This window comes from Erigeron canadensis, chromosome 1, assembly GCF_010389155.1.
Source record: "Erigeron canadensis isolate Cc75 chromosome 1, C_canadensis_v1, whole genome shotgun sequence".
Taxonomy (NCBI): domain Eukaryota; kingdom Viridiplantae; phylum Streptophyta; class Magnoliopsida; order Asterales; family Asteraceae; genus Erigeron; species Erigeron canadensis.
In genome coordinates this window covers 41,139,682-41,210,808 of record NC_057761.1, presented here as the reverse complement: position 1 = coordinate 41,210,808, position 71,127 = coordinate 41,139,682, and the positions used below count along the sequence as shown (strand labels likewise).

The following is a 71,127-nucleotide window of genomic DNA, read 5'->3' as shown; positions in this document are numbered from 1 at the left end:
ACTCACAAAATTTGGACATGTCCTTTCCCCGGAGGTTGCCTCTAATCGGTGCTTTCTCGGCGGCCAATATATCGCGAGTATTTCTTGGGGGGGAACGTTTTGATTGCTTCCGGATGCCCCTCCTTGCGACCTGTGGAACAGCCCCGTTCAGAACCTTTCGTGACGGAAGTTCCGATTCTTTCTATTTCGATCGAGGTCCTTTTCGTAGCCTGGATTTGTAACTCCGCCTGCAGTTTCTTTTCCTACCAAAAGGTGTAAGTTTTGTCCATCAATACTGTATACTCTTGTGGTAAATCTGTGGAGAGGAATTCTACCAAAGGTTGGAAGCGTAACCCATGGACAAAGCCTGATATCTTTTGATTCTCATTAAGACCCTTCATTAATGTCGTTTCATTTGTGTAGCGGGTTATGAACTGCCGGATGGACTCGTTATCTCTTCTCTTGATATTGTGAGCTTCCAAATGCATTTTCTTGTATTTTCTTTGTTGGCTGAAGTGGGAGCGGAACTTAGTTTTTAGGTCTTCAAAGTTGACAATGCTCCCCTCCGGCTCAGAATCTAGCCAAACTCTCGCCAAGTCTTTCAAAGTGAGTGCAAACATATGACATGCTATTGGAACGTTCCACCTTTGCATCCGAATTAGTCCATTGAATAGCTTCAAATGATTATCCGGATCCTCTTTCCCATCATACATTTCTATTCCTTTAGGTAAACCCCCCTCGGGTAATGGGTAATCTTCGATCCATTGCACAAAAGGGCCTGGCTCTGTGTGTACTATGACTACTATCATGTCTTCTTCACTCGGAAACCATTCCGGAGGATGCGGGGCGTGCTTCGTACTAGCCGGAGCATGTGTTTGGTAGTAATTATGTATTTGCCCCCTGCCAGGCTGCGGAGTAGAGTAGTGCATATGAGCGTTTCCGGACCTTCTGGCGGGTGGCGGAGTAAAATACTGGTGAGAGGTGTTTTGGTGATAATCGTATCGTGGAGGTGAATTGCCATAAGCATGATAATTATAATGGTATGCCTGGCCTGTGGTGCGAACGTGTTCATCTGCCAACGGTGGAAGATTCGGAGCTCCATGGTGATCTTCGTATCGACATCCGGAACCTCTTCGGGGAGCTGAATCAAAGTAGGCTCTTGCCCTTGACCTGCTTCCGGATGGTCCGCGGACTGGTGTCTCAGCTTCAAATTCTTCTTCTGTTGCTTCCGTCTCATCGGAGTATGTTAACCTTGTTCGTACATTCTGTCTTTCTACTTGCCTGAGGTATTCTCTCAGGAGCGGTGTAAATTCCTCCAGCTGTCTGGCTGTCGGAGGGATGTTTGGTGTTGTTCTTGATGTTTCGAAACCCGGAGATGACCGTGGGTCACCATCCTCCGCCATTTTCGTACAAGATTAAAGTTTTTTGACGGATGGCGCCACTTGTTTAAGGGTGATGTTACTCTTAAATTAATAAGGGGTTAATCTTGTGTGAGAAAATGATAATAAGCGGTTGGAGGGTGAAAATAGAGGGTTTTGTACTTGCTGGCGGTTCCCTAATGGTGTGAAGGATTAGCCTCACGCCACCAAGTGTTGGAGTAAAAATCTTAGGTGTAGGTATGAATGCATTGCCCTTTCTAAGTTGTTGTGAAGGGGTATTTATAAGCCTCCCACGAAGGGTTTCATGAGATGGGCCGAGATGTCTAGAAGCTGGGCCTAACGGTCGAGTTAACGGCAACCTCCGACAGGAGGTCGTCATCGTTAGACAGCTGTGTGGAAATCGTTGGCTTGGAGACACAAGCATGAGTCGTGTGTACCCGTGCACGTGATTTATCGTACTGTTTGTCGGCTAGGCCGTCGTAGGGTTCGGAGCCTATTGCTAGTCTCGTTTCAGTCTCCGAGCCGTCATTGCCGGAGAGTCCGGAGCCTATGGGATGGTACGTCATCAAAGGGAAACTGAGATAAATATCAAGGAATTTACTTAATTGCTGGTGCTTCAGAAGTTCATAATCAGTTACACTCAAAATAGCAAGTTAAGGAAGAACAGGTAGTTCAATTTTATTGTAACGAAAGAATCTTACATGCCCATGTTCAACATAACAAAATAGAAAAGGAATGCCTTCACATTGTCTTTCAAGATCCTCAATCTGCTCCTTTGTTGATGGCTTTGCCACTGTCAAGGACTAAACAAAATAAAAATAATCTTAAGAAATTTTCTGTGCTCAGATTAATGCATTACATGAAACTACATAGAATATTCACATTTATGAGCAACAATATGCATAAAATTGCAAATGGTTGTTTATGTAACTGTTATCTTACTGGTTGATGCAGATAATAAAAATTGGATTGCCCGGACTAGACTTTTTGAAGTTGCTGTTTGGAGGGTAAACATCAAAAACTGTTTGGAGGCTATTAATCATAGAGCCATTCCCAACTCTTCCGTCCAGTGAGCCTCAGTGACATTTTTCATATATAAAATCAACACACCCTACATTGTAAATAAGTTTTTTTTTTTTTTAATAAAACAACATTATGAAGTAGTATAACAGAAAGGTTACTAGCTTTCTAAAATTGACAACATACTTTTTCAATTGTTCAACTTTTTTCGGGTTGGCCTAATAGGAACATATCACAGCCGAAAATTAGTAAGTTAACCCAATCAAAATGAGTGGAAAAGTAGGCTGCTACTCACAAAAGTACCTCGGCTGCAGCTCTGGTATATCAGCCAAGCTTAAAAGAGGATAAGCTACCTCTGAATTCTGAATCACTCGACACGCCTGACCAGTCTTCCGTTTCCATTCTTATACAATGTGCTTATTACATAAACCTATATCCATAGCAACAAGAAAAATACATAAATATATATTTATCAGATGACATACAAATATATAATCTAAACTAGACACTGGTCCAAGAAGCCAATATATATAAATTAATAGTATTAGTCTGATAATGTCAAAAACGATATAAATAAATACATATATATAGAGAGATGAAGAAACGGAATCAAAAAAGAGATAAAAACAAATTAGTTTATTAGTTATAAAGATAATGAGCTAGCTAGGGATTAAATCAAAGGGATACATACAGTACCTTTCTTTTGATTAAATGGGGAGAGGTGGAAACAAAAGATGTCTAAAGCCAGCGCGTAGAGTTCGATCACCGACTTGGTTGTGTGTTGCAGTGTACCTTTCTTTTGATTACGGAGTAATCTTGCAATGCAAGGATTTTAAATAAAAAATTTCATTTAGGCTCCATGAAAATTAACTTCGGGCCATATGAAAGCATTCGTCATTCGTGCCTCAAAACGTCTTGTGTATTATTAAATTCTTTTCAAGAGTATTACCAACATCAAAAAAAAGGAGTGATAAATCTATTACAAATTGAAAGAAAGTCCTCTTACAGTTTTTTGATTTCAAGAGAATCCACAAGAAAACCAAAAACTATACCGTCATGGTTTGGTTTAGGATGTCAGGAGCATCATATATTACGCAGCGTTGGATGGTGGTATGGTAAACATCCATCAATTTATATAAATCCTCTTCCTTTAGTTTATAAAATTTACCAGCAATATAAAGCCTTTCACTAAGAAAAATGATGAATATGTTTCTACCACTAAAGAGAAAGAAGATACATCTGTATGTAAATTTTCCAACAAAGGTTTATTACTACAGTGAAAAAATACCAAAAAAAATGTGTATGACAACATTCCTCATTCGATTCATGAAACCAAAGTTCAACAAATCAGTATCCTTTGATTCGACCTGCCTAGATTAGAAAGAAACAAGGTTTAACAAGTTGCTCCCTTTTGCTATGTTTTTGGCTCTACGAAAACTACTAAAAAAAAAAAAAAGAAAGCAAGATGTGAATTGACACAAGAAGCAGTAGCATGTTTACAAGCAAATCACATGACCATATTATCAACCAAGAGTGAGTCGCGGATTACAACTACTTACGACTCGCAGAAATCTTATGACTAACAAGAATATTTCATCTATTTCTTGATCGAATTCAAAATCACAACAAATACCTCATCATATATACTACCAAAGTTACTTCTTTAGTTCTTTTTTCTTCAAATTTTGAACATAGATCACGATTGTATTATAATAAGGTTGGTCCAAATGGATTGCTTGTTTGGGGATGAGCACCATTGTTGACTGGAAACGCACCAAACCCTGAATCGACAAAAGGGTTTGGTGGGGCCATCATCAGATTCTGTTGTGGCTGTGGAGATCCGTAAGTGGCAGATGGTTGATATGGACCGAAGGGGTTTGCCTGGTATGGTGTGGGGTTGGCCTGATACGATGTGGGGTTTGCCTGGTAGGGTGTCATTTGAGTTTGAGCCGATGGGCCCGACATAAACGGATCAGCAGATTCAAACGGGTTAGGTGCTGGAGATCCATACACAGGTTGCTGGGAGGCTCTATATGCTCCTTCATCATATAAACTGTTCAGTGTGAGCGAGTCCAATCCACCAGCCTACAGGAACAAAAAATACTAAAATGTTAAAGGAAACAACAGTACAACATGAGAGAAAGAACAGTGTGCAATCGCCATCCTTTTATCTACCAGATGTGTCAAATTGGGTTATGTATTTATCTCAAATGGGTTAGACACAGAATATTTGATACAAAATAGGTCTGATGAGTCAAGTGGGCCATACAGGTTGAGCATCACCTAATGCTTATTTTTAATGCATACAACCTTCTAGATTGCCTTGCTTCAAAAAGAGTCTAGGTCATCAATGCAAAAAAACTAATAATAACCTTTTTTCTTAAACAAATGGCGTTCAAAAGCGTTTGAGGGTCAACCTCACCAACCCGTAACAACTCGAACATAAAGATATCCATTTTGACCTGAACCCAAATTGACCCCTCGACCAACCACCCACTCAAACCCTCTCAATTTCATGTTTGCAACAAAAATATCAGAGCAAAGTATACCAGTTGCCTATCCTGGACCGAAGAGATATCAGTACTAGGAGTGGTGACCAGAGCAAGTTCCCAACCAGATGGATCAAAATCTTTTGCTTGAAAAGCAGATCCAGAAGATGTAGTATCTACGGAAATATAAAATGCAATTTGTCACCAAACAGCATTAAAATAATCACTTGCAATAATATTACAAAAGGCATTTGAAAAACAATAGTCCGATCATTTCTTACCAGAAGGAACAATGGCAAGAGCTAGTGCATTACTTTCCTCAATAGCTGATCCTTGAGGCACATCAAAGTTTAGTCCCTAAACCAAATAATTTCAGTAAACCAGCATATATGAGAGATGGATAATGTATTTATTATATTAATTAACAGAATTTAGATAAAATACCAATAAATCATCAGGGTCTCTGCTGTTAAAAGTTGGTGGGGGAGCCGGTTGTGTAGGCTCGGGAACATCATTTGAAGCTATGAAGTCATCTGTAGGCTGTGCTTTGGCTTCATCAACTGGTGACACTGCATCTTCTTCATGAGGTGAGGTATCTTCTTCTGGTTTATATGTCAACATAAGCCTTTCTGGATATTCCTGAATATAAATTCCCATAAATCATAAAATAATCACAAAACATACTGTAAACAAAGTAATTAGAGAAACAAAGGTCACAACACTCACAATCTGTGTGGGCCCAGCAACCAACCTTGGCGCCTCTCTTATATACTCTTCCATTGTTGCAAGAAAAGATTGTGGAGGCTGAAATAGTGTCAAAAGAAGGTAATTTACAATAATGTCCTGGAAAATTTAATTACAAAATATGACATAAGAGTAAGAATCATACCTCTCTAAGAACAGGAAATTGGAAATTTCTAGCAAGCTCCAGTCCTTTGCAAACTTCATAAAAGTCAGAAAGACTTCCAGCCTGCATAAGATCCAGTTAACAATTCAATTATGCACTACTGGTTCAAATTATGTAGAGATGGAAAGAGGGGTTGTATGAGTGTTGGGTCAAAATGGGTAACTTTCATATGGGTTAGTTCATGTTGACCTGAAAGGCTGAAACATTATTTGTCTAATATTTAAAAAAAACATACTCATATATAAATAATTAGTCTGGCAAATATGATCAGTAAACGCATTTTATTTTATGAACACTTTAGCTCATTAAATACAATGATTTAGCCACACTTCCTCTTTGGCTATATTTTTTTATTTTACCCATTATAAATAGAACATAGCCCCAATTAAATGCATAAACAGATGGGTTGAAAATGCCACATCTACAAAAATCTATTATGTATGTTTTAGTTACCTGCTGACCAGCTCTTTTGTATATATCCAAGGCTTTGATAGCTTCATGTCTTGGCATCTCGAAAAACTACATACAAAGAAGCGTGTATATATTAAAGTAAGGAGAAAAGAAGCATTATTTTCTTCTCAAATGGTTTTAGCTTACCTTATCGATAAGATTGATGATTCCATCATTGACAGCACAGTAGATTTTAAAACTCTCTTTAAGTACCAATGCCAACGCGTATTGAATCAAATAATTGCCAACAGCTGCACCCTCAGGCTGCAGAAGACAGATAAAGAGAACTTTAATTGACTTTTGATATATTCAGGCCAATATATTTACTTGAAATGTTAAAAGATAACTTGCCCTGCATCCCATAAGACGATATAGTAGCTGCTGTAAAGAAGGCAGTTGTTCCAATAGTTCTTCACTTTCTAGATCCCTCGTTTTGCTATAACCCTGCATTTACAAGTAATATTGACCTTATAAAGAAGCTCTAGCTCTCCAAATGCTTGAATTTATACAAATGGCATATGTGCCACTTATTGAAATGCAAGAACATGAACTTTGTCACAGACTCACAGAAAATAATAATAAATTAAATGCAAGAGCATTCATGAAGAAACTTCATCCAATGTCACTGATTCTCCGTCCACATGATCCAATCAGATGACATCTTTTTTATTTTTATGTAATGGAACATTCTCTCTAACACCACCACCGGGAAAATACAAAGATAGTTAGAAACGTCAAAAATCGACAGGCGACGCCACTTTGAAATTGCACAGGCTAGTTAAGTATCAAACAATATTGTAAGACACATTATTTTTAGATAAAATACCAGATGCTACAAAAAAGGACCAATACATTATCCCATTTAATATAAGACAAGAAAACATTTTCATAATAACAATGAAGTCTCAAAGAAAGCAAAGAACTACCAAAGGTAACATTTGCTTTCTGTAGTAAGCCCTAGCAAATTACTAAAGATAAATATAAATAATAGTATTTGATAAATAATATCAAGTATACTTGAACCCAAATACTTAATACACAAGGGTCTCATAAAAAGCATTTAAATAGCGCAATATGTTTATGCCCTTTATGCAAAATCATCAGGTGCAAATTAGTAGGTAGCTGGTAAATCACTGAACACCAGGTAAAGAGTTTTATGTCAAGAAGTTATATTTGTCAACTAAAAAATAGTAATACTACGAACTATACTGAATGAACATTTAAGTAGTAGAATAAAAAATTCAATTTTTTTATATCTTTTGAGTATTGTCTATGCAATGGAATGCAAAGGGGTACATTAGTGCTCTAGCATTTTTCATTTGTTTCCATTTATTGTCTCTATTATGTAAGATGAACCCAATTATTTTGTGCAACCATAAATTCACATTTTCATTATTAACTATCTAACATAAGTACGTGCCAAATGTATTATTGTTTTATCTATTTGAATACTCTATTTGGGTATTTGTAGGTGTAGTTAAACTCCTTGTGTAGTAAATTCTATGAAAATATGTTTACTTCCTAAGGGATAAGGATAGATGCTTCACAACTAACATAAACTTATTCTAACTTTTTTTTTGAAAAGGTAAACTCATTCTAACTTAATCCTTGTTCGAATAGTATATTTATATAAATGGATCTAATAACACCATTTACCATACTTGTAAAGATCATATAAACCAACCTTGTTGCTGCTAAAGCATCCAAATCAGCATTAGCTGCTTTATTAAAACAATGATAGAACTCTTATCTGAACATCAGATAATTCAACTTGAAACTAAAAAGAAATGATGGATTTTTAGCTCATCTTTTATTATTAGTGCGGTTATATCCTTTAAAGTCATATATAAGATGCAACTTCAGATTCCATACCTTATTATCTTGACCTTGAGCTGGTCTAGGGATTCGCTCAGCTTCAATGTCATACTTCAGAATTCTGAAGCACTCAAGTCGTTCTTCTAAGAAAAGGCCATATGTGCGCACCCAGGCAGAACAATCCCAAGCTGGTAAAAGAATTTGATGAATTCCGTAAGTTCTCAATCATCTTGAAACTTCTAACCATAAGTATAAAACGAAGTAAAAATAAAGATAACAGCTAACTATCATAGTTTCTAGTTTGGCTTTACTAACCAATGGGGCTTGAATCATCCTTGAAATTAGCTAGTTGAAGAACACGCCCTCTCTGTTGAAAATTTAGAAGTTCTTCCCTGAATGTAGGATCACCCTCCCTTAATGTCCTGTGGATAACTATCAGTGTCTTCAATGCTACCTGTTGAAAAACCAAAAGGTGAGAAAAAATATATATAACACACAAAATTTTCTTACAGCAGGCAGGTGCAATTAGATGTTTCAGCCCATTTGTACCAGTGCATGTCCATTTAGCTAGTGTTTATTCGATAAATTGGGTCAAACAAGTAAAGATTCTAAACAAACAGATAGCAAAACGAGTCAAATGGGTCGAATAAGTGAAACAGGTCAAAATCTGCCTGACGGGTATCCCATTTCTTAAACCATTCTTAAATCATACTACTTAGAAGCTACATAATTATCAGTACACCTCTTTTATATAAAAACTCACAAGAGAAGGTATATAGAATCAGGTTACCACAACATGACATGACCTTCCTGGAGATAAATATTACCAGCATCAACCTGAACCCTATATGCCATGTTACCCAACTTGCTAGTATTGCACACATATGTACGAGTGTACGACTGTCTAAATCCACTCTTGTCGGAGGTCTTTCTAGAAACAATCTCTCAATCCTCCAATAGAGGTGACTGTCTAAATCTCACCTCCCTAAACCCCGCTTCCGGCAGGATTGGGTATCCTTGTTGTAAAGAGCAATGCATCGAAAGCGTTAACAATTTTTTGTGTTCACTTGCAGAGACCACGAGGCACAGTGAGAGCATTCTAATTGAAACAACTAGTTACAACAAGTTTCGACCTTTATAAATCCCACAGCTTCAAGAAAACTTGAACATAGTTTATAAGTTGCAGTCTTACTCGTTATACCTTGGGTTCCAGTAATAAATTGGGATCAAATATAAATATGGTTGCTTCAGAAGACGGTCACAACTTCCTATAAGTTACATTGAAGTAATTGGAAGAAAGAAGAAAGAATACAGGGGAAAAGATAATCTCTATACTCTATAGGGACAATATGCTGAGAGCAAGCATAGTGATACTAAACCAAATCCAAAGTGAAATCAGACCCTACATGTCATTTCTCAATACCATGACCATCCATTCACCCACAAAACGTTATGGAAAAGATTGGACGCTCTGTCAAGAACGGTTGTAGCACCATTGGATGACCCAGCTATAGAATACAATAAAAATGAGATTAACTAGTAACATAACATATACATTTGGAGAAGTTGTAAAGATTTCATCTGGGTGAGAAATCAGACGGCTTTGAAAACAGTCCTGAATATGAATTTTCGTATCTAAAGGTCAATTAGTCAAACACATAGTCTTCGCTTTAACAATAGTTAGATTAACTGTATACCTTTTACTACTACTACTACTACACACTGCTTGCATCGAATCCATCTATACACATAATAACTCAATTTGAATAACTAAAAGGAAGCAAAAAACGAATAAAATCATACCGTCCAGTTACGGGTCTTGGCTAATCTCCTAGCTAAAGCATGTAAACAGTACTGCACATCGGCTCTCGGCCTAATCGCAGACGTATACGCCAATATCTCTATATACACAAAACAAACCACCATTAACTTCAATTTCAAAAAAAAATCAAAAATTGAAAAAAAAAAAAGAAAAAAAAGGAAGTTACTTCTGATGTGTCTTTCTTTGGGTGGACATTCAACATGATTAGTAGCTTTAACAATTGCAACATCAACTTCCTAATTTCACAAACAGACCAAACCCTAATTATTTATGTATTATATTATTTAATTATCATATATAGATATAGATACAACATATATATGTATATATATATACGAAATGAATGGAAAAAGGGGGGACCTTGAAATCGGAATTGACGTGGGCTAAACCAACAGTAGTTTGATCTTTGAGAGCGCCATAGGCTTTCCGCCATGTTTGCATACTACCCATTTATTAATAGCTTTTTATATCTATATATATATATATGTGTTTGTGTGTGTGTGTGTGTGAGAGATTGGGAGAAAAAAGAAACGGTGGAACCGATAGATCGGCAGAGAAAAATGGATATTTGATTTAGGGGGAGTTTTCTTTGTGGGCAATACAAAGCATCCAAAGATGGACAGAAAGCAATTGCACACCAAAATCACGCTGTTATTATTATTATTTTTTTTTTTAAATTGGAATTGGAAGTAAAATGATATTCGAAGAAAAAAAGTTTTTTTTTTTTTTTTTATTATTATTTTAGTTTGATAGATTATTTCATTTCTAAATTCGTGTTGTGTAGGGGAATATGGTCAACTTAGTTGGCTTTTGGTGGCTGGCTGGCCGTCATCACATTTCCATCCATTCTTTTCTTTTCTATATTTTTTATTTTATACATATTTATTTATGGTTATTATTTGAGGCATCTCCTTTTTGACTTTTTTCTTTTCTTTTTCTTGAACCATAATTTGTATCTGTTATTGTTGTTATCAATATTTAAAGAGGGGTTTCAGCAAGCCGGTTGGACCATTTCCATAGAAATATTTCGAACCGGTTTTTTCTCGGATTTTTACCTTTTTTTATAATATTAAAACTGGTTAATTTTTCATTTTCGGATGCTTTTGGATTCAACGGAATTTTTTTTTGGAAAGTTTTAAAATTATTTGTGAAGTAAATAGGCTTTAATGTTATAATTTGTTGTTTTTAAACTTTAAAACTTATTTATTGTTATAAAATAGCTATTTGGTATTATTATATGCAAATTCTAAGTATATTTTAACTTTTTTTTAAGAACGGCATCTAAAAAGTAAAATACTAAAATATTACACCATGTTAGAACTCTTTTTATTGGATTGTAAGTATATTTTAACTCTTTTTATTTTTTAGAACTCTTTTTATTGGATTGTGAATATTACACCATTTTTATCAAATAAAATAAAATATTAAAATACACTAGCAGCAACATATATTTGAGTTTTAAAAATCGTCTTTCTATATAACTCAGAATAAAAAAACCTCATATCTTATTCGTTTAGATGTGATGTAAATGGTGTTCTACTTGAGTCATCATCTGGAATCACAATATAGGATACACCTTTTAAGTATTAATTAATATATCAATACACGTAGAACTAAAGATCCGATCTATTGTATGTGGTCTCCTGGATAAAGACGATAACAAGAGCCACATATATGACAATTCATTTGGCTATTACTGAAGCAACTAGAGTATGAAACAACAACAAATGCCAATGAAACAGATCGATGGCTGACAACGATAAATATTAGGGATATTATATATTATATTATATTATATTATTGTTTTCTAAGAAAAATTTGTATATCGTGTTGATTAACCAGACGTCTAATTAATACGTGGATATCTTTAGCTCAGGGGAAGAATATAAGCTGACCACCTGAAGTAGAGGTTAAACAAAGATTATAACATAATTGTGGATTTTTATTTTTATGTTGTCAATTTTCAATACGTGATCTTTCATTCATATGTGCCAAGTCTAAAATTAAAGTTTAAGATAAAATTGCATATTTTAAGCTGGGAAGTATGAAAAGCCCTTTTGCGTCAATTTGTCAAATTTTTATTTCTTACATTTAACTTGGTTAAACTTAACTTTAATTCATTGTTACATAAAATACACGTAAAGATTTTCATTGTTACTTTACCAAGATTTCATCTCCGTACTTCAACAAATAAAGATAAAAACATGTAAAATCAAAAAATGATTTTGATTAAACGTAAAATGTTTTAAGCCTTTTAAAATATTCTCGTGTTCTAATATTCCCTTTGCTAAAGTCAAATTATCCTCAATTTTTATTTCGGCGGCAATCGCTTCATATATAAAAGAATATTTATTCCAGTTGATTAAAAAAAAAGCCTTAAAATGGTCATCACTTGAAAAAAAAAAGGTGTTATGAATTAAGTTGACTGTTAATTACGATCTAGATCATATATTTTATTCTGTCTTTGTACCCTTAAAATAAACCACCACCATGACATGTGTGTGATAAAATAAAATATCACATCATTTTAAAGACATAATAATTGGAATTTATCGAAAACATAAATATATGATATCTATAATAAAAAGGAGTATTATATAAAGATTTTTGATATCTTAATTACGTACTTTTCTAGCAAAAGTATAAAACTACGGAGAAATTCTACATTTTTTGAGATTGTAATATCGTTGTAATTTGTCTACGACCCATCGTATCAGTATTAGGACAAAGTCGTGTCATATATATAGAAGAATTGGGTTTCTAACTACAAAATAAATCGATTTTAGCTATTATTGGATTGAACTGTTTTTTGTTTCTTTATGAAAATATGAGTAATGACTAATGAGCGTGACCGGTGACTATGGTTTCTGTCAAACGACACTTTGTTGGGTGGGTGGCCTAAATGGCAAAGTTACGATTGATTAATATTGATGTACCTTGTCTTCGGTCCATAAAAGCAATACTGCATACTTTGGTAAATGTAAACTTTTGTATTAATTTGTTATTTATCTTTTTACACACCGGCCAAAGATATATAGACATGTTTACAATATAAATGCATCGTTCTGAACTTCTGATTGAAACTATGGACGAACTTGCTTAAATTATAGATGATTGTGGACTGCTGTTAGTGAAGAAGTTATGTGGTGGTGAATGTGGCCATTAAAACCCCACAATTTTTATATATAAAACTTTATATTTCTGTTATTATTTTTAAATATTTATTCAGTTTTAAGGTAGTTGGCAACTCCAGACTAATGTAATTGGATTTTTTAGTTTAATTTTACACTTACTAGTATTATGAAAACTGTTCGGCGACCGCGTAATAAACATGTTGGCTCCATCATTGTTGTTTGATTTTCAATTTGAAAAATATAATGATATATCATTCTAACAATATAATCGTTATATATGATAAATCAAAGAATGAGATCAGAACAAATAATAAGTGGATTAAATTTTGTATATATGTTGCTATGGCATTAAAATGATGGATTAGGATAGGTGTGCAATCAGAAATACTCCGTATCACTTTTCGTATGGAAAACAACCCGCTGGTCATGACTCATGATTAGTCTCCTCGACTCGGTCAAACTAGCCATTTTATAATGATTTGGTCAATTTTCATGGCTTATGGGGTTCTAGTTCTAGATACAAAATAGGTACAAGTCAATGTGTCTCGCTATCGCTAATTCCCTATGTACCTTTAGTATGTTATATTATCTTTTCGTACAACACTGTAACTCTGTAAGTTCTTTTACATCGTTACGTATGAGCTTTTAATATATCGAGTAGTACTTCATAAGGTATGGTCTTACTTTGATATTCAATTTATACACTTTATAATTACAATAATATAAATAAATGGTGAATTAAATACATTTAATAGTTTCGTTGATGTAGACTAGTGGTGAGAGACATGCAACATAAAAGTGAAAGATATACAGCATAAAAACAAAAGTCAAATAGTTCAAATACTACCAATTTCTCTTTATCCAAAATGTTATAGATCTTTTATATTCTTTCATGTTGGTTGTGAGATTAGTCGGTAATACTCATACATTTAATAAAACAACCTTTGTAGTTCAATTCTAAATGAGTTAATTAATCTCATCTTAACCCAGAATGTAAAATTGAGTTAAGAAAATAAGAAAATTTTTTTCTTAACTCCCTACAGGCTGAGGCGCCGAAGTAAAAATGTGTTAGTTTTGTTTCCTGTTACATTACATACTTCAGGACTTGGTTATAGAATTTGAACACTCAACAATAATCATGTCTAATTAGTACTTAGTAGACATAAACTTTCACGTCTTCTGAAATGCAAATTTTTGGAGATTTTACACCTTCCTGGAGTTCATGGTAGCTTAACAAATGTACCATTATTTTAATGACATGATCCGATCCACATCCAATATACGTATATACTCATGACTCAGTATGTACAACTAACCCAACAAAGAAAGGTTGCATAATCTATATATTACCATTTCAGCCTACAAACAACTTTTGTAACCATATTTGAGGGTAATCAAGTATTTTGATTCACATGATAAACTCATCAAGAAATGGAGAGACAAACGGAAGCCTGATGACCCCAAACGCCACAAGAAACGATAAGATCCACAACGGAAGAATCCATAAGAACACCACTTTTAAAATATTCTTCCCTGAAAATAAACAAAACCAAGTTAATTAATTATACACTTGGTTGGACTCGTAAAATCAAAGCGTTAGAAGAATTATGATGAGCAGAGATGCAAGTGAACATATACATATTCTATATATAGCTTAACTACAAAAATCCATCAAACTTATGCATACCAACTAAATAGCGAAATAATGGAACAAATTGTTACTTACCAGTAGATCGAGAGGGGCCTTCAGTTTTATTGAGAATCCATTCACCGGTCTCTCTAAGCTTCTTCTCCACATCCCCTTCGGTTCTCCCAATTGAATTCGACAAAATGGTATCAAACAAAGTCTTTTCCTGCTCAGATTCCCTGCTTGCTAGTTTCATTTCACAACATTATTAGTCACAAAGTTAAAACCCCCCAAAATCATAATGTATAATAATTTACTAGAACTAGTTACTCACTTTTTTGTTCAAATCCGTCCCAAAATAATACTCTAGCACTCTAGTTTCAAAATAATTTTGTGTTTACAAAGTTTCACTGACTACAAACGGAATGAAATAAAATGTTTTTTGTAATGAAAATTCCACAAATTTCGGATAGTGATTAAATTCTTATCCACTATATATATAATCATAATTTCAATCCAAGACATATGATGTGTAACAAATGACAAGAAAAGATAACGACTTGCCTGTTAATGTCACGGTCTTTATAGATACCAGCACCAATAGCTCTTTCAATTTCAGCAACTGACGGTTTCCTAGCTACTACTTGCTGTGGTTGTCGTGGGATACGACTAGTCTTCTTCTGGCGTTGTGGTGGTTTGGCGTTGCTATCATCAGGATTGGTTTTATCCGAAAGCGAAAAAAGAATGACAGCAGGAGGAGGAGGAGGTCGTATGTTAAAAATAATTGTACAGGACATGTAACTTGACCTTAACAACATTATATTCTTTGTTGTTTTTGGTCTTCTATCTGTGTTTAACAACCATCTGTTGCATAACGGTATTGGCTGGCAGGGAGAAAAAGAAGATATTATCTTGTAAAATATACAATCAAGTCCCACTTCTTTCAATTTATGACTAGTTAGTCCTTCATTTTCTAGTCTGACTTTTCCATTTTGATCAAATAGTTTTGACTTTTAAAATGGTTTTCTACTAACCCAACTGGCCCCCTTGTCTAAACTTCATTACATGAAACTAGAGAGATAAATCAACCTTTAGAGACTTTTGGCTGACAAATTTAAGCTATATGCCATGGATGAGTTCGAATGCCAAAATCATTTTATCAGATCAAAAGAATGGCTCCATATCTTGTGGTGTTTTTGTACTTTTTGATTGTTCAATTTTGGATTGAACTCAAACAGAGTTAACTATGTTCAGGGAAGCTTTCCATTCCAATTACTCAATTAATTTTGTTAGTATCATACATTTTCACTACAAAAAATGGGACATCAACAATCCAACATCACCCCTGTTTTATAATTATCAAGCTGAAAATAATACACTTTGAAGTCTCACTATTTTAAACAGGTAATGTCCTGAGAAGACGAAGAGCACGAACCCATTGTGGCCTCTCTGAAAGCACAATCCTTCTCAGTATCGGCACAGCCCCTGCAGCCACAATGGCTGCATGATTCTCAGTATCCATACTTAAATTATAAAGTATAGCCAAACCGGCTTCCACCACCCTATCATTTCCATCTTCAATCGCCTTCACCAATGGAAATATCCCTCCTTTACGGGCCACAGCCAGAGTGGGATCCACAACCCCTTCAGATACTATCCTGTTGAGTTCCAAAACCGCAACTTCCCGGGATTCAGGGGAGAAAGAATCTTGGATTTGCTCTATTAGTCTCGGGATTGTCTCATAGAGCATAACCTCAGTATTTATCGGATTTTCTGGCCCGAGTTTAGCTAAGCCGGATAATGAGCCAAGTTTAACGAGGCATGCTGCAACCCAATCTTTGTATTGTAGTGGAATTTTTGAGGTGAGGATCTTACGGAGGGTGTCAGTGAGTCGAGATGAGTTTACTGTTTTTTTGAAATGTTCGGAGTCAAGCAGACGCGTGAGTAGCCGTGAAGCTGCAGATACAGCAATACCAGCTTCTTCAAGTTCTAATGCTTGGATTTCTAATTCCTGAAACTCACTTTCTGTATCCATGTCTTCTTCGCCTAAGACAAGTTGAAATTTTTCAGTACTAACAGCAGCCTAATTGATTTGTTAAACAGGCTAATCGCATACAACAGTCGCCTAACTTATGGTCTGATTTCAATTTCAGTTATATCATCACTTTTAAATCAAAATAAAGGAGTGAACATTAAATTTTTTTGACGATTTAATGAATACTTAAAACCGATCCTTTTATAACTTTGAACATGTTAACTTCATCCTGAATGTGGCATCTGAAACTCACCACCTGCAGATAAGGTCAACAAATACTGTAAACCGATACTTTAATAAGTTCAGGAGCTTCTTTCTTGGGCAAAAGAACAGTTTGACCTGATATCATGATTAGACCATGGTTGGTTACAATTTCTGACATTTGCCTTTGTTAAATTCAGGTCACTGTTGTTTGACTGAGACATATTTCTACAGTATGTTATGCGGGGGTAAGTTTATGAGAAAACAGTCACAAATACTAATGAAGACGTACCATTGAAAAGCTTGTGTTCGAAAAGGGAGTTCAAAGCAGATTCAATATCAAGTGAGATGATTTTCTCTCTGGAAGTCTCAAATGTTGTCAAGAATTCAAGTATGGAGGCGACTTTTGCTTGCAAAACAGGAGAAACCGTTGTCAAGATTCCAATCAGGCAAGAAAGGAACTCAGAGTTGGAAAGGTCGCCCTCTTGAATGGTTTCAGAGCTGTAATACTTGATAACATGAGATTTGTTTATTCACATAAGATTTAATTTTTTTATTTTTTTATTATTATTATTTTTTTGAACGGCATTCTAATCTACTCCTACTCCTAAATTACACGCATGTCTGAGATGAAACCCAAGACTCTCGGAAAAACCCTATTAATCCACCCCCACAAATGTGGGAATTGGGACTCGAACCAAGGTGGATCCCCCCAAGGTCAAAGACCTTACCAATGGGCTACCAACCACATTGGCTAATAAGATGTTTATGTTATCTTAAAGAAAATATCTTTTAACTTTTGTGGTCAAAAAAACAAACCTGAAAGTTGTATCCGAGAAGGGAGTTCTTGCTTCATTCCATACTTTTCTGGATCCATTGACTGGTCCTTCAAAAAACTGGTAAAAACCAATAAGCAAGGTAAGTTCAAGATAAGAATAAACAGTATACCGGAAAAAGTTAATTATAATTGCTACAAGATGCTGACCTTTGATTTCATTTCTTTGCTAGGATCTAAAATGCGAGCAAGAATATTCAGGATCTGCATTAATTCAAAACATCATCCCACCAGTACCAAAATGAAGGCATATACAGGTAAAATACAACAATTTCTATACCATATCCGTTGCATTTCCAAGCTCATCCAGATTTTTCAATGATCCTATCAAAGGATTCAAAACAGCTTCCGCTTCAATTCTCTGGCAAACATCATTGCTGCATTTTCACATAATGAAATTGTCACATTTAATAGCATTCAGATGTTACTCCCAGGTATTTAAGAAAGAAAACAAAATGTGTACTTTCAACTTTCGAGATCAAACTCAAAGGAAAATACTTTCGAAATAATTTTCAGAAGCAGAATCTGGTTATCCAACATTTTTAAGTAATTATTTGCACCACAAACAGATGATCAGTTAAAAAATGCGGCAAGATGACTTCACCTGACTGAAAGCCTTTCTAATGCACGAATAACACCTACTCTAACAGACACACTGGGATGATCTATAAGCCGGACAAGATTCTTTACAGCACCCGCCTCCTTGAAAGATGTCCTCATATGCTCACTAATAGAAGCATCAGCAATAGCCTCTGCAGATTTAGTGATAGCCAATTCGTCTTCTAATTCAAGAATTAAAACCAAGCGAGCTACACCATCAACCCACGGCAAAATTGTAAATTTCTGATTCTCCAATTTATTACTTTCATCTTCTGTTTCTATAGCTCCAATACGGGCTAGAAACTGTTGTTGTGTTCTACCAACTATTGCATTCTGTTTGGCTTCCTCTAATTTTGTTTTCTTGTCATCTTCAACATGTAACCCCAGAAGTAATTCTGATGCACCGAACCTTGATGGACCCTTCAAACTTTGTTTCACATTCAGCTCTGACCCGTCGGGTAAAGAAGGCCATGAATGTAAAGATGGTTTGAATGACTTGTAGGCGGCTGCACCAACTAAAGGAACTACAACCAGACCTTCCTCTATTAAAAGAATTTTGTAATAGTCGTCTTTTGCAAGCTCCAATAATGCACTTTGTGCTTCCTTTCTAATGACCTTAGATCCTTCAGTATTAGTGCTAAGAAACTTTGCCTGCATTGATAGAAAATTTCACAATCTATGTGGTATAATGTGGTATGTTTGGCCCAAACGGCCAACTGTACAAGAAAGTTTAAGAATTAAAGATCAATAAACTAAAAGAGCAAATCCATGTGAATTTCAAATAAGCAGCAATTTTGACCCGGTTATTCACAAATGGGTCAAGTTGAGTTATGTTGCATATCTAACAGGTCAAATGGGTTAATTCAAGAAATTTAACTAAAGAAGAAACAGCAAACAGGTTAGGAACCATCCAAGTGTATTCAAATGCATCCAGTCACTGAAATCGCTTTATTAATAAGAAATGTTACACTCTTGTTGTAATAATCATAAGTCTCGAATCATATTTAGCACCCTGTTTATTTATCGAGTATGAAAAGAAAAACAGAACATACAGTTTTTGTGGGTAGACTTGACCTGTTTTGAACCATTACCTAGCCCACGTCTGACCCACCAATGATAGCCACCTCTTGAATTTCTTTATAATAGAGATAAATTCCCATGTACAAAATTAAACCTTGGAGTAAAAAAGCGAGAAGAAGTATATATAGTCTCACCAGTCGCGGGATAACACCTGCTGCGACCATAATTTTGTGATTAGTATCACTCAATGCTAAATTAGCCAAAACACCACCAGCCGCCTCTGTAACCTTCATATCTTCATCATCCAAGAACTTAATAAGTAAAGGAAGGAGATCAGAGTTTGCAATCTGGACCCGAAGCTTCTCATCTACAGACAAGTTTGATAACACACATAGACTTTGCTCCTTTACCTAAAGGATGTCAAAATAAAGTTAGCCAACTCATAAAACCATCAAGGTAAATAACTGTGTTGAAAAAAAGGTGACAAATTCAACCCAGTTACCTCTACATGGGTCGACGCACTTCATGTCTAATCTCTGATGGGTAGTCAAATGGGTCAAACATGCTGTTTGGAAGAAAAAAAAATGGGTCAAACATCACCCACAATGTATTTTTAACATATAAAACATCCCAAATAATTATTATTCACAAAATGTGATTCTTATTGAAAGAGTTTATTCCTTTTTAATCATATTTGACCCACTAGTTATTTATAGAAAGTTTTAAAGTTTGGACGAAATGTGTTTTTGGTAGAACCAAACAGACTCATTAAGGGAAGTACCAAATAGTGGAGCACTTTTCTTTTCTTGCCATAACCCTTCTAACCCTTCCAATTTGCCACCTCTATAGTGCTGAAGGAAATCTATTTGATACCTCAGAAGTCAATGAAGAACGTCTCAAGAGGCCAGTGATCTCTTGTATGGCACCACTTTCGGCTACAGAGTCTCTGTAGATATTAACCGAGGATATCATTCTCAAAAGCCCAGCAGCTGCTTCACACGCAACACTCGACTCCGAATTCAGAAGATTTACAGTAAGGGGAACCAAACCACGGAATTTCATAATTTCATCGATACACTTCTTTCCACCCAAAGAGTATTTCCATAATGCATCAACTGCTTGCTCTCTATCTAAGGGATCGTTGTCTAATCCTAACATCCTAATAAACAACCCTACATACTCATCACCAGAACTCGATGACCTGCTCGCTTCAAAATCCTGTCAATTTTTAGTTCCGATTTCAGAACATCCTTAACCAATATCCATAAGCTCAAACACAGTAATAATTAACATAAAACAAAATCGACTTTTATAACAATCGCAGAAACCTTCTTTTATTTTTCATCTTCATTTTTCTAGGAAAATGTAAAATTGAAAACATGTCACATATTATCATTTTCAGATTGAAAAACAAGATAGTTTGTTTATTTTTGGAGACCAAAAAAGCTGAAAACTACAAAACCCAGATTTCAGAAACTAAGTTATAAAGCCGAAAACGGGTTTCACAGAAATATCAAATTTGAACACGGTTTCTATAATACAAGTTTCCTTAACCCATTTTCTGCAATTAAACACACCCTAACAAATTAGTACTATTAATTAGTCATTAAAAATAACCCTTAAATTTCACTTGGGTAAACCTTAATATATATATATGTGTGTGTGTGTGTGTGTGTGTGTGTGGCTCAATTGGGTACCAATGACATTGACATGTATACAGTTACATTTTCACTATATGCAATAAATCAAACCAAAAAAAGCAAGCATCTTTTAATAATTTTTGCATTTCCAAAACGCTGAAAATATAAACACAACTTACAGAAACTTTTGGTGATGCAGAGTCATCAAATGAGCCACTACTATTGCTAACCCTTGTAATAATTTGATGGGCAGAGCTTAATTTTATGTTTAAAGAATTAAATGAGCAAAAAGATTGAGGCTTTTTTAAATTTCTTGAATTTTGAAAGATTGATGAAGAAGAAGAAATTTGGGATTGATTTGGGAATGATTGAGTTGAGATTGAGAAAGTGAATTTAAAATGAGGAAATGAAGAAATTATGGACATTTTTATTGTTTTTGAGGTTTTAGATTAGATAAAGATTTGTTTTATCACCAAAAGGGTTTTTGAGTTGTGGGAATTCTTCTGGGTTTTGTGGAAGTTTAATACGTCTTTGTTTTGTGGGTTTATTATAAGTTTTTTGTAAAATCGGAAAAAATACACAATATTCCCTGGATAATTGATACTCCTTCAGTCTCAAATTATCATTATCATATTTCTACATTTAAACGTCTTTAAATAAAATTCCAATTTCATATTTAACTAATCAAAACAGAACTTATAATGACCATCGATGATATATTGATAAATAATATCAAAAACATAATTATGTGTATTTATAGTATAAATTTAAGGTTTTGTTAACCGAAATCTTAAATGTTTTCGTTAAGTTGCATTAAATAGTTATACACTTACCATAAAATTTAGTGAGATTTTAATATGAAAACTTATAACTTTTTTATTTATTTAGCATTTTCTTTCATTTTAAAACCGGTAAGTTTATTAGTTTTTTGTAATAAGCATCTTTTTTAGGCAGCAATTATAGGTTTTCGCGGTGAGTCAAAATAGTTTATTTTGATTGGAGTCTACAATCATGATTAGAACGGCAAGTTAGTAAAGTACAAACCCCGATCCACGATCAATGTTCCCTCTATACCACATTCTAGGAAAATATATGAAATTATATTTTGAAAAATACTTAAATTGTATTTAATAGAGTCTAATTGTTGTCTATTATAACTAGACTTAATTAGAAAGATTGACTATGATTTGTTAAAGATTACAGGTTTCATTTTACTTTTCAAAAATCACAACCTTGGTTCTTGATTTTAAAGAGCCATCAACACTTTTGGTTCAAATGTTAACAGTTTTAGTCAAAATTTAACCTCTTTAGACCAAAATTGCGAGACCGAAAAAATAATTAATGAAATATAGAGATAAAACCTATAATTTTTTTATTGTAATCAACTCTTACAACTAAAAGGAGAAGAAAGAATATATCAGCAATTGTTGACTCATATTAGGCTATTTTTTACATTTAATTTTGCAACGTTTATGAAAAAGAGGCATCCAAACAATAATAAGGATAACAAGAGAGTGTATATATCATTATGAACACACACATACTCATGGTCGCAAACAAAAATGAGCTCCTTGAGCTTCAACATCCCAAAGGCTTTGCCTTCTCTTCCTCGATGCAAATTTCATCCTCTCTCCACTCCATTCAATCTGAAACAATCCCATACCTCCTCCAAGCCAAAGAAGTCTTCTGTAAGTCCAATTTTTTTTCAACCAACAAAATTTCGTTATTCGTTACAATTGTTAAGCTATTGTTTGAATCACAAAAGATGGTGTCACTTTTTGCTAAATGTTTCTTTTCACTCATCGCAGAAGCTTGTAGTTGTCAATGCGAAAAAGACCGATGATGAGTTCGTTTTGAACAAAACTAGCTTAGCAATACAAGTGGGAGCACTATTGAATACTGTAAGTTATATCTATGTCATAATAAGTAATAACATGATTTTGTAATTTTCATGAAGTTGATACGCATGGGTAAAATAAAAACAACAGGTTGCTAGCCAGCCAGCTCTGGCAGTGACTGGAGTAAACTATGAAGAGGATATTGTGTGGGTGTTGATACAATCAGCCATTTGTGCCTTCTTGTATTTCCTAGTGGCACCAGTGAGTTTGTTATTACTACAAAACTTGTTATTCATCGATCATTTTTTTTTATGTGGTGCTTATTTGGATAAGGGGTTTAAATGGTTGATATGAATTTGCAGCCGTTAATCATGAATTGGTTGAGGACAAGATGGTACAAGAGAAATCTTTTGGAAATGTATGTGCAGTTTATGTTTGTCTTCTTGTTCTTCCCAGGGTTAGTTCAATTTCTCCTTCCCTTTAAACTCATTATCTATTCCAATTTCATTAAAACTTGATCATAAACATCTGAGTTTGTGATTTTTCTTTCCGAGCTTCCACTTTTCTAACAAGCAAGTGTTTGGGAATGCGCAGTGTGTTGCTTTGGGCACCATTTTTGAACTTTAGAAAGTTCCCAAGAGATCCAGACATGAAGTACCCTTGGTCTGTCCCTGAAGACCCTTCCAAAATTCGCAACAATTACAGAAAATTCCCTTGGGCTACTATTGATGATTATGAAGTTTAACGAGTATACACTGTATCTTTCCATATCTATGTATCATAATGACACATAAATTTACTTCACGTTCTCTCGGTATAAGTTTCATGAAATCAAGCATATAATCTACACGATCAATAATTTGCTTGGTTCAAGCTCATGACTCGACCAAGCTGACCCAACTAAATAGCGACAATGCTCAACGGCTCACAAAACTCTTAAGTAAACGGTCAAAATTGCCATCTCTAACATAACTTGTGGATCAAACAACATGAAACTTAAAGTCAACATATTATATATCTTGAAATTTGTAAAGATAAACCTCAAAGTTAACCTCCATCTCAACCAAATAAATTAATAAAAAACAGATCCGAAAAGAAACAAGAAACAAAATCGCTTACAAACAAGTTTCATCTGTCTCCATCTACTTTTTAGTTGAAACATATCCTTATAAAAGAGGGGAAACTTTGCAAAGAAACACCTCATTCTCTTTCTTTAAACCTTGACCTTGTGTATCCGGTCAACTAGCTGCCTGTTAGGTTGGAAACACCCGTTTCTTAAACGGACTGGGGGAAGTGAAGTATCTCGGATAACTTGGTCCAATCCATCTTGGATAACTTGGTCCAATCCATCTCGGATAACTTGGTCAAATCCAAGGAGTCTGATAAGGTTGCGATTGCAGACCAACTATAGATCCCCACACAGGCAACAACAAGAGCCACGCCCAGACCTCTGACACAACCCCATCGACGTGATAGTTTCCCGAGTAACACCTTGCAGTGCTTGTCAGCTTCTTTGTAGAGGGTTTGCTGACCAGGAGATGTATCTTCCTCTGTCAAGGCTTTTTCATTCTGTAGACACCAAGTTTAAAAATAGCAATGCTTACGGAATTACATTCTTTGTTGAAAAAAACAGTAGGAATATGAGAAATGGGTAGAGATGTTATACCATGCTCTTGAAACTCTGGAGGGTTTCACTGAGAGTTTTGGGAGAAGATTGTTTTGCAGATAGTTCGTTCCACTGTTCGGCAAGCCTTTTTAGGATCACAACACTTGCTGCTAAATTATCCTCATAGACTTTCTCCTGCACAAAATATAGTTGGAAATCAATAACAAGACTTGAGAGCTCACAAACTGCAGGAAGATTCAAATTCAACATAGAATAGAATAAAAATATCAAAGACCTGTTCGTAGTGGATTCATAAAAATATTGAGAAAAACAGAACTCACCCATTGCTTATAAGAATCGGGATTTTGAGTTAAGCACCAAATAGATATATCAGCTGCTTCACGAGACAGCTCCGGAATTCCTGCCAACGAAGTAACATCATAAAAATTGAGTCTTTAAAGAACTGGAAAGGTGGCTAAACAGGCAAGTCAAGATGGTTGGGCTAGCGGATAGAAACATGCAAGTTTAAGTATGGGTCGAGTTTCGAGTTGACCCTAAACACTCTCTAGTTTTTACCGAGAAAAAAGAAACTTAGTGTGTTAAATATGATAACGGACAATATAAATTCGAGGTTAATCTTTCTAAATAAAATGATTGAAAAGTGTTATGTACTAAAATACACTTTGGGAGCATGTCCGCCCCATTTGACCTGATTCCACTTTAGCTATGTTTTTAAGTTCACATGTTTGACCTTTACCTTCAAAAATCAAACACAACCCAAACAACACTCAAAAGTAAATGGCGCTAATTAACCTCTTCGAGTTATAATTTCTTACTGTTAACTTTGAAAAACATACCTTCCCCAGCAGCCTTCAAGGAAACGGTCATAATTTGTTGAGAAACTTGTTTCATGGCTTTGCTTCCTGGGGATCCAGCAAGGGCCACCTCCTTAAGGACAGGATATACAGCTTCAAACCTTTCTGTTGCCTGCATTATAACATAATACGGATAAATATACTTGTATCTCCAGGTGGCAACTTCAACTTCTTCATTTATCAATGATGTTGTAACTCTAACAGGTCAAACGAGTATAAAAGCAAAAGATAGAGGCCGAACACATGAAAAGGCTCACAAGGCGTCCAAAGCTTGGCTAAAGACCAAAAGTCTTCCACCCTACCAATATCTACATCTACAACAAAAATCCCGTGTTGACCCATTTTCCAACCCTACTTGTATACTAGTAGGACAGAGTGGCAAGTCCCACCTTAACTCGACTGGAAGATGAAGGAAAGGTGACTCTCAACAGCAGGTCAAGTGCTGATGGTGGCATTAAACGTTCTCCCTTCCGAACAGCACCATTAACTAAAATAGTGCGAGCCTTTGGTGCAGAAAGAATTCTGTAAACATAATAGAGGATTACAAGTTTGTTAGGCTAAGAGCGAGTGCAAAAGAGTAAAAGGAAAAAGGTCAAGTTAAACCACCTTTCTACTAATTGCAAAATTAGATCCCTTGTCTGAGGATTAGAGCCAGATTTGCCCCCGACTATGGGTAAAATCAAATGGGACCAGCAGTATAGACCAACAGCCAAATCTCCCTGTGACGCCTGCATATAATAAAGTTGATGACTTGATGTTAGCAAAACCTGCGACTTTATGGGAGCAAAATAAGGGTACTAGGCGACGGATTCACCTGTGCTACCATCCACACAAGAATTGGAAGTTTATCTTGGCCCTGATACTTTGAAGTTTCCCTCAGAGTTGGCAATACACTAATCAATGCATCGGGTTTCCTTCGCAATACCATTGCTAACGCAACGAATATACCGACCTGCCAGGAAGATAACGAATTCAATAAAGTAGTAAACAGATGTCTAGGTCTATCATTTCCTATTTATGGTTTACTACTTATTGGGAAGAAAAAACTGGGTTTTGTCAATAACTAGTGCTTCAATGTATAAAACTTTTAAGTCTTTCCATCAATGAGATAAATTCATAAGGATTAAATGTTATAGGTTGAAACTTATAAGTTAACTCACCATCTAACATGCAATCGGTTACATATTGACAAAATTGTTGTCACGTTGATGTTTTTCTTAACATCGTATTCGTGAGTTCATGTCTTAGTGGTTGTACGTGACACAAATCCTAGTTGGCTAGTTCATTTTCGGACATTTTTGTACCAACATCCTCCCTTCTGTATTTAGAAAAGTCGGTTTACAATCTCTCTTTAAACCAGCTGAGATATGAAAATAAACAAATAAAAAGGATGGTATATCTAGAAGAAAGTGTCGAGAGATCCCACCATCTTACCTGAGATTTTGAGGATGTTTTTTGGGCACCTTTCTTAGATCCCTTTGTACTGCCTTGTTGGCTTGCAAAGTCAGCAAGAATGCTGTCCAGGGACCAAAGGACAAAAGAACCAAGGGCTTCCAAAGATCGGTTATTGATCCAGTCAACTGATGTCTTGTAAACAGGTTCAGAGATATGTGACACTGGATTCTGCAAAAAGAAAAAAATGAGTTAAAAGAAAGACTATAAGGTTCAATTACAACCAAGAACCATGACTGGACTTCACTTCAGGCCTTTTAATAGGCATTCCATTTTAATGTCCATCAGTGTGCAAAGTTCTAAAAGTACAGATGATCGGTTGATCGATGTAATTTTCACATTGAGAGATAATAAACCACATGGAACATCTATGTAATTACTCTAAAAAAACTTGATAAAAGAGCCGAGCTCAAGCCTGACGGTCTACATTTCACCCACACCTCATCCATAGCATTAGTGCATTACTCGTTCAGTAAAGTAGAATATTATCTCTTCATGTTCAAGCAACTCCGTTTAGTGATTATATATAAAATTCTATTGCACGCTCTCTAAATCATATCATTATAAAAACAGAAGTTCTTTATATTCGATCGACTTCATCCGTCTATAACCTATTATGTGCCGCCAAAAAAAAACTTTCTACTACCTACAATTATCTGGTTTGTGAACCTTCAACCAAGAGACAACAATATATATATATATATATATTATGGGTAACACTCCGGTGAGAACAGTCTTAAAATAAGAACGGTGAGAACACTTAAAAACATCATTTTGATGCATTAAAAGTCCATAAAACTAACATAGTGCATAACTAATTATCATTATTTAAGTGTTTAACAACACATTGATCCGTCAAAATCGAAAAAATCACGTTTTTTATTTTGTGCATCCATCTTGGATGCATATTCATCAAAATGATGCATCCAACAAAAAAACGTGATTTTTTTTATTTTGACGGATCAATGTGTTGTTAAACACTTAAATAATGATAATTAGATATGCACTATGTCAGTTTTATGGACTTTTAATGCATCAAAATGTAGTTTTTAAGTGTTCTCATTTTAATTTGGTTCTCATTTGATAGCCACCCTATATATTATTTACGAGATGGGTACTCGCGCAATGCGACGGCGGCGGCAATGGGTGGTGGTGGTAACGGTGTGGTTATTAATCTAAAAGTAATTCATGTAAATGTTAGTGTAGTTATTATATGGTTAACGGGTGTATCTTTTGTAAATAACTTTATTAAGAGTGTTTAATAAAAATTAGGTGAAAATATTTAAATTTATGAATAAAGTAAAGATAGTTTGGATAAATATGGTTGGAAAATATTTTAGAGATATTTTGGATAGATTTAGTGTGTGAGTAGAGAATGTGTTAAAACTTAAAGATATTTTGGGTATTTCAAAGATAGAAAGTTAAAAAGAGGGGAGGGGTAGTTTGTATTATAATAGAGTATAAATATAGATAGTGAAGTGATCAAGTGAGAACCATGAGAACCACTAAAAAAACCATCTCTAAGGGCGTAGCCCTTAGAGGTAAAGGCTACGCCGGTACCGTATCCAACCCCCACCATCTCTTGGATGCCGCCCATCAAATCCATAACATTCTCATATGCATCCGGTGACAACCCCTTTAAAACGGATAAGGGCAACGCCCGTACCGTATCCATACGTTTTCAACACGCAACCCATATGATTTTTACAAAAAAAAAAAAAAAATTTTTTTGGAATGGGTTTTTGTTAAGAGAAAATAAAAAATTAAAAATTAAAAAACCACACCAAAAAGAAGAAAGGGGGAGGGAAACTAGTGGTTCTCACAGTTCTCTCCCATGTTTTGGTTCTCATATTAACCCTACTCGTGATATATATATAAACCCAATTTTTTTTTAATATACACTATTTGTTTATGCTAACCTAAGGTGCAAATTACACTCGGAACCTAGCAAACGAATGTGCATTACCACTTGCAAAAAAAAGTCTTCTTCCATTCCCATTGAGAATCTAAAATATCAAGAGTGAAGAAAGAACTTACATCTGCAACCTTAGCAACAGCGGATTCTCTCAATAACTTCACCCATGGAAACTGTGAAGCATTGACACTAGAGAATGCTCTTCCAAAGTAATCAGCAAACCTCATTAGCTGTATATCTTGTTGCGTCTCGAACGAAGCCTGCATGAATGCACAAAATCCAAATAATTAGTTTTCATTCCTTGAAATTCAACAATCAACCAAACTAGTCAAGAAGAAATTCACATTATTTGCATTTTATTATCAAAAATTCAACTACACAATCTTTTTCGTGTTTCACGAGGCATGCTGGTATACAGCCACATTAGACAATCAATTCCATCAAAACTATACAGGTTAAAAATATTTATCACATTGAATGAAAGAAAATAAACATACATAAATTTAACTGTAACACGTGCAGATTCCAAAGGAAACATAAAATCACTCAAGGTATGATGCCAGATTTGATTAAATCGCTTTTCAATCAGAATTCTGAAAATTAATTATTTAATCAGTCTTAAAATAAATATCTAAATCTAACTGTGACACTCATGAAACTCTGAACAAAGCATCAAATCGCTTAAATCAAGATACCCCATTTGCTAAAATCACAATGCTCTATTTATTTAAATCACTCGATGTCAACTCGTGAATCAGAGAGCTGATTGCTGAAACTATCCAATAAGTCAAAAATTATATACAAATCGGCTCAAATAACAAATCTCAATCTAATCAATAACAAATGCAATACCAACCAAAGCATCAAATCTCTTAAATTACGATACTCGAATTCATTAAACCACTCAAAGTCAAATCAAAGATCAAATTCCTGAAGCTACACACCAATTCAAAACTAACTATCAATTCCGTTCAAAACAAATATCTATCTACATATATCTATACTAAAACGCAAACGCAAAAACCAAACGAAACATCAATTCACCTAATTACAATTCACATTTGATTAAATCACTAAAAGTCAACTCTAAGATAAAATTCCGCAAACTAATCATCAAATCAGTCTATACAAAATCAAACCGAGAATTCTAACCGTAATTCATGCAATTCTAATTTATTGCATCAAAACTAACTAAATTACTAACATTATGATCCTGATCAAATTACTGAAACAATAGAACTAGTTACCAGATCAATTAAACAAATATATACTATATATACGCATATATACAGATCTGATCAGAAAACTAACCGTCACTTCGGATAAAAAACTAGCTAGATCAGACTCATCGATCTTCGCCGCAGCTTCCGTCACCGTAACTTTCGGTTTCTTCACCTTCTTAGGCTTAACTTTTTTCTCCTCAACCACAACCGCTCCATTAGCAACAGCCTCATCATCACTGCTATCATCATAATCTGAGTAATTATTATTTTTCTTTTTATTATTATTTTTTTTAGCCGGAACAACAACCGGATCATAAATCGACGAATTCGCTTCGATCAACTTCCGCCGCTCTTCCGATCTCTTCTCGATCGATGTAAACACGTTGTCAACGGCGGAGATTGAAGATCCGTTGGCGTACGGCTTCGCCGGCGCCTGTTGTGGCTTATTTTGGTTGTTTTTTCGTTGTTTTTTTGCGTATGTGACTTTTTGCCATCCGTGATTATTGTTGATTTCTTCTGCTGTTGTTGCTGTGTTGTTGTTGATTATTGATTCTGAGTCCATTCTTATTTATTTATTTATTTTTATTTTTTGGCTGTGGATTGAGAGGGAGAGAGAGAGTTTGGTGAGATTTAGGATTTTTATTTTTATTTTTTTTGACGGGAAAAACGATGGAGATGTGAGTAGTAAAGTGTCTTCTGTATTTATGTGATTTGTGTTTGGATGGTACTTGTTTGATATTTTATCAAGATTTGTACTGTTTGGAGTTAGAGTTAGACTTTGCAGTTAAAAGTCATAATTGTATCACTTTAATATTTATTTAATATTTTAATATATTTAATAATTAATAATAATCACTTTAATATTTATTTAATATTTTAATATATTTAATAATTAATAATAAAAAATTTAGGTGTGTTGTAACGGAGAATGCGTGGCGGATAACCTCACCGGGGTGTGGGTGGCGTGATCCATTCAAAAGGAAGAAGGTGCTGTCTTCATGTGAAGGTGGTTGGTGTCGTCTTTTTCTCTCAAACTCATATTGCAAGCCAGTAACTTTTTTTTTTTTTAACATTTGCAAGCCAGTAACTTACTTGTGTGACATGTTTTATTCCAACCAAAAAAAAGTTTTAAAAAACTCAAATATGAAACAAATGATAAATACATTATAGTGTGGTGATCGAATATGAACTTAAAAAAATGATAGATCAACATGTACAATCCAATTAATTTTATTTTTCGTGACACGGACCATTTATATGATTTTATAAAAAATCATGTTTCGTTTTTATGAATATGAAATAACAGTCACAATCTTTAATCTTTTATAAGAAGACTAAATTTATGTCCGCACAATGCGGTGACGGTGGGGATAGTGATGGCGGATGTGGTGGTGGTGACGGCAGTGAGGACGGTGATGGCGGCGGCGATGGCGGTGAATATAAAAGTAATTGATGTTAAAGATGGGTATTGTAGTTATTTTAAGTATTAGGGGGATCTATACTGTAAATTATTTCATTAAGGGTATTATAGGTATATTAGATAGAGATATTTAAATTAGTGAATAAATGAAAAGGGTATTTTTGGTTTTTCAAAGGCGAAAAGTTTAAAGATAAAAATGAATGGTTTGTTTTATTAGATAGTATTGATAAAATTCAGGTTTGATTTTCTTAACTAACGATTGTTACTTCAACTTGGTAAAATCCTTCATGTGTTAGACATAAAGAGAGAAAGGTACGCACGCGTTGAGGCGGTGATAGAGGTGGTTGTGGTGGTGGTGGTGATGTAATGGCGACGGTGGTGACGGTGATGGGTGGTGGTGGCAAGCGACGATAGAGGAGGCGACGACGGCGACGACTATGGCGGCGGCGGTAGTGGTGGTGATGGATGGTGGTGGCACACGGTTGTAGCGTCGGTGGTGACAGTGGCAATTGGTGGTGGTGGCGGAGATTGGTGGTTGGTGGTGGCGGCGGCGAATAGTGAAAGTTATTGATGTAATGTGGGTCATGTGGCTATGATGTATGGCGGCGATTAGTGTGGAGCTATGTGGTGGCCAAGGGTGGCCATGACAACCCCACAATTTGTATAAAATTCTATTTTTTCTAGTACTATTTTCATGTATTTTTCTAGTTTAAGCAATTGATAACCCCATACTCATATAATTCAATTTTGTACTTTAACTTTACATATGTTAGTATCATAAAAACTGTTCGGCGACCCCAGATTGAAAATCATGGCTCCTCCACTGAAGACGATGGCATCGGTGATGGATGGTGGTTGCACGTGGATGTAGCGACGGTGGTGATAGTGGCAATTCGTGACGGTTGCAGAGATTGGTGGTTGGTGGTGGCGGCAACGAGTAGTGGAAGTTATTGATGTAATTTGGCTATGATGTATGGTACATCATGCATTAGAATATGTACATTGTTGAATCTTAAAATCAATGTTGAAACTTTAAGTTCAATATTGAAAATCAAAAGTAGATTTACTTTATAATGTAGTATATATAGTAGGGGTCAGATTGGAGCGGTTTGGATCGGTTTTGACCCAAAACCTGCAACACCCCGAGATTTTTTGAAGATAAATAAATTAACCTCTTTTGTAGTTTTGACATTAAATTAATTTCCTAGTATTTTATTTTTTGGATATGAGGTTAATTTAGTTGGAACTTTAGCGGGTAGCAGGTAAAAATTACCAACAAAAGCTGATATGGGCGTGGCATCTCAGGAGAGTGCCAGCCTCCTATTTTTCCCCTTAGTCATTCTTCCACTACTACTTATTCTTTCTCAAATGTTCTTCAAGCTTCTTCACTCCATTCTAACTAATATCTAATTCTTTAAACAATTCAAGAAATTCTTCAAAGATTAATCATAATAATAATCTCCATCATCTAAGAAATTGTAGTGGTGGTGGTTGAAAATTAGGAAGGAGAAGGGGAAGAAATTGTGACTTGAATCCTTACTATTATTCTTTCATTTCCTTAAGGTAAAGCTCTCATAACCTAGTTTTGATTTTTATTAAGAATTAGGGTTCATGCGAAATCCAGTTTGGGGATTTTTGGGTTGCAAGATAATTTTGTTATTATTTTCCCAGATTCCAAATACATCTTAAAATATGAACATAGTGTTGCATGAATATGTTGATTTGAGTTTGTTAGTGACCATTATGGCAAAAATGAGAATTTGTTAACTATGATATGAAATGGCCATATGGTGATGATAAAAGAGTTTTTTAGCAAAATGATAGATAGTTGAGATTGATGATTTTGAAAGATTGAATTTTGTTAAATGAGATTTGTAATTGAGCCAACTTAACGAGAATGAGTTTAGGTGAATAGGAATGCTAGTGAATTGATAGTATGGCTAAGTGAGTTAGCCAAGTTTGTGAATAAAGTCTTATGTGCATATTGTGTTGATTTGTTAGGTTGAAAGCTTTGCATTTGTTGTGGCAATCTTGATTATCGTTAGTCGCGAAGGAGGTGAGTAAATTTGCATACTCTTATATGTGCGTTGGGTCGATTACCATATGATGGTGGATTCCATGTGTGGTAATTGATTTGGCGTTATGGCCTAATTTTGAGTTCGGGGCCTAAGAACCCCATAATTGTATTGAGATGAGGCTTAAGAACCTCTTGTGTATTGAGATGAGACCTAAGAACCTATTTGATTATTGTTTAGCGTATAAGGATCCATGTATGTGTTTGTTAGCGCAAAAGTGAGTATTCAAGTGATGGTATGACGGTACCATTGGCTACATGCGATAGTCTTTTGTGTTTTGCCCTCCTTCGTATATATATATATATATATATTTGTATGCAAGTTTATTCACTAAGCATTCGCTTATGTTTTAGTTGTTTACCCTTTTGATAGGTGGTTCCGGAATAAGGAACTAATAAAGTTGTGGATTGTAGAAGTTGCTAGTGATTTTGAAGGTAGCTTCCCATCAAGGAATGGTATTTTGTACACACCTAGTTATCCCTCCTCATTTGGCTCTTCGTACATTTTGTGTCCTTTTGTATGAAAATATTGTAATGTCATCATTTTGAGTCTTGTAATCCTGAATTTGTAAGTTTTGTAGCTGATATTGTGTCAAATTGGTGCTTTGACAACTTGGGTAATTCGGGCAAGTGACCCATTTGGTTTGGTAAATTATGGATAGGTTCAAGTAAAGGTTGGTAACCCATTTGATGTTTTATTCAACGTTTTTAGGTCATTTTGGATGTTAGTAAACTATTTTGAAGTTTAGATGAGTTGTAAGTTGTTTTTAAGTGTCAAAATGTGGTTTTTGAGAAATCTGGACTCCCACTGCGGCTCAGTGGAGCTTGTGCATTTCCACTACGGCTCAGTGGAAAATCTCTGAAAAATTTGTTTCGACCCCAGCCTTGACTGCGGCGCAGTGGGGGATGAATCCTCCCACCGCGGCTCAGTGGAATACCTATGTTTTTAAAATAAAAAAAACTTTTTTTCTAGTTTCTTTTCATAAACAGAGTCAAGTCCTTTCAAAACCGAAACCCGATTCAATGCTTTCTGTTTTTGAAAACCAGAAAACATTGGATTCGGTTTTAGTTTGGTTCGGTTTGTCAGTTCGGTTTGGGTCGGTTTTCGATTTCTTTCCTTTTTTTATTATTATATTTTTTTAATCTTTTGTGCATACTGCATGATATCTAGATGGCACGTCCCTAATGATATTTCATTCCCATGTTTAAAAGTTGTTAGAAATCTATAATATCTTCAAGTTTTTATAGCTTATAAAGAGCTACCGGTACACTATCAATTAAAAAGTTTCTAGTTGGATTTTAATACATCAAATTGGAATATCTAGATACTATGTCAAAAACCAAATTTGACATGTGTAACACACTTATTCTCTTTCATCATCTCATCCATTGAATTTACATATGTCATGATCCTAATAGGAAGATTTATCATTTACCTTAAACCCCAAATCGATCAAATTCTGGAAAATCTCAACAAGAATCCACAAATATAGAAATATGCATCATCCTTGTGACCCATTATTTGTCCACAATTTACTACGTCAGGACTAGTCAACGCGTCTTTTTCATAGGCTAAATCAGCCTTATAGATAAATAGTTTTAGGCTATTAAGACAAGGCCTAATGTCAATCTTGAATTCTATTAAGATTGACGGAACTCTTGGCGTTGTTTTGTTTGTCTATCCTTTCCCTTCGGCGAGCTCCAACCCTTTTGTTCGAAACCATTTCAAAACTCAATAAAATGAAATGATTTATATACAATTCAATCCATCATCTTTAAATCATCTACGAAAAGTACTCGAACTCAACAAAATTTAACATGAAAAAAGATATTCCAAAATTGGGTTAGTTGTTCAGAGCCAGCAATTGGCTATCAGATTTAGCTATGCGAGAATGAAAGATCAACTATCAGGTGCAAGTGAATACTGAATACATTTCAATAAATTGGTCACTAATTTTGAAGGACATTATCACCAACTTCGCAGTAGTCGCATTCAACGAGCAGGTGTATATAACAAACATATTAAACGTAGCTTGCAAAACTATTCAAAAATCAAAGGTTATACTCCTCATATGCGCATATGAAAGGTTCTCATGAAAAACCAAGGTTTAAGTCAATATACGTTAATTTGATTATCGTATGATTAACGATAACTTCTACGTCTATCAGAAAGAAAAAGAAAAGACAATGAAAGATCACATTGTTGTCATCCTAACACATAAAATAGAGTACTTGAACGTTTATATTATAACCATGATTCACATGCAACCTAAGTCATTCAAAGCTTACAAATCATAATAACAAAAATAAACACCAATTAAAATCATTATTGAATAGGAGTGTTCATCGATTCGGTTTTCGGTTATTCGGTCTATTTGGTTCGGTTTTTTTATTTTTGTTTTTCAAAACCAAAACCGAACCAAAACCTAATTCAAAATGAAAAAAACCAAATTAGAATTTGGTTTGGTTTCGGTTTAAAACCGAAAAAACCAAATATGAAAAACACAAATTCACAGTTTTTGTTTGTCTAGGTTGTGTTTCAACCAAAATAATTTCAATTTTCACCGAAATAGTAAATTTAGACTTCAAGTACAATATGGATAAGTAAGTAACATAATTGAAACAACTAAACTCTTATTTGTTATCCATATTAAAATTTTTTTATCAAGTCTTACATTGTTTGTGAATTGAATTATTCTAATTTCAGAATAAATCAATATAATAAACAAATAGAAAACAAAAGTAAAAAATACATTAATAACTATCCATACAAAAAAAAATATATATGTATTAAGTATTTTTGATAATACATAAAAGGAATATAAGTTATTCGGTTTTTTCGGTTTAACCAAATTCATTATCATAAACCCATAACCAAACCATAAACCAAATATATAATTCGGTTTCGGCTACAAACCAAACCCAAAACCTAATTAAAAAACGGTTTGTTTTTTTTTTTGTTTTTTAAATAGTTCAGTTTACGGTTTAACCGGGTAAAGACCAAACCACGAACACCCCTACTATTGAACACAAAAAGCATGACAAAAATTGACATGCATTCAATTATTTGTTATTATTATTACTTCATCCGTTCCATATTAAATGTCCAGTTTTAATTTGTTAAGTTTTATGCTTTCAAATTTGACCGTAAAAGATTTTGTATCATATATTACTTCATATAAAATTACTTCATATAAAATTTATGAACAAATTGAGTTTCAAATATATTTTGATTGATAGAAATTTTATCAATTACTAAATAACACAAATAAAAAAGTTTATGATCAAAAGTAAAAAAGAAAAGTTAAATAAGTTGAAATTGGACAAAAAGTATCATTACTTCGAATGGCAAGTACGGGGTCATCGGTCATCGATTATATAGATGAGAGCCAAACGTAACTACTTCAAAAGTCATGAAACCAAACTGTATATCAAAAATATATCTGGGCCCTAAGTTTGTCCAAATATTGTGGGCTTAATTCGGCTACAGATTTTCATTTAACGGGCTTAACAAAAACCCTCGTCATCAAAAACCTCGCAATCACTTCTTTGTCGTGCTCTCAAGTCTCAACAGCTCCTGTCAGCTTTATACAAATTTGTGATTTAGGGCAAGTGTGGCTGGCAATTTAAAAGAAAGGATTTCAGGTGAATATTTATGGCTTTTGTTCTTTTTTCTTTTTTTTTACTGCCACTGTTAGAAATTAATTTAATTAATTTAATTCCCTAAAATAAAAAAAGCACACAAAGTTAGCCTCCCTTTTCTCATTTTTATAGCCTGAAACGTCGTTTGCGCATCTTCTTCGACTCTCAAGATCATCTTCTTCCATTCTGCTCAGCTTCTTTGAATTACATCGTAATAACCCACGCTTGCAGTTGGCTTTCTCTGGAACTACAGTTGGCTTTCAGCTATTAAATTAAGTTATATATACTGGTATACCCCTTTTCTATTCATAACAACATTCATGAACTTGTGTTTTTATTTTTTATTTTTATATTTATAATAACATGTTTGATGCACAAATTAGGATAGAACATGAAAAATATGAGGATTTAAGTCATATCAACTTCTTGCTGTATTCAAAATAGTGCGCAACTAAGCATGTTACAAATGGAAGTATATCCAAATAGGGGCAGACGTTGTTTTTGCTCTTCATACGGATGATATTTATTTTCTGTTAATTTAAGCTTAGTTTAGGGTTTAGGGTTTAGGGTTTGATATGGTCTGATTTATTCCCTTGCCATCTTGAATCTTAGAAGTTCGCTCGATTGATGTAGGATTGTAGGATACAGCGAAATAGGGCAGCTGGTCATGTTCGGACCATGAATTTTTTGTACGGACACGACAATTTTCAAGTCCTGTGGTGTAACTACGAACATTTGCTTTTGAATTTGTAAACATACGAAAACCGGTGTCTTAGACACCGGTCTTAAGCTTTTTGGATCAAATCCGGTGACTCCAACACCGATCTTGGCTAAAGCCGGTGTCTCAGCGTGTATGTGGCATCGCAAAAAAAAAAGCCGGTGTCTAAGTAAGATTGGAAGACCGGTGTCTAAGACACCGGATTTGTATGGAAAAGTGACACGTAACATAAAACCGGTGTCTTAGACACCAACTTTGGCCCTCAAAACACAAGACCGGTGTGTAAGACACTGGTTTTCGTATATTTACAAATTCAAAATCATTTGTTCGTAGTTACACCATACGCCTTGAAAACTGTCGTGTCCGTACAAAAAAGCAATCTGATGTGCTTTACTTAGGCAATGATGTTAGCTGGTTAACGCCCTTTAAGGATGACTCGGTCAACAATATAATTCTTGTTTGCAAATTGCAGCTAGTTATATAACACTAATAATATAATTTTTTATTGTACAGTGTGTACCATTGTTCATATTAGAAATATCTATGTATCAAAAGTCAATTATTAGAATTGAGTCAACCAGGAGATCAGTGTTTCAAATAGACGCCTTATGTTTTGTTAAATAGTTACTGAACTGGATACCTCTTTAGTGATACACTATCTTGTAATCAAGTCACTATAAAATGTACTAGTCGTGCTCACTCGCAAGGGTCATTAAGGAATTTCAAGTGTACATTCAATCGACCTTTCATATGAGGTTACACGAGATCCCAAAGGCTCGCTTCCAGTGATCCTCATTTTCTTTTCAAATATCTCTGTGGTTGTGCTTTTTTGTATACTGATATCATGTCGAAAACTTACCTCTATACCCATCAAATCTTGTCTGTGATATACATGAATCATATGGGAGTTAAAGTGATATGGTTACGCTTGTTTTCTTTAGCTAAAACTGTATAAGGTTATGTGCTGATTTAGTTATAGTTAAAAGGAGTAAGTAATTTCCAGTACTCTGCATAGTTGTCAAAAGCGACGGCGAACTCAAAGCGCAAAGACCCTCAATGGGGCGAAGGCGAGAGGCACAAAAAAAGCGCACGCCCGAAAAAAAAAGCGCACTAAAGTAAAAACCAAACCAAATGCCATTCAAATTAGCAAATTCCATCTAAATAACACATAATGCTTTAAGCCAAAAAAGTTCAAGACAAATTGTTAAACACAGAAAGTTCAAAACCATTGACAAAACTTAATTAGAACCACGGACTATGCTATGCCATCATCGTCAAATGTGTCGAGCTCTTCTTCCTCAGAATCATCAATTAAGCTTACATAAGATACAAGTCTTAATGATGAAGGTCTTGATGATGGTACATTACAAGACCTTGTTATTCTAGAGGACTCTCCTGCCCCACTGGCCCACTCGCCTCTCCAACCATGGTCCAAGTTATATCTTCATCGCTGTGAACACGATCCTCGTCCATTATCCCCGTTAGCCACTCATTGCTATCATCAATGACATCTAGTGATATTTTATCAAAGTCATCAGGGTTGTCACGACAATTCTTAAGTGTAGTGTTGTACTTGACATACACTAAATCGTGCAACTTCTGGTGTTCAAGTCTGTTCCTTTTCTTGGAATGGATCTGATCAGAATTATAAAGTATTGTCAACTAACTATTAAACACATATAACGAGTCACTAAAAACTGATAGTCACATCAGAATTATAAAGTATTGTAAAGCTGTTCATATTAAACTCGACAGAAACTTACGTGCTCGAAGGTACTCCAATTTCTTTTACATCCTGATGCACTGCATGTTAAGCTCAACACTTTAATTGCAAAGTCTTGTAAATTTGGTGTACCTTTCCCAAAGAGCTTCCACCACGCAGCTGTACAAATCATAATACAGACTAGTAATCTAGTATTCTAGTGTCACATTAAATTAAAGAAACAATACAAATAAGTAGCCTTAACTGTTTGTACTTTCATGTGTTGCCTTTTTGCAACTTCTAATCCAAAGAAAGCTGCTTGGTTAACCCACTGAAGCAGCTCTATCGTTATTGCATCTTGTGTGTCTTTTTCTGGGACCAGCCGCCTGATGCATTCATGTAAACCGGCTGCCACTTCTTTGTCATCCTCAATTTCCTTGTTGTAACAGTAGAACTGCAGGTTTAAGTAATAACCCACTGCATATAACGGATGGTGAAGCTGAGAGTTCCACCGCTTGTCTATTATGTCCGAGATAATCTCATACTCGTCTTGCTGTTGGTTTAAAGCAGCTTTAATTGCAAGCTTAGCCCTTTCCATGGCTACATATATGTAACCCATTGCGGGTTTCTTCTCATTATCAACTAGGCGAAGCACTTTCACAATTGGACTCATCACTTTTATACTAAAAGTGATATTGTTCCAGAAAGTAGGGGTGAAAACAATATCATTAGCTCGTTTCCCCTTTATTTCTTTAGACAGATTACTTTTGTCATTAGGAAATGCCCACTTGTTGTACTTCCACCCAGGGTCTTTGGATTTAGGACGTTGAGAAACATTACCACCTTGATTCATTGACTCTAACAGATGATAAGAAAGAAAGTTTCAGTTGAAAAAATCTTTTGAGTAAGAAAAAAGAAAAAAAAAAATTTAAGAAAAAAATAAGAAAACTTGCCTGAAGTTGAAGGGAGAATATGTTGACGAAGGTTGATTTGATGTTGATATATTCTGATTGATGATTTGATGTTGATATTTGGAACAATATATAAACGTGATTTACTATCTGACATGCTATTAATACGCTTCTTGGATAACCAAAGGGTTTTATGGAAAATAGGAGTCTTCCGCCTAAATTGTTGGTGGGCCTGGGCCTAGGTTTTCAGGCAGGAAACTGCCTCGCCATCGCCTCGCGCCTAGGCGGCTTGGGCGCACGCCTTTAACAACAATGGTACTCTGACATCTTGCTTGCTTCGGTAGATTCTTGTATCCATCAAATATGCACAATCTTACGTATTTGTTTGGAAATCTAGGACATTATGTTGTGTAAATACATTGGCTGTTCTCTAGCTCTCTTTGGCACTAATTCTGCTCAATACTTCAATGGCTGGCTGCTAGCCTTGGAATCAACTCAACTTATTCATTCTATCTGACCTAATGCTTTTACTGCTTATGATTCGGTCTTCCTACCATACTACTATTTTCTGCGTAACTAAATTTCATTAGAAGTGGCAAGGTAGTTGGATTGGATTGTATGTCTAGATGGGTTTGGGTAGATTGGTAGAAACAGACAATTTTTAGTACTAGGCCAATTTGATAGGTTGATCTACAAAATTGTTTTGCCCACTTTTAATATTTAGTTTAAATAGTTGATGTGTTATGATATCAAACAATATTACTACAAATTTTGTGCCCTGTCAATGCAAAGCTTAAATTTTTTTTGGCAATAGCTTAAAGCAGCAACAAACTTGTAGAACCCTCAATCTTCATACTGAACTATATCTAGGTTAAGACAAACTGTAATATGTAAGTTCAGAAATCCTAGATTTCACAGCTGTAAATACTGCAGTCTGCAGTCTCTAGCAAGGTTACGGAAGTCGCTAATCGCTCCCAGGTCGGTCGACAAGCGAGTTGGGAGTACGTAGGTGTATGCGGTGAGTACTCGGGGGTCAAAGTGGCCAAGTCGGGGAGTACTCGGAATAATCGTTCGACTCGACACCCTACCTTGTAGAGAGTACTCGGGGAGTACTCGACTCTACACAGTGAGTTTTACAACAGTGGTCTTTAGTATATCCCATGCTATATTAGTGCTGCCATTTCTATGACAATCGAACACATTCGCTTCACAAGCTTAGTGTCTTGTGTCTGCAAATGTTTTAGTTTTATATTATATAAATCTTTAGTACATGGGGATACCATAGTATCAACTTTGAAACAAGCGAACTGAAGGGTAGTCTGAAGCTTTTCAAGATTTACAGGAATCCCTAATCCAACACAACACAATATTTTTGTTTAGATTAGATGTCTCTATGTGGATATATTATTAAAAAAATGTAATACAAGAGTAAATGAGAATGTAATAATGAATGGATAAATGAGTTAAACTGGACTTGTATGTATATCAGTTAAAAGGAGTATATATATTTTTTTACAAAAAAATTTGGTTCTCAAAATAATGGTCCCCTAGTAATTTGGCATTAAAATGAATTGAATAAGTTTCAAGTGAGATAGTTTAATTTGTTAGATCACTTGCAATGTATTGAAACTTGAAAGTTTATAAATTGTAAGTTGGTAATTGACACAAATGGGCCAGAATTCGCATGTTGGATTACTTAACCCGAAAATGCTCTGAATATTTATAAAAGTACGTTAGGAAGCTGTTAAATTTAATTGTAAATAAGGAAAGATATCTGAAATAAGCTTGAATTGGTTTATGAGGTAATGAAAGTAACGGATTTTTTTTTAAGGATACACGAGCACATAAAGAATTTATAAAGGTAGCTATTAGCCTATTATAAACTATAGCATGGATCATGAGGTCATGACTCTGTTTTAGTGGGGGAGAGTTGTAACACCCGTGCCTAAAAAGTTAAATAAAGTTGTTATATATATTAAATTAAGTTTAGTGAAATTCAAATTTTGTAAATAAGTCTATAATTTTTATTGGAAATATTTAACAGATTATGGTCATAAAAATTTGATAATGGACGTGGAAAAGGAAAAAACTCTATTGTAAATATCATCATTCGCGCCCCTAGCCTAAACTTTTCATTAAAGTTTTTATCTTTATCTTTATCTTGTTGTTTTCTCTACTTTATAACTATTAGTGTCTCCCGAATTACAAGAACCTAATTATAAAGGAAACTTATCTATAATAAGAACTAATAATAAGAATAAGTGCCTAAATTTAATAAATAAAACAATTAAGTGTGGCTTGGTGGAACAGTTCGATTTCAGAAACAAGAAGGAGAAATGGAGTTGGACACTTTAGGGGTGTAAACGAGACGATACAGTTCGCGAGCTACCCAAATTCGACTCGCAAATTATTCGAAATCGACTCGGTCTTAGTCGAGTCGAGCTTGAGCTCGAGCTACTCGAGTAGACTTTCGAGTCGAGCTCGAGCCTTAAAATAGTCTACTCGAAAAGCTCGCGAGCTTAATTGAGCTTGTACTTATTTACAATATTACCCTTGAATATTATTTATTTTTCATAATTTATATTCTACCGAGTTGAGCTTAATCGAGTCGAGCATGCAATTGTCGAGCTTATGACACTAAATTTAAAACTTATTTTTAATTCTTAATCGAGCCGAGTCGAGCTCGAAGGTATCGATTCGTAAACCGAGCTCGAGCCCGAGCTTGAAAATAAAGGCTCGGTTGAGCTCGAGTTGAGTTCGAGCTTCGAGTTTCACAATCGAGTCGAGCTCGACCTTGGCACTGTGCCGGCTCGACTCGACTCGATTACACCCCTAGTGACACTTATAAGGATTCTGAAAACATTATTTTAAGCAATTATGAAGGTTCTTGAAATACTAATAATAATTTTAGATTTACTCTTGAAATAAAGACTTGGAAGCAAACTGTGTCCGTGACCCATGTCCCATACAAAAGAGAAGAGAAGTTCAGGAGCCATATGTAAAATCCTATGTTACTTATATCCAATCAAGAGGTAAAGTTGTAATTGAAATGTATATATGTTAGAGTTCTCGTTTTAAATTGGGGATTCCTATTAGTATCGTTAATGAATTAGAACCCTAGATTTATTAGTATGAGAATTATGGTGGTGATATTATTGACACCATCATAGAATGAATTCCTTTATTAGCTATAACTTTTTGAGAATTTATAGTGGTGTTTGGCAAATAAAATATTGTGATTATGGTACGTTGATCTTATTGTCTTGATAGAGTCAATGAAAGCAATGAGAATGGTAATGTGAAAATGATTTGATGTTGTCATAATTTTTGGAAAAAGATAATGAGATGAGCCAAACACCATAGTTGAGTATAAGGATAGTATAATAGTCTAACGAAAATAGTGATAATAAATTTGATAGGTATATATAATTGTATATACGGAAAACTTGTTAGTGTGGATAAGTTGGCTTGTGGCTAAGGTAAGAATGTTTATATACATGTAAAGTACCATGGGGGTTAACACCAATTCATGTTAATCTTATGTTGTTTGATGATATCACCATGGCTCTTGGGTGACGACCAAGAGTTTATGGCATTGATATGAATCCATATGCCATCAGGACAAGAAATATTAATCAAGTGGATAACCACAGAACAGTCAAAAGAGTCGCTGTTAACAAGGGTAGCTTCTAACATAGGCACATTAATTGTTGAAAAACCAATCAACAAATTCACCCAAAACTTGAAATAAAATATGATATATGGGTAAACAATATACAAATCGTTTGTGTACCAACCCTTCTAACATACAAATTGTTTATGATGGTGAAAGAAAAAGATGGCTGGATTTGATAAATCATAACCTAATGAAGATGGATTACGTATAAAACATCAAACATCGATAGAATGAGAGGGAGGGAAAGCTATAGAGAGAAATAACAACTCCAGACGGTTTACAAAAACTTGTACTATTATTTGTCAAAAATAAGTTATAGACACCAAGGTGGATAGTTACAACTGCCATATGGTTATAGGGATTTAAATTCAAATTCAATATTCAAACTTCAAAAGAGGGAAGAACATACTAAGTGGCCTACATGATTATAACCGTCATTATAACTTAACCGTATGAGGAAATCTGATATATACATGCCATATAGGATCTTTAGTTGTAATAATCATTCCTAAAGCATGCCACATCGGATAGTTTTAGAAAAACCTAAGTAGACATTTATATAGTGTATATAGATAGATAGATATAGATATAGATAAAATGGTAGTCAGTATGTTTGGAAAAGTTGGTTATAAGTCAAAAGAAATTATTTGAATTATCGAGAAAAAAGAAGATATATAAAAAAAATAATTATGTTTAATCTTACCATTGATTTAACTTGACTGTGACTAGCAACTTGAGGAATCCCCTCCCTCGAAGAAATACACAAACCGCCAGAATCCTCTCGCCAGGCATTATCGATTTGAATCGTTTCTTTTGTTTTTTTTTTTATCTCAAAAAACCCCCTAAAAAACCCTTCCCTCTTTATTTCGATCTACAAACCCCCGGAAAAGTGATATAAAATCGTCGGAAAAGAGACCCCACTCGTTGGATCTACAAACCGCTTCCATCTCCCTTCCATTTCTCTCATTCCATTTCCGTTCTTTCGACCACCTCCTTTTTTGTAAGTTTTTTTTTTTAATTAAATTATTTTGTTGTGTTTTTTTTTTTTTTTCCTTTAAAAGTCGCTGTTAATCAAGTGGATAACCGTGTATGTGATTTGCTTGGAAAACGATTTGTCAACAGAATAATAGGTCAGATGAATCATAGGCATTATGCTAACATAGGCACCAGCAACCTTTTTAACTGACTGGCTTGATTTTTTGCGTAGTTTGGGGGGACTCATTGTTTCTTTCCTCGAGTCTGCTGCAACTTTAGCTCTCTTCACATTTTCTTTGGATTCTAAAAGCTCTTGACAATGTGCAAGACACTTGGCATGGTACACAGCAGCCAAGTCTTTAATCAACGCTTTCCGTTCGATAATACCAATCGTGCGGCTTGGATCAAAACGCCGAGGGTGGTTGTTTGGAGGGATAAGACTAGTAGTAGTAGCAGTAGTAGCCGATATAGATCGGCCAGCGATTTGTTTCTTTAGCGAATTTGACTATCATTTATGCCCTTCATTCGCCTTCTAACCCAGTTTCTTTTTTTTTTGTTGGGTTATTAATTTGTATAGACATACAAGTTTGGTCCATTCAAATTTTTAACTTTTTTTTCAAATTCTTTGTTAGCTCCAAACAAAAAATTAGGCCTCATTCTTTCAAGTCCATTTTCTTTCTCTTCATTTCCATTTTCTATTACCATTCCATTTTCTACATTTCTGAATTCTCTTCTACCAAACACCCCCTTAAGGGTTTGTGCATGACTTGTGTTATTATAGATCTATAGATGCATGAACTCTTTTTTTGTTTCTGAACTTTATATTTATAGATTTTACGACAATTTATTAATGTTATGTATTCATTTTTTATTTTATTTTGAAGATAAAAAAACATGTTAGATGAACATCTAAATTTTAAGATATTGTTGCACTTGTTGAGTCAAGATACGTTGTTAGTTATTACATACTTGATACTGTTATATTGTAAATACTTGTATTTATACAGCCTTGCTCGTGTATACAGTATAACCTATTGTGTTAAAAATTTGCAGTTTATCATAATCTGTGAAGTTGTTTAGGTTGCCTGTACAATCATAATGCCACGAAAGCCAACAAGAAGAAGCCATTTACAGAAGCCCCAGCCTGCCTTTTCTCGTTTGGGTCGTTCTATGGCCTTCGTTACCTCTTCTCGCAAGGTCAAACATCTGAATGAATCACCGGAATCCAAAAAGGTTATTCCTAGTACAGGTAAGCATGTTGAATGTGGTAATTTTTGCAATGATATTTTGATTACTATAATCAGCTTCTTGTTTATAGGTAGCAGAAAGGATAAACATCATGCTACAGACGCAACAAGCGAAGAGTCACAATCTTCTTCTGAAGACGAGGATTCTTCATCAGAAAATGATTTTGATGTAATACTTTTAGTCTCCATGTTAAGTTCAAATGATTAACTGTATGTTTATTTAGTGGTTATATTAAATTCATTTTGTTTTGAGTTTTGAAGGGAGTTGTTCAAGCAGATTTTGCCTTCTTTGACCCAAAGCCCGATGATTTCCATGGAGTAAAAGTCCTGTTGCAGCCCTACCTTGATAATAAAGAATGGGATCTGAGCAGCTTTGTAGACTTAATATTGCAACAAACAACTGTGGGAACCGTTATTAAGATAGAAGGAGATGAAGATAATGGTGTTTATGGCTTTGTTTCTGCTCTTAACCTGCAAAGATATAAGGTAAACAGGCATGTGCAGCATCTAACTTTTGGCTGTTTTTTATTAGAGGTGGCAAGACGGGCATGTCGACTGGGTTGGGTCACGACTCAATATGATCGTCTAGGAGGCCTTGCGAACACTATCTTTTTTGTCATTTGTCTAAAGAATAATATAAATAATTAGTGCATAGTTATGATTACAACATATAATTCTAATACTGCTAAGTTTGCGAATAAACTATGTATAACTTTGTAAACACTAAAATAGACTTTGGGGGACCTTTTACCTGTTCTTTTTTTAGTTAGTTTTTTCTTTGACTCATTTTACCCATTTGAGATAAAATACAACCCAAATCAACCCATTTACAAGTAAGTTGGTCAACTTTGCCTCTTCTAGTCTTTTATTTTCATACCTGCATATATAACTATATAACTGATGGTTCTTGTCTTACTGTTTAGGATTGTAAATGTATGATGGAAGTGAAGGAGTTTCTGTTAGAAAGGTGCCAAGATAAAGATCTAAAAGATAAGTTAGAGTCATATTTAGGAGAGCAAGCGGCAGATGTGGGTCTCTTGATCTCGCAACGGGTCGTAAATACACCACCTCAGCTTTTGCCACCAATGTATGATGGTCTTTTTGATGAAATTTCCTGGGCTACAGAAGATGAGGTTAGATATTATCTTGGGTGTATGGATGTGCATTGTAAATATTATGTTATATTGAATAATGAATAGTCAGAATCAGATAATCAATTATAACATGTGCTGTAGAATAACTCATGTATTATTATTTGTTTTTGAAAGCCCACAGAAGAACTTAGGAAGTCGTTCTGCTTCAAATATTATCTAATGGTCAGCAAAATCTATAAGGTAGAGTGTGCTCTTTCTCTGGTTTTAACTAACATATTTTTCGGTTCACATAACCCATTTTCTTTTCTATATCATGTGGACATGTAGCGTAAGAATGGAGACCACAAAAAGAAGGGTAGTAGCTCAAGTGAAGAAGCAATCATTTACATCAAGCCAGAGGACGAAATATTTCACAATGTACTACTCTATCTCTATGAATTTTAAACGGCACAATTGTATATCCTGAATTCTGATGTTTTTAAATTATCAGCTCTGTGCCTGGTCTTTCAGCTTTCCTTTGCGCAGCCACCAGGTTACCACCAATGAGGTAAGTCCGATTTTGGTTCAGCATATTTTACTGTAGGATATACGTCCAGACTAAAGTTGCTTTCATCATTTATCTTCATTTTTGTGTACTTCACATTTATGACATGTAGAGATAGCAATCTCGATATGTTTACCCATAAATGATTCAAGTAAGGTATAGATTAAAAGAAACAAGTTAAAGAGATCTACTGTTGCCCAAATTGTATTTATAATGTATAAAATCTGTAAACCATTTTATTCAAAATTCTAGATAATTATTGCATAGTAGTATAAAATTTGTAATCATATTTGAAGTTTAAAAAGAAGTTCTCCGGGTATAAACTATAAAGTCTATAGGGTACACTCCATCTGCACCAATTTGTACTCGTTTGGACCTCACTCCGTTTTGATCCAGTTATCTAATCCCCACCCATTTTGCCTTCTCTAGTGACATGGATAATTTTTGTTGTTACATTAGTTGTGAGGGTAGGAAGATTGCTTTTCTTGATTGTTTGCGATAATTGGGTATTGGTATTTGTTTTTGTCTTCAGAATAGTTTGTTTCACAATTCCCACATGTTATGACCAATTATCCATGTAAATTCTAGATTGTCGCAGGATCTGTTTAATATTATCTATATCTTTTGGTATGGACTGGTCTTCAGGGGTTGTGTTTAAATCCCAAATGAATCAAATTAATAGTACTCAATTAGCTGAAGAAGGCGGGTTAAAATGCAAAGTCTCTTCTCTTGAATGCATTTAAATATAGAACCTCCTGAATTATTGTTTTTTAAACTTTTTTTTCCCTTTTTGATAAATCATTGGCCATTACATTAATTATTGAAAAATTGATAGAACATTTCGTTCAACCTACCTGACCCGACCAGGGCTCCAAACGGTCATGTTCACTAGAACTCATTTTGCCATGTTCTATATTGCCCTCTCATGTACTGCATGCATTTATCATATCATCTTGATGACATAATATATTCGTTGCAGCTGAAAGAGTACCGTTCAATGGGTTTAGTCATGGCTGTTGATTCAACCAGTGTTCAAAATTTTCGACAACAGTTGCATTCATTAATAGAAGGTTCGTATAACCTTTTCATATTTCTGTTATTGATTTTATACCTTGAGGCCTCTGACATACTTTCATTTTTTATGATGTTTTCACAGATTAGCCTCAACTGGTCCCTTCTAGTTTTGAAACGCCAAATGCCACAGGAATCTGTTAATGATATTGCCCAGTTATATGATCATTAGAGCATATATATAAAAGGCGACATGCCGAAATTTTGGTTCCCTCATCTCTTTGTTTAAGCCTCGGTGAACACTTGTCATTTTGACATTGGATTAGAGGTAGATATTGTACATTGCCCGTTAAGAAGAAGTCGTCTTCATTATTATTTAGAGATGAATTGGCTATCTTTTGCAAAACACAGACAAGCCTTTGTTATGAAACAGGGATGAACTCTTGATATACCTTGGATTAGAGGTACCAAATGGGGAGGGCATGTGGGCATGGTAAGATGTCATAACGTTGATTTTTTTTTTTTTTACTGTTCTCCTTGAGTTGACCTGAAACACCATTAGTTTTATTAGTTTTTTTCGGTTTTTAAAAAATGATTATGAAAGTTATATTAGTACAATAATAGTATAATATTGAAAGTTAAGTATGCATTTAGAACAATTAGGGTAATTTTCGACTTGATTGACATGTTTACTTGTTAGGGAATTGTTTGATTTTACTTGGTTGACCTTGGGAATAAAACATCATTCAAGTTGGCAAAATTATATGGGTCTAAGCTTACATAACCACCTTCTATCCCAAATCTTAATTCAGATTTAGCTTCTTAGCTCCCTATCTCAGAGGCTTTCCTAAATGTTTCAGAGCAAAAGAAACCAGGCTTTTAGTACAACATAACACATCATGCCATCTCGTACTTAAAAAGTAGCTTCATTTATTCAGGGTTAGACATTAGACGCAAGATTCATGGTGTGATATTTTTTCACCTTACTGATTCTTTCTGTGCCTTGCACATAGCCTATTACCAGGAGTGGATTAGATTTTTGTATTTCATAATTCCATCTTGAACCAAAAAACCTCCGAGCAAAGCCCCCCTAGTAGTCTTTTATCTACCATTCTTGTCCATAACCCATTGTTAGTTTCTAACATTATCGATTGATCTTATGCGGTTGTTAGTTTGTCCATTGGGATGGTTTCATTAAACTTGAAGAATATCGTTCGTATTGAATGATAGCTGTGGATCATATCAAGAAACAAAATGCATTTGAAGAGCACATGCATGTTGTCATATGAGGGTTGGTTTGGTCAGAGTGTCCTTTTAAAGTCTATGGCATAACATTATGAATAATTTTTATCACATCAAATATGGAGTGGAGGGCCTGGGTGGTCAGGTCTGGGTTGGATGGTTAGCGCCCATATGGTCTATGGTCCATTGAGGTTGATTTTAGAGGGTGAGTGGGTTGGGGACCATGTGTTATTTTCTGTTCTTTCAAGATTCTGCCATATAATCTTTGCTTCAATAATTGATGGGAAAGTTCACTAGAATGCAGTTACATATGGGGAACATATGCATAAAGCAGACAACTAATAAAGATATCATTGTCGAAAATTTGATCCACTAAGAAGACATTTAATTAAGGACGTCAGTGGTAAAAAGAGAAGTTCATCTATATAGTAATATATGTCAAATATGCAAGTTAATCCAATTTCAAATACTAAGGTTTGAATGGAATAACTTGCAGTGGGAAGTATGATGACTGGTTTCAGTCATAAATGGGTCGTTGGCTTACTAGTTGATGTGTGAAAATGATAAAAATAAGACGTGTCAAAATGCTCGAGTTGGACATCTTGGTCGTGGCGTTCCACGAATGTCTACAATACTTGTCTCCTTCTGGTGTTTGTTCAGTTTCCGATTAGATAAAGTCATACCATTCAAGAGCAATTTACTTTAATTTGGCTGTTAATGTGTAATATTTCAAATAACAAAAGTTAGCATAAAACTAAATATCGTTAGCTAAACTTGTAAATTTCAATTTTGGAATTTTGGTTTGTCTTGTATACATATGAATATGATAAAGATATGTGATTTAGACACCAAGTGTTTTTTTTTGTGTGTGTGTATGGAGATATCTCCATGTCAAGCGTATGGTATAGATCTCTTCCGTCTTTATAATATAGTGTTGTAGAAGACTGATATGAGTCACAATAGATATTTTTTGATCACAACTAACAAAAACCTATTGATAATCCAACCATTATTTGATATGGTTAGTCGAATAAAAACGTAAAAAGCAAAAAGAAGAGAGATTGAAATAAGTGGAAATTGGAGTTGATGTGTATGAAAGTTTGCTTTCAATGATTTATGTTTTTTTTCTTTTTAAGGTGAAACCCTTGAAAAGCATAACCCAATCTCTTTATTGCATGATTATTCCATTCAGATCGAAAGCCACTAAGTGTTCTGTCCAATCGAAAACAAGTAATGTCTTTTATCCAATGATGTCCAATACATTATCTCGATGAATAACGATAAATTGATCAAAATTTTAAATTTAAATATAAAATATACGTACTTCATTGAGCAATAAAATTTACACTTCTTCGTAAAAAATAATATTGAAGAACCGATCAACCCGGATTGGTCGGCATCTTATTTAATTATCTTTCTTAGAATATACTTTGTAAAATTATACTAACATCTTTTGAATTTAATTTCATTAAGAATCATTAGTGACTAATTACATATGTTAAATCAACACTAATATTCACAAAACTGTCGTACTCATGATCGGCATAATGATTCTTCAAGTCTAGTATATTAAATCAAATCATTGGATACCTTGAGATTAAGGAATTTATTAGTAATTGAACCCCTGATAAAATAATTTTTTTAACAAAAATGAATTAAATCTCATGGCTTTTTCCTATAATTGTGCAACTAAACCATTGGGGGATCGGATCGGAGCCATATGTCCTGGGTCATCTCCAAAGGAGTTCTGGATGTCATAATTTGAGATTTGTTGTTCGTTTAAAAATAGACATGTTTTGTGAAAGATTGAGATTCTTTATGTTTATTAAGAACTAGATTAAACCCCCACATTATGCGGGATAATTATGAACATAAAAAAAATACAATAACCGATAGTTATATTATTAGGTGCTTTGTTCATTTGATACCATAATTTCTCATGCATCTCAAGGGTTTAATCTCAGCCCTTGGATCATTTTCATTCATGGCTAGGATTAACACTTATCATCTATATTAAAATTTGGGCGGAGAGTATTATTGTAAATTTGCTAAATAAAATAAAATTCATCTTTTTCCCTTTCCTTTTTCCTGATGGACACACGCACACACAGGATCACATAGATACACACAAACACACACTCTTTCCCTCTCTCCTCTCCACAGACGACAACAACCACCACCACCACCGCTTCTGCCATCATTCTTGCGCTCCCTCTCTTTGTGGATCTCCATCTCAAACCACTAGCAACAACAACAAATGGATGATGATGTTTTAGATATCACTAAAGTGATATTTTGTATAGTTTGTGTTTTTTATATAAAAAATGGATAAACAAACCATTTTTTTATCCATGCTTTGTAGTTTTTTTCTATCATTTTTGTTTTTTCATATGATAAAAAGTTGTATCTTTGGTTGTTATTGATTAAAAAAATTTAAATTGAGATTTGCTCACAAAGTGTTTGATGAAATGTCTAAACTAAAGTGTATGTACTGAATCAAATTTGATTATATATATGTATTTACTGATTATACAGTCAATCATACTTGATTTTACATATATCTATTTTTGAATTTGTTTAATTTTATTAGTATTTAATTGACTTTGTTGTTTGGTACAATATTGCTTACAAAGTGTTTGATAAAATGTCTAAACCGAAGTTTTTTATATATAATTTAGAACAAAATCACATTTGATTGAGTATTGCATACAAGGTGTTTGATGAAATATCGAAACCAAAGTTTGATAATAAATTTGATCACTATATATTTGTGAAGTGTTAATAGTTAATTCAACTTTCCTAACTCTGAATGTAGTATTTGTTGTAAACAATGTATATAATAGAATGAATATATAGTCATTTAGTAAATAAGCTATTGAAAATCATTATTGATTTTACCTATACAGTGTGAAAATCATAAATGATTTTGTGTAGCACATTGAGAAAAAGCAAAATGAGTTCCATAAAAAGAAACCTATTCAAAATCAAAAATGATTTTATGCATACATTGGGGATAACTATACAAAATCATATATGATTTTGTGTAGCGCATTGAGTCAAAACAATAATGAGTTCCATAAAAAGAAACCCATTTAAAATCGTATATGATTTTAAACATAGAGTGTGAAATACCAATACAAAATCATATTTGATTTTATTCATACATTTAGACAAAACAAATGAGTTTGGTATCATTAAATATATTCAGAATCATATATGATTTTACGTATACATTATTAAGGAAATAAATGATTTTGTATAAGACAATGAGATAAAGTGAATGGCTTTCATACAAAGAAACCTATTGAAAATCAATACAAAATCATATATGATTTTGTGTATCACATTAAAAATCATATATGATTTTGTATGCTTCTGTACAAATAAACTTATTCAAAATCAAAATTGATTTTAAGCATACACTATGAAACATTTAATCAAAATCATATATGATTTTACGTATAAATTTGACAAGGCAAATGAGTTCTATACAAATAAACCGATTTAAAATCAATTTTGATTTTATGCATATAGTGTGAAAAACTTATACAAAATCATATATGATTTTACGCATATATTGTCAAGAAAATATACAAAATCATATATGATTTTGTGTAGCACATTGAGTCAAACCAAATGGCTTCCTTAAAAAGAAAATTATTCCAAATCATTTTTGATCTTACTCATACAGTCTGAAAACCTATTCAAAATTAACTATTCAAAATCAGAAATGATTTTATGCATACATCGGGGAAATTCTATACAAAATCATATCATATATGATTTTGTATAGCATATTGAGACAAAACAAAATGAGTTACATACCAAGAAACCCATTTAAAATAAAAAATAATTGTAAGCATACATTGTGAAGGCCCCCGTGATCATACCTCCCCCTCGGATTAGCTTTTAGACCCCAAGGGTTTAGAGTTTAGGGTTTGAAGTTGTAGCCGTTAGAACGGCTAACCCTACAACTTCAAACCCTAAACCCTTAAGTGTACCGTATACATCGGTCCCCCTCCTGTAGGCTTTAGCATTTTAGGGTTTAGATTTTGCAGGGTTTTACATTGTAACTTAGGGTTTATGGTTTGAAGTTGTAGGGTTAGCCATTAGGTTAACCCTACGACTTCAAACTCTAAACCCTTAAGCGTACCGTATACATCCGTTCCCCTCCTGTAGGCTTTAGCATTTTAAGGTTTAGATTTTGCAGGGTTTTTACATTGTAGCTTAGGGTTTAGGGTTTGAAGTTGGCTAACCCTACAACTTTAAACCTTTAAGCGTACCGTATACAACAGTCCCCCTCAAGTAAGCTTTAGCATTTTAGGGTTTAGCATTATAGGGTTTAGATTTTGTAGGGTTTTTATATTGTAGCTTAGGGTTTAGGGTTTGAAGTTGTAGGGTTAGCCCTATGACTTCAAACCCTAATCCCTTTAGCTGTATACATCCGTCCTCCTCCTGTAGGCTTTAGCATTTTAGGGTTTAGATTTTGCAGGGTTTTACATTGTAGCTTAGGGTTTAAAGTTGTAGGGTTAGCCAGCCATTAGACTAACCCTATGACTTCAAACCCTAAACCCTTAAGTGTACCGTATACAACCATCCCCCTCCTGTAGGCTTTAGCATTTTAGGGTTTAACATTTTAGGGTTTAGATTTTGCAGGGTTTTACATTGTAACGGCTAACCCTACGACTTCAAACCCTAAACCCTTAAGCGTACCTCAATACAAAATCACATTTCAAACCCTAAACTAAAGCACGGACCGCAGGCCCCGTAATCACACTTCCCCATCGGATTAGCTTTTAGCCTCAAGGGTTTAGCTTTTAGGGTTTTAGAATGCAACTTTTCTAAAATGTATGCATAAAATCATATATGATTTTGTATAGATTTTCCTCAATGTATGCGTAAATCATTTTTGATTTTGAATAGGTTTTCAGACTTTATGAGTAAAATCAAAAATGATTTTGAATGAATTTCGTTTTAAGGAAGCCATTTGGTTTGACTCAATGTGCTACACAAAATCATATATGATTTTGTATATTTTCTTGACAAATGTATGCGTAAAATCATATATGATTTTGTATAAGTTTTTCACACTGTATGCATAAAATCAAAATTGATTTTAAATAGGTTTATTTGTATAGAACTCATTTGCTTTGTCTCAAATTTATACGTAAAATCATATATGATTTTGAATAAATTTTTCATAGTGTATGCTTAAAATCAATTTTGTTTTTGAATAAGTTTATTTGTACGGAAACATATACAAAATCATATATGATTTTGAATATGTTTAATGATACCGAACTCACTTTTTATTGTTTAGATGTATGAATAAAATCATACATGATTTTTTTATATAGGGTTTTGACACTCTGTGGGTAAAATCATTTTTTATTTTGAAATGGTTTTCTTTGTATGGAACTCATTTGGTTTTGTCTCATTGTGTTATAAAAATCATATATGATTTTGTATAGGTTTTCCTCAATGTATGCGTAAAATCGTTTTTGATTTTGAATAGGTTTTTCACAATGTATGCGTAAAATCATTTTTGATTTTGAATAGTTCATTATATATATAGGATTTTCACACTGTAAGAGTAAAATCAAATATGATTCTAGGTATAATAACATAAGTAACTAAAACCTCAATACAAAATCAAATTTGATTGTACAAAACAAAGTTACAAAACACAAATCTATAGAATCTATTTATAAAATCAAATATGATTTTACACATACTCAAAGGACTAGACTCGATAAACCGAAAACGCAATTTTTTTTTTTACACCCCACTGCGCCGCAGTGGGTTGAGCACTCCCCACTGTGCCGCAATGGAAATCGACACTGAAAGAGAAAATGACCCACTGCGCCGCAGTGGGAGAAATAGAAATTCTTTACATGGGATACCACTGCGTCGCAGTGGGCAAAATCACCCCCACTGCGCCGCAGTGAGCCACCTGATCAGCAACCCTAAAACCATTACAACAACTTACAACCTTCACATTTCAAAATGAACTTCATAAAACACATTTCAAAGATTACTAATAACAATATAGACACATTTTAAACAAATTTACAACATCAACTAGTTTAAAAACCCATGAACACCATCAATGGGTCATTTACCCATTTTGACGCTATTTTCGTCCAAAATGCAACTTCACAATTTGCTAGAAACTTTACACCTGATCATTTAGACAATTTTAACAAAAGCATGACTCAAATCAAAATGTACCAAGAGCCATGAGGAGATGAATTTCTAAGCCTCTAAACCAAAAGTGTGTCATTCAACCAAGAATGACCTAATACCTTCAAATCTTGCTAAAACCAACTACAAGCTCTAATCAACTCTTTCTAATCAACAACACTAGTTCCTTCTTCCGGAACTACCTATAAAAGGGGAAACAACTAAAAAGATAAGCAAAGGCTTAGTGAATATACTTGCATACATTTACGAATACGAAGGAGGGCAAAATGCAAGGACTTTTACATGTAACCTATGACACCGTCATGCCACATTTACATGCTCACCTTGCACACTAACAACACATATATGGATCCATATAAGCTACACAACATGATCAATATCACTATCGGGATTCTTAGGCCCCGGAGGTTCTTAGGCCTCATCTCGTATCAACTATCGGGATTCTTAGGCCCCGGAGGTTCTTAGGCCTCATAATCACAATGCCCCACATGGGCTCATGCCACATCAATTACCACACATGGATTTACAAACTTCTAACATGAAATGGTCAAAACCACCATGGACAAAAGGCTTCAACATGATGTGGTCAATTGATCCAACATATACATAAAGGTATGCAAATATACTCACCTCCTCCGCAACTTGGAAAAAAATAAAGCTAAAACGATAATGCACAACAAGCTTCAACCTATGATCATATCATAAAAATGCATAAGCTTTCATTCACAACTTGACTAGCTCAACCTATCCATTCTCAATCACTAGCCTTTTCTAACCCCAAAACCCAACCCATTTGTCATTGAGTTACTTTCATCTTTAACAATAACATTAGGTAGTTCAACCTACTATTTTCATCCACATTTCAATAACTAGCAAAAACTCATCTTTTCTCATTAACTAAAATTTTCTCATGAACTTAACAATTTCATAATCAAACACATCACTTAACTCAATAACAACTAGGTTATCTAAGGAATTGGGGAAAATTAACTATAAATCATATTCTAACAAAATTCCCAAATTAGGTCACTCCATGAACCCTAATTTTAAAAGAAAGATGAAAACTAATTAAGGGGAAATCAATACCTCAACAACAACAAGCTAATTCAAGACTTAAAATTTGAAAATCCTTTTTCCCCTTTTTCTTGAAATTTTCGACCACCACCACTCTTCACCACAAACCCTAACTTTTAAATTCTTGAATGAAGACTATAGATGGTGATTATTATTATTGTGATTTCTATCTTTTACTTGGATGAATTAATCTTTGATTTTGAAAGAAAATGAGAAGGGATGCATGAAGGAGTTGGAAATTATCTTTGAAAGTGATAATGAAAGATTTGGGAATAAGAGAATTTGAGTGAGTGGAAAATGACTCGAAAGAAAAGGGAGGCCTGGCACTCTTTGGAGATGCCACGATCCACATCAGAATTTTATGGGTATTTTACCCATTATCCGCCAAAGTTCCAACTAAATTAACCCCATATCTAAAAATAAAATACTAGGAAATTAATTTAATGTCAAAACTATGAAAAGGGGTTAATTTCTTTTACCTTAAAATCTTTGGGGTGTTACACATACAGTTACAAAAACATAAATCTCTAAAATCTCTATACATAATCAAATATGATGATAAACATAAAAGTAAATAATAACTGATAACAAATCGAATTTGATGTTACTCATACATTTCCACAAAACAAATGGAGTTTATATCCACAAACCTATACACCAAAAAATTTAATTCAGCATCATAAAGTTGATTAAATCATATTATCAAACAATGATTTAGACATTTCATCAAACACCTTATGCAATACTCAATCAAATATGATTTGATATTAAATCATATATATGAAACTTTGGTTTATACATTTTATCAAACACTTTGTAGGCAATATTGTACCAAACAACAAAATTAATCAAATAGTTGATAAAATTAATTTTAAGCAAACAAATGAGTTCCATACAAAGAAACCCATTTAAAATCAAAAATGATTTTAAGCAAACAGTGTGAAATACCCATACGAAATCATATTTGATTTTATTCATACATATAGACAAAAGAAATGAGTTCGGTATCAAATGTGTTTTCCTTGACCAGTCGTTCATGATTGACTTGTATAATCAAGTATGATTGACGATATAATTAGTAAATACATGTATAATCAAATATGATTTGATACATACATTTTAGTTTAGATATTTCATCAAACACCTTGTGGGCAAAACTCTTCTAAAAAATTATAAATAACGATAACCAAGGATACAACATCTTATCTTACCAAACAAAAAAAATCATGAAAAAAAACTATAAATTATGCGTAAAAATGAATTGCTTATCCATTTTGATTGAAAAAAAAAACGAATTGATGTCATTAATTTCATGCTACAAAAAGTGAATAAACCACCATATTATAATCAAATTGCCATATCTCGTTAATTTCATGCTACAAAAAGTGAATAAACCACCATACGCAATCTATACTACTCCAGATTAGCACCAACTTAAACAGTGCTTTAAACATTATCAAAATTGCCGACACTGCTACACACTGCCAATGAAAATCACATGTGATTGTTATTAATTATTATAGTTAAATTCGTAATTGATCTTCCTTTTCAACAAATTCTTTGTTGCTAGTAACGTCTTCTTAGCTAACAAAGCATCCTGGATCCATGGTTTCAAATTATCTGACGACGGTGCCGGAGTATTTTCTAGGCACTGTGATTCCGATTATTGATTATGAAGATCATGAAGATGACAATTTTGGTGCTTGCTCGGTAATTTCATGTGTTGGATGATGATAGATGCCGACGACGGAGTGATTCAATTAGGATTTTGGATCCCGGTTGTGTGTTGCGAGTTTGTGACAGATGAAAGTGTTTTATGAAAGTAGTGATGTTTTTATAACTGATGAAGTGACATAAATTCCCTTTCTCATGTAATATCTTGATTTAATCCTAGCCATGAAATATTATTGATCTAATGGTGCAGGTGGGTTCCTTGGATTTCACCAAAATATCAAGATGCGCCTGATCACAACTCACATTATTAGTCATAATTTATGATAATATGAAACTAATTGATACAAACAATAAATTTATAGTTTATGAATATATGATATACGTCAAATATTTAAGAGCATGACTAATGAAACATAAATATTTTATAAATCATAAAAATCTTTCTTATGATATATAACTATCAAATATAATATAATAAATATTTTTCAAAAAAATAAACATAATATATAAAACAATCTTATTTGATAAAAGATAATTATCATTGAATAATTAAAAACATAGTATAATGTATATATACATCTTTGTACTTATATAAAAAACAGAAAAAAAAAATATTAATGATTATGATTATGATTGATGATTCGGATTAAAATTGATGATAAAGATGATACATGACAACATATATATAGCAATTTAAATGGAAAAAATGACACCTCATTAAAAATTTAATGTGGTAAGAAATTTAAAATGTCACCTAAGAAAAATCATATCTTCTTTTAGTTATATAGAGAGATTAATTGTAATAGAGTTACTAATTAAAGATCGAGCTATCAAATATTTAAAAAAGTTTAATATATAATTGTAGTTGATATAAAAAGGATTTTTTGCTAAGTCCGTTACAACGTTTTAAAAGGATAAAAATTTTTAGATATATGTTACATGACTCAAAATAATACTTTTAAAATAAAAAAAAACAAAATAGATAAAATATAATTATAATTATATTAGAATTCAAGTAAGATATCCAAAATTAACTTAAACTAAAATTCTTTTGTTAAAAATAATAATAAACAGAACTTTGTGATAAAGAAATCCATATTAATAAGTCTAAATAGATATACATGCTTTAAATTTTTTTATTATTAATTAATTATGATTAAGAATAATTTAAATGGTATAAAATGCTTAAAATTAGAAAATTAACTGAAATATCACACATAATGAAAAATTCTACATGTCATTCTCTCATAATTGTCAACTAATCAAAAAACTATCCTCTGTTAGTTATATAGAGAGATGCGTCAAATATTTAAAAACATGACTAATGAAACATAAATAATTTATAAATCATAAAAGTCTTTCTTATGATATATAATTATTAAATATAATATAATAAATAATTTTCAAAAAAATATTAATGATGGGTTTAGTATCTGAGGATGTAAGTAACTTTTACATTTAATCTATTGTGTAAATGTAACTTTCATTTGGTTCATTGTATGTAATCAACCCGCCAAATTGAACGATTAATGTAAAAGTGTATACGTGACACACCATATGAGCTGCCACGTAGAAGTTTTTGATTGGTTAACCTTAAAGTTTTACATTAATCGTTTAAATTTAGCGGGTTAGTTGCTTACAATGAATCAAATGAAAGTTACATTCATACAATAGAAAAATGTAAATGTTACTTACACTTCTAGATACTTAACCCACTAATGATTAGCATCCTGGACCGTTTTGTGAATCATAGGGAATATAAGTCGGCAGTTTAGTGCATTGCTAATTTGTGGCCGATAGCATCAAATGAACTCAAACAATTCCAAATAATAAAAATGTATATATAATCCATATTAAAATGGTAAATCTCTATATATAATAAAACAAGATTGTTTTTTATAGGTATTATTAAAAATATTTTGATGTGGCAAATTCATATTTTACTTAAAAATTCTTTTTATTTAATTATGATGTCATATATATATTTAAATAAAATAGAAATAGTTCTTTACATGTTTAATTAAAATATCAATCATTTATTTAAAAAATAAAAAATCTCTCTTATATAATATTATTACAAATAAAATGTATTTTTTTTTATTTATAGTTGATTTATTAACTATATAATTATTGTTTTAATTAAATTATTAGATTTATATCAAGTTATAATGTTTTAAAAACATATATTACATAAAAGATTTTTATTTATTTTATATTTTAAAATTTTAATTAATATGTCCGGATTAAACCCGGGTTGATTAACTAATATCTAATTAAATAAATAAACAATCAATACGTGCATTTGTTAATTCTTTTCAAAAGTTTGACTTCAGCAAATTCTTCTTTGGCTTGTAAAACGTCAATAATCGATAAGTATGAGAATATTTGGTTGTGAGGTACTTAAGTTTAGATGTGGAATATTTACATATTATTTTTTTAATCCATAAAATTCATGGAGACCTAAACATTTATTCATTATTCAAGAAATATTAAAAATTTTGTATATAAAGGATTCCACATCTAAGCTTAGGTGCCGAACAGCCTTATATATTATATTCACTTTTCCATAATGGATAAATAAGTTTGTATTTAGGTAAACTTTAGGTATTGAGTAAAAAATTTGACGTGTTTGAAAATAATTTTAAAAATAGAGATAAAAATTTTCTCAAATTGTATTTCTTCTATTGGAATTTGATATATATATATATAAAACAAAATACGAGCCTAATTAAAATTACAAAAAACTTGTACACACGAGTTAATAAAGCCATACTTAATTATAAACATTAAAATTTTGTAGGTACTAAGATTTAACATGCTCTTAAAAGAAGGATAACATGGACTTGATTATGTAATAATTTGTTATCATCTCATATATGTTAAATGAAGTTGTTGCTTCTTGACGATGATGATCGAACTAATTAATTTTTGCATCTACATATGATACATGTCACCTTTGGCAATTCTAGGCATCGCTCTAGCTATATAGACTGAGATTTACAAGTTCAACATAGAAATGAAAAGGGTAAAAGATTGGAGGACATAAGATGTACTATCGATATATCTTGCTGATTATTTGTGCAATGGTCATAATAATGTATATTCTATAAATTGACCTCATTTCATCACACCCGATCACCTCTCATTATTCGGTATATGCAACATAACCAGCTAGCCACTGAAACTGATCACTGCTCTCAATCAAAATGGTGTAATCAAAACCAGATTATATATATATATATATATATAGGTACCAAAAAAAATAATACCTCTGTCCCATTTTAGTTGTCATGTTGACTAACTTTGACCGTAAATAATTTTGTTTGTACTATATAGTAAATATGAATGAAAATTACATTAAAAAGCCAGTTCATTCATATATTTTATATCAAGTGTTACATGATACAAACAAAGTTATTTACGGTCAAAGTTAGTCAATATAACAATTAAAATGGGACAGATATATAAGCTCATCTTGACACGTACGAAGAAGAATGTTAGAAAGATAGATCGAAATGAGATTTTTGGACAAATATAGATGTCTGGCCTTAACAAGAAAAATGATGGAAAAGGATATTAAAAGTAGCCAAGTAGGGTCTTATTCTTTAGACTTGGGTCCCTCTTGTGACACGTGTCAGGATCACACGGTGAGTCACGGTGAGAGTGTTGATTATGCGTCAGTCAGTTGGGGCCGTTGTGTTCTTTGAGTCTCGTCGTATGACAACTATTGTTTATAAGTAGACTTATGCCGCGTAATACAGCGACGGTAAGAGTAGTGATGGTGGAGATTGTAGTGACGGTGGAGATTGTAGTGACGTAGTGGGGGTGGCAGTGTGAACGGTAGCAGGGACAACGGTTGGGGCGACGGTGCTGTTAAATGTAAAAATAATTGATGTTAAAGGTGGTAGTGTATTTATTTTAAGTTTTGAGAGATCTATATTGTAAATTTTTTTCTTAAGGGTATTATAGGTATATTAGACGAAGATGTTTAAATTAGTGAATAAAGGAGAGGAGTAATTTTTATTTTTCGAAGGTAGAAAGTTTAAAGAAAAAAAATAAGTGATTTTGTTTTATTAGATAACGGGAAAGCTACCCGCACGTTGCGGCAGTGATGGAGGTGGCGTCGGTGGCTGTGATGTAATGGTGACGGGTGGTGGTGGCAGTGAGCGGCGCTGTTGGCGGCGGAGATTGGTGGTGGTGGTGGTAACGCCAGTGAGTAGTGGAGGTTATTGATGTGGCTATGATGTATGGTACATCATGCATTAAAATGTGTACATTGTTGAAACTTAGTATCAATATTGAAATTTTAAATTTAATGTTAAAAATAAAAGTAAATTTGTTTTATAATATAATATAGATAAGAGCATCTTTGTAATTTCAGAAAGTTTTTTTTTTCTAATTAAAATGTAAGAGCTGAGGGTGTAAGAGGTTTTTTAAAAAAGCTTTGTTCTTCAATGACAAAAAGTTTTTCAAAAGCTTGAAGGTTTTTTTTTTTTTCCTTTTAAAAGGTTTTTTAAATGATATAGATAGATATACATCCTCATATTAGTTTAAAAATCTCTTAGAAAAAAAAAAGTACAGGGTTAAAGACATATTGATTTTTGTGTGGTCAACTATTTTTTTTTTTTTAGCATATTTGTGTCATGTATATGTGATTATATAAATGGATGACGATGTGTTATGGGAATATTAAACTTTATTAAGTTAGATTAGAGACATAATGAGTTAAAGGTATTAGTCTAGTATGTCATAACAGTTTGCTGATGTGTTGTTTAACTGTGGAGTAATGATTGATCCTCTTAATTAAATAGCCTAAAAATCATATTAATTATGAGATGATAACATGTGGTAAAATCAGGAGCAAAATTAATAAAAATAATTAATGAATAACATATGTTATTTTTTTTTATAATATTAGAAAGATTTTTAGGCTAATCTTTAATATGTTTTGACATTTTCCTTAATTGTGATATGCTTGGATATTTGAAATTACCACTGTAGATAGCATTATATTGAAATTTTTATTCTAGCTAATTATTTAATATAATCCGTTATATTATATATATATATATATATTTATACTGTATAATTTTAAAAGATAGTATATTTTTTATTATATGTGATAGGTCCACGTGATTCATAAATAAACAAAGATAATTGTGAAAGAAGGAGAAAGTAAATACAACTTTATTCGATTTTTAAAAACTAAAAAAAAAACGTTTCAATAATTTAGAAACATATAAGCAAGTATAAAGATTAGAATTAGATAAAACAATAAAACAAGCAATTATAATGAAACTTCAGTACAAATTATAATTTTTCAGTGTAACTCTTTGTTAAAAATAAAGTTATATAAAGCATTTATAAGGTTGTTGCGTAACAAGATAGCCTACACATATATAAACAACCTAGTTGAATGACAAATTACAACCAATAAGTTTATACTTATAAGAAGCAACCAAAGCTGATCTTAAATAAGCTAAGTTGTATATAGGAGCAATAAAAAATTGTGTGAAGATTGTTTATCAGGATTGTCACATATATGTTGTCAATGAATGAGACTTTTATAGGCGAAGGTCCTACTTCTATTGGTGCCCAATTCATCCATGTATTAATCTTCTATTGGCTTGTTAGAAGGAATATTTGACCTTGATATTCAGATACAAGTGGTCTCTCATTGTATTCTCACGTGTCTTCTCTCAACCAATAAGAGAGTGAACACGCACATGTACAACAAAACCATCATCCTAGAACATTGTGATTGTGCATAATCACATTATCTTATCCTTATCCTTATTCAAGGTTGATTCTTCATTTGGTTGCATTAGGCACAGACTAAGGTATTTGCCAGACCTCAATCTATCTAAGTGTTTCAAGCTGTCTGGTAATCCGAAGCTGACTTCTAGATTCAATTTGATCTCCTATCATGAGTCATCCTTTTCGACTTAGACTGAATGTTATGAACATTGTTGATACAACTTGAGGAACACCTTATTTCCATTTAATATTACATTAATTATGTGATGCGTGATCTGATTCAGATTAAGATGTCTCTTAAGCTGACTCAGATCATATTACAAAAACTCAAAAGACTTGTAACTATGCAAGTGTTTCCTGTTAGATTTGTCATCACCAAATCAATATAATACAATATGACTTAACAATATGCTTATACTATTATTAACTTTTATTTTGTTTAATTTGTTGTATTATATATATATATATATGTATTATATATATACACACATGAAGGAAGTGATTATAGGGTTGTTACACACCAAATTCGGGTGTAAAACTAATCGCATACTAAATTTTAATACATAAAAAGCAAGGGGTGCCAATCAGGAAAAAAAAAATTAAGAAATTAATATGTGTGGGGTTTTTCACCCACATTAGGTGTATAAGAGCCTCATACTAACTTTTCCATATATATAGGGTTAATTTAAGGACATCTTAGATTAGGGACAATTAGGGATATTTAACTTACACAGTTACACATATGTAAGTCATGGTGAAGGTGGTCGTCGTCGCCGGAGGATCATGGTGGTGATCGGAGATGATGGTGGTAGTGAAGGTGGTTGTATAACTTACACATGTCTAAGTTGTAACTTACAAATGTGTAAATCATGGTGGCGGTGTGGTCGCCTTTGCTGGAGAATCATGGTGGTGGTCGGAGATGGTGGTGGTGATGGTGGTCGGAGATGGTAAAAAATGAATGATTGAAAAGTATCCTTAGTGTCCCTAATTTAAAAGTGTCTCTAAATTAACTTTTTGTATGTATATATATATATATATATAATATGGGAAGATGATCCGTACTGCAGACTTTAAAAAAAGTTACAAATTAAACATTTGAATTTAATAAACATACATAGCCCCCTTGATTTTACATATATAACCTTCTCCGAATTTTACATAATCCTCTCATGCTTTACCTAAGATAGGTATTGCATGCTTTACATAACTTTTCCCAATATAATATATATTATTTATCACGGTACTACATTAGAAAATATATCTCATCATACAAACGTATGGTCATGCGGTCATGCCAACTTAATTTCTTTTCACATAGTTCACAAAATGGGCAAGCATTCCAGAGGAAAAAAAAAAAACTCTCACTATCTTGTAACTATAAAGAATCGAACTTAAAACTTGTGAATAAAATTCATGCATTTTCTTGTTTTAATGTCAATTTTATTTGCAATTTTTACTTTTTAGTGATACTAACCATGTTCCTATTATAGCAACAAATTTTACAAATTAACTATGTATTGATGCAGTATAAATTTACATAAACGAGAAAACTCTTTCAGTTCTTTCACATTATTGGAACCTTCTTTTCTCTACTATTCTTGACTCGTAAAAAGCCAATAACTTGGGATATTTTCAAACACGTACCCATTGGATGAACAAAGACATCCCATGAAGAATGAGTTCACTTTTTTGTTTTTCAAATTAAGGCTCTAACAACACACCGAGTCTAATTTAGATGTCTCACGAAATACCAGCAGGTCCCTATAGTTGAAAAACATATACAGTAGAAAAAGCAAATTCGACATGCAAGAATCCTTAGTTTTATATATATGTGTAAATTTGTGTAGTTGTCTTGTAATAAAACAATTAAAACTTCAATAGTAGAATTTAACCAGCCGTTAAGTGTATATATAATGGAGTGATTTTGCTGTATGAAATAAAGAATCTAATGTAACTATTTGCATTTTTAATTTGTGATCATTTATTCTCTGTTTTACTTTATGATTTTAAGCAATCAAGATAGTTTTTGAAATAGTACAATTATTCAGCCAAACAAAAACAGCAACTAATAGTGGTGGTACTACTACTCTACTAGAGTAATGGTTGGTGGGGTTGGTATGTTTTTCAATACGTACTGTTCATCAATACGCGAGAAAGATCGATATATTCACATTAGCGATGAACAGATTTTTCTATAAGCTTTGATTTCATTTGAGTGTCATTTTAATCTCGGTATTGAAAAGTGGTATCGAAATTCAATCATGTGAATCGGGATTGGTATTCACTTTTGGTGGTTTTCAAGATCGCTATAGAAAAATTTTCAAAAGTATCGAAAACCAATCATAAGAAAAATTAACTATATAGTAGAAAAGAAGCTCGTTCTTTTAATCACGGCCCATACAAGAATTCTTGCTTGTCTAATTTGCAGATGTTGTTATTTATGAATTGTGATTAGTGTGTTTTAGTGTAGTAGTGATTATGGTTTGTTCTTGTTGAAGTCAAATAAAATATTTATGACACGGGACTAAACATTTATATTCTGTAACACCCAACCCTTTTTAACATTTATTTCTAGTAAAATTTTATCAAATTTAACCATAACATTTATTACTTTTTAAAAAAATTTATTTATATACAAAAGATAACTACACCGACATTAGTCCAAACGTTACAGAAGATTAACATAATTACATATTCTTAAACACAACTTTTAAACTTTATTTTACAAACGTTCAAACAGGTACCCAGAGCTTGATTCAAAAGACATCACTACGGTCCCACATAACCAAAAGATATCATGCATTCAACATTTCGCATATCAGTCTACTCGAGTCTTTCCCCTGCTCGTTTCCCCACCTACAAAATGTCAACAACTAAAAAGTAAGCTTAATGCTTAGTGAGTTCTAATCTACAGGCATAATTATTTATGTGCTCCTAGCACTTCATGTGTCCCCGACACTTTATGTGCCCCCGGCACTTTATGTACCCTTGGTACTTTATGTGCTCCCAGCACTTTAGGTGGCCCCGCCACTTAATGTACTAGTACTTCAATTTCACGTGCCCCGGCACTTATCATTTTTATGTGCCCCCGGCATTTACTATCTTTTATGTGCCCCCAACACTTTTAATTATACTTGTAAAATAGAACTCACCTTGCAACTGGTTATCCTGCTTAGCTATGACGATTCTACGTTCAATAGTACCTATTAGAATAATGCACATTTATTTTTCTTATAACTCCATCAACATTCATTACAATTGATAACCATTTTCACTTTCATATTTTGGTCATTCAAATTACAATTTCATTTGACGTATTCAAATTTCCATAATATTCACTAACACATACAATACTAATTAAGAAAACAACATACATAAATGTACATTATCATCGGCACATAACTCATCTTTTTACTAAGCGATCAATTTTGTATAAAGTCTACATAAATTACATTTTTGTTCCTTGTAGAGTTCGTTGGCTACTAACATACACACTTCCAATTTATGACCTCCTAAATTTATTAATTAAGTAGTAACAAGCAATGTATATAGATTTGAGCATATGGCCGTATCTTATCTGCATTTTGCTTCTTCCAATTTGAGTCCAACAAACCACCCTCAAAATTTAATTTATTATGTTATACTTAATATTTAGATTTAGATATAATTATTATAAAAACTAGTCATAATAGATACCAGGAAGATTACAAAGAAATATGACTAATTATTATCTGGGATTTCAACAAACAATAGATGGAATCATTAAACAATAACCAATATCATTGTTGTTACTACAACAACCCTTACTATTTATTATCAATAACTAACACTCATTCAAGATATCAACAGAACTTATCATCTTTTTAATTATAAATCATTAAATTACTATCAATAATAACGGCTTAACACATATATGAATTCAGTTATTTGCTTACCTTAATTTCAGTAATAGACTCTCTATTGGTAACCTTTCTTTTCCTGCCTCTATATAAAATCACGCGCACACATGCACTCACCCAGCCTTCATTCTTGACTTCTCCACAATTTGAACAACTTAAGCTTTATTTATAAATTTCCAACAAAACTCCAGCCACAAGCAAATTATGTTCCAATCTCACCCATGCTTTATTTAGCTTAATATTATTTTTATTATGAGGAAATACTTATCCGGAAAGCTAACAAAAACAACTTCAAATAAAAAGAACCATATATATCATGTAAAGTCGGTTAAAACATGAGTCATGCAATTGATCACTTGAGACTTAGCCATCTGGCTTTATTTAATTTAATTGTGGTGGACAGTTAATACAAGGTGCTAAAATGAAGGTTAATTTTTTTTATTTTTGTTGACTTTTAAAACACGTATAATGTACGTAGATTAGTATGTGAATTGTCTAGCAAAGTTTCATAATAACTTGTCAAATTTTAGATATATTGTACGACATATATCTAAATAGAGCATTACCTATAAAATTTTTAGAACGTTACATATTCCGACATGCTAATCAAAACACAAGATGGCCACCTATAATCGAAGATTGTAGTTAATAATACTGTACTAATTAGTGAATAGTTAAAGGTGAACTTTCAATGTGAAGGGACCTACATGACTATTGGAAAATTCGAAGTGGCAAAATTGTATATGTATGAAAGTTGAGGACAAAATTAACCAATCACAAAGAGCAGTTAGTGAAAGCTCGAAAAATACTACTACAGAATTGAAGTTAGAATAACCGTTTGTTATAGTTGATTCTATGTTGGCCAAATTAATAAGTATAACAATACTTCCATTCAATATGTTTGACCAAAAACAGACCCCCATTTTATCTTAAAGTGCTAAAACCATGTGTACTTATTTTGCATTACACAATACATGTGACCCAACCACCAATATTCAATGAATTAAAACTCTTACGACTTTCATTATCTTGATCAATGCCGCATACTTTGTTTCGAAAGATATATAGATCTAGCTAGCAAAAACGAGGCATGCATGTATATACTTTAGCTCGTTAAGTCTTGTACTATCCTAAATAATTCTTGCTAGCCGATTAATTATAGTTGGCAACTATACCCCTTTTGATTGAACAAGAGCAAATCACGTTGAGAAAATGTGATTATCGTGCCATCAACTTTAACTATAAATGACATCTCGTGCTCAATTTGTCCATTCAATTTGACGTTTTCCTAATTACAATAAAATTCACTTGCACAAGCAAGGTAAGAAAATCTAGTATAAAGTTGAAATCACAATCATATATGATAGTCTTTCTTTATCAAGTATATATATCGATTGTAATAATGTTCCATCATATATAATAAGAATTGTCATAATGAAATACTTGAAGGAATGGAAGTTTTAATCCAATATAAAATTTTGTGAACATTTGATTGATTTATTTATTTAAAAAAGAAAAAACACATACACACACAATGTAACAGACCAGGGCATGTTATCGCAATGACTTGAAAAGTACAATAATTGATCAAGCTTGTTTTCTCCCGGCCATATATCTCACATGATGAAAATTCAAGTCATGATCATATATTCATAGGCATCATTTAATTGAACGCTGTATAGTAGCCACATTATATTTCGTAAAAAGATGCATAAATGAAGACTTAAAGCTGAAGGGTTTTTAATGATAATGCAATAATACAATGTTATTTATATGATGTGCTTGCTATCGTATTGATGATATACCAATCGTTGAACAGTATGTTTCTAGGTAAGCAAAGTAACATATTTGATTAGAAAGTGAGATTTTTACCGTACCTAAAAGTAGTAACTTTTTATTTCCAAAATAATTTGTTTTAAATGAAGTGTAACGATCGATGTAAATTTCAAGAATATCCTCCCAAATGCTTGTATTATTAATTAACAACAAGGCAAGATGATTGATTACATATGGCAAAATTAAGTGATGCAATCTGGAAATATCTTTTAGTAAATTACACATGTTAAAAAGTAATGATACTAGCTAGAACGATTAATATGAATATATTCTATACAGAAATATCATGATTAGTTCCCAACCATAGTAGTTTGAAACGTGATTACAAAAGTTTCGTACTTCGATCACTACTTACAATGTTATGTTTCCACTAGATTTTAGACACGTGTGACATATACGCAGAGCTGGATTTGAGGGTGTTCAACATGTTCAAACAAATAGGGCCTAATTTTGTTTAAGGGTCCAAAAGTTTAATTTTCTTTGCTAGTATTAAATATTCATATCATAATATACCCAACGATTACAATGTGATATTGTGTTTCTGTTTGAAATTGCTAATTATAAA

At 33.3% G+C, this 71,127-nt stretch overlaps 7 protein-coding genes and 2 long non-coding RNA genes across 12 annotated transcripts; 2 read left to right on the top strand and 7 right to left on the bottom strand.

The window, feature by feature from the left end:
* Positions 1–1,959: 1,959 nt before the first annotated feature.
* On the bottom strand, positions 1,960–3,189 carry LOC122597059. The gene is made up of 3 exons (XR_006323409.1): positions 3,075–3,189; positions 2,682–2,808; positions 1,960–2,161 (listed from the first exon to the last, which is right to left on the bottom strand). It is a non-coding gene; the product is annotated as an uncharacterized LOC122597059 (long non-coding RNA).
* Positions 3,190–3,830: 641 nt separating this feature from the next.
* LOC122609278 (putative clathrin assembly protein At2g01600) lies at positions 3,831–10,496 on the bottom strand. The gene is made up of 14 exons (XM_043782335.1): positions 10,222–10,496; positions 10,028–10,097; positions 9,843–9,940; positions 8,355–8,493; positions 8,097–8,227; positions 6,576–6,668; positions 6,372–6,488; positions 6,228–6,293; positions 5,757–5,837; positions 5,594–5,671; positions 5,312–5,506; positions 5,149–5,224; positions 4,928–5,043; positions 3,831–4,463 (listed from the first exon to the last, which is right to left on the bottom strand). Exons 1-14 carry the CDS (start codon positions 10,309–10,311, stop codon positions 4,086–4,088), a joined length of 1,728 nt encoding a protein of 575 aa, XP_043638270.1. The 5' UTR covers positions 10,312–10,496; the 3' UTR covers positions 3,831–4,085.
* A 3,724-nt stretch (positions 10,497–14,220) lies between these two features.
* LOC122599327 (probable NAD(P)H dehydrogenase subunit CRR3, chloroplastic) lies at positions 14,221–15,506 on the bottom strand. Its single transcript, XM_043771826.1, has 3 exons — positions 15,187–15,506; positions 14,722–14,861; positions 14,221–14,528 (listed from the first exon to the last, which is right to left on the bottom strand). Exons 1-3 carry the CDS (start codon positions 15,438–15,440, stop codon positions 14,404–14,406), a joined length of 519 nt encoding a protein of 172 aa, XP_043627761.1. The 5' UTR covers positions 15,441–15,506; the 3' UTR covers positions 14,221–14,403.
* Positions 15,507–15,871: 365 nt separating this feature from the next.
* On the bottom strand, positions 15,872–21,414 carry LOC122599300. Its single transcript, XM_043771798.1, has 9 exons — positions 21,133–21,414; positions 20,187–20,531; positions 19,508–19,723; positions 18,298–18,944; positions 17,974–18,070; positions 17,844–17,897; positions 17,678–17,754; positions 17,151–17,359; positions 15,872–16,668 (listed from the first exon to the last, which is right to left on the bottom strand). The coding sequence occupies exons 1-9, from the start codon at positions 21,376–21,378 to the stop codon at positions 16,019–16,021; spliced, it is 2,541 nt and encodes an 846-aa protein (XP_043627733.1). The 5' UTR covers positions 21,379–21,414; the 3' UTR covers positions 15,872–16,018.
* A 1,079-nt stretch (positions 21,415–22,493) lies between these two features.
* LOC122599318 (NAD(P)H-quinone oxidoreductase subunit L, chloroplastic) lies at positions 22,494–23,608 on the top strand. Its single transcript, XM_043771819.1, has 5 exons — positions 22,494–22,641; positions 22,762–22,854; positions 22,942–23,052; positions 23,154–23,248; positions 23,386–23,608. Exons 1-5 carry the CDS (start codon positions 22,516–22,518, stop codon positions 23,534–23,536), a joined length of 576 nt encoding a protein of 191 aa, XP_043627754.1. The 5' UTR covers positions 22,494–22,515; the 3' UTR covers positions 23,537–23,608.
* A 173-nt stretch (positions 23,609–23,781) lies between these two features.
* LOC122599309 (transmembrane protein 214-like) lies at positions 23,782–30,578 on the bottom strand. Its single transcript, XM_043771809.1, has 10 exons — positions 29,951–30,578; positions 28,762–28,899; positions 26,707–26,895; positions 26,087–26,224; positions 25,879–26,000; positions 25,662–25,794; positions 25,255–25,384; positions 24,739–24,818; positions 24,458–24,592; positions 23,782–24,360 (listed from the first exon to the last, which is right to left on the bottom strand). Exons 1-10 carry the CDS (start codon positions 30,422–30,424, stop codon positions 24,067–24,069), a joined length of 1,833 nt encoding a protein of 610 aa, XP_043627744.1. The 5' UTR covers positions 30,425–30,578; the 3' UTR covers positions 23,782–24,066.
* Positions 30,579–36,906: 6,328 nt separating this feature from the next.
* Positions 36,907–49,327, top strand: LOC122579421 (protein BCCIP homolog). 4 transcript variants are annotated; one of them, XM_043751621.1, is made up of 11 exons: positions 36,907–37,001; positions 37,131–37,287; positions 46,061–46,229; positions 46,299–46,396; positions 46,489–46,713; positions 47,151–47,360; positions 47,496–47,561; positions 47,649–47,738; positions 47,812–47,868; positions 48,845–48,935; positions 49,022–49,327. In XM_043751621.1, exons 3-11 carry the CDS (start codon positions 46,079–46,081, stop codon positions 49,024–49,026), a joined length of 993 nt encoding a protein of 330 aa, XP_043607556.1. In that variant the 5' UTR covers positions 36,907–37,001; positions 37,131–37,287; positions 46,061–46,078; the 3' UTR covers positions 49,027–49,327. The 4 variants fall into 4 exon arrangements, with proteins under 4 accessions (XP_043607556.1, XP_043607540.1, XP_043607548.1 ...); XM_043751605.1 differs by having other exon boundaries at positions 46,034–46,229; XM_043751613.1 differs by lacking the exons at positions 36,907–37,001; positions 37,131–37,287 and adding an exon at positions 44,751–45,005.
* On the bottom strand, positions 39,094–40,271 carry LOC122592542. The gene is made up of 3 exons (XM_043764799.1): positions 39,693–40,271; positions 39,572–39,598; positions 39,094–39,351 (listed from the first exon to the last, which is right to left on the bottom strand). The coding sequence occupies exons 1-3, from the start codon at positions 40,269–40,271 to the stop codon at positions 39,094–39,096; spliced, it is 864 nt and encodes a 287-aa protein (XP_043620734.1).
* An 18,330-nt stretch (positions 49,328–67,657) lies between the features above and the next one.
* On the bottom strand, positions 67,658–68,875 carry LOC122598928. The gene is made up of 3 exons (XR_006323791.1): positions 68,763–68,875; positions 67,980–68,030; positions 67,658–67,683 (listed from the first exon to the last, which is right to left on the bottom strand). It is a non-coding gene; the product is annotated as an uncharacterized LOC122598928 (long non-coding RNA).
* Positions 68,876–71,127: the final 2,252 nt, after the last annotated feature.

Coding starts and splice junctions, on each gene's coding strand:
- LOC122609278 (XM_043782335.1), bottom strand. CDS start 10,311: ATGGGTAGTATGCAAACATGGCGGAAAGCCTATGGCGCTCTCAAAGAT. Junction 9,941..10,027: donor CAAAGAAAGACACATCAGAA/GTAACTTCCTTT, acceptor TTGTGTATATAG/AGATATTGGCGTATACGTCT. Junction 5,507..5,593: donor TTGCTGGGCCCACACAGATT/GTGAGTGTTGTG, acceptor ATTTATATTCAG/GAATATCCAGAAAGGCTTAT.
- LOC122599327 (XM_043771826.1), bottom strand. CDS start 15,440: ATGTTGTTAAGGTCAAGTTACATGTCCTGTACAATTATTTTTAACATA. Junction 14,862..15,186: donor AAAGACCGTGACATTAACAG/GCAAGTCGTTAT, acceptor ACTAGCAAGCAG/GGAATCTGAGCAGGAAAAGA. Junction 14,529..14,721: donor AGGCCCCTCTCGATCTACTG/GTAAGTAACAAT, acceptor GTTTATTTTCAG/GGAAGAATATTTTAAAAGTG.
- LOC122599300 (XM_043771798.1), bottom strand. CDS start 21,378: ATGTCCATAATTTCTTCATTTCCTCATTTTAAATTCACTTTCTCAATC. Junction 18,945..19,507: donor CAGGTGTTATCCCGCGACTG/GTGAGACTATAT, acceptor CTATCAATGCAG/GCAAAGTTTCTTAGCACTAA. Junction 18,071..18,297: donor TTAGAAAGGCTTTCAGTCAG/GTGAAGTCATCT, acceptor GTGAAAATGCAG/CAATGATGTTTGCCAGAGAA.
- LOC122599318 (XM_043771819.1), top strand. CDS start 22,516: ATGAGCTCCTTGAGCTTCAACATCCCAAAGGCTTTGCCTTCTCTTCCT. Junction 22,855..22,941: donor TGGGAGCACTATTGAATACT/GTAAGTTATATC, acceptor TAAAAACAACAG/GTTGCTAGCCAGCCAGCTCT. Junction 23,053..23,153: donor TGTATTTCCTAGTGGCACCA/GTGAGTTTGTTA, acceptor ATGAATTTGCAG/CCGTTAATCATGAATTGGTT.
- LOC122599309 (XM_043771809.1), bottom strand. CDS start 30,424: ATGGACTCAGAATCAATAATCAACAACAACACAGCAACAACAGCAGAA. Junction 26,896..28,761: donor CTGTTGCTAAGGTTGCAGAT/GTAAGTTCTTTC, acceptor TTCTTTTTGCAG/AATCCAGTGTCACATATCTC. Junction 24,361..24,457: donor TCCAGAGTTTCAAGAGCATG/GTATAACATCTC, acceptor TGGTGTCTACAG/AATGAAAAAGCCTTGACAGA.
- LOC122592542 (XM_043764799.1), bottom strand. CDS start 40,271: ATGAATCAAGGTGGTAATGTTTCTCAACGTCCTAAATCCAAAGACCCT. Junction 39,599..39,692: donor CAAAAAGGCAACACATGAAA/GTACAAACAGTT, acceptor TGATTTGTACAG/CTGCGTGGTGGAAGCTCTTT. Junction 39,352..39,571: donor GTGGAAGCTCTTTGGGAAAG/GTACACCAAATT, acceptor AATTCTGATCAG/ATCCATTCCAAGAAAAGGAA.
- LOC122579421 (XM_043751621.1), top strand. CDS start 46,079: ATGCCACGAAAGCCAACAAGAAGAAGCCATTTACAGAAGCCCCAGCCT. Junction 46,714..47,150: donor TTAACCTGCAAAGATATAAG/GTAAACAGGCAT, acceptor CTTACTGTTTAG/GATTGTAAATGTATGATGGA. Junction 47,562..47,648: donor TGGTCAGCAAAATCTATAAG/GTAGAGTGTGCT, acceptor GTGGACATGTAG/CGTAAGAATGGAGACCACAA.